Source organism: Lacerta agilis, chromosome 2 (assembly GCF_009819535.1).
Source record: "Lacerta agilis isolate rLacAgi1 chromosome 2, rLacAgi1.pri, whole genome shotgun sequence".
Lineage (NCBI taxonomy): Eukaryota > Metazoa > Chordata > Lepidosauria > Squamata > Lacertidae > Lacerta > Lacerta agilis.
Genome location: NC_046313.1, coordinates 151423 through 216163, shown reverse-complemented (window position 1 = coordinate 216163; position 64741 = coordinate 151423). Strand labels below are relative to the sequence as shown.

Genomic DNA, 64741 nt, shown 5'->3' with positions numbered 1-64741 from the left:
AAAAAAGGGGGGGGGAGAATGAACTCTCTGTGTGGAATGGGGAAGGGAATTAACCATTGGGATTGACTTCCCATGAAAGAAATTAATTCCCAGTGTTTTCCAAATATATCATCATTAGACTCCCTATTTAAAAAGATATATTGGGCCAAATAAAATTTAATAGTTTAATAGAGTTAGTAGTAACCAGAGGTAGTTGCTCTTTGGGCACTTAAAAACCTATTAACCTGCAGATCAGTGAAATTTGATGCTTCAGATTGGGGTGCCAATTTGAGAACTGGTTTCATTTATTTGCAATTGCATTCTTGTCAATGCAAATGACAGATCCTTGTTACTGAAAAGAAAAGTTTCCTGGACTGTGACTCTTCCAGCTCATTAAATTAAACCAGTCTCCTTTTTAGTGTCCTGTGGGGCTTAGCTGCCTATTTCCAAAACAAATCTCTCTCCCGCAAGCTTCCGTTGCAGTAAGGGAGTCTACAAATAAGTTGGCAAATAGGTTCCTCCCTGTCCCCACGGCATTATAAACTTTTGCACACTTTTAATAAGGCCCCTATATGCTGTTGTGCAAAGTATACTTTTTAAAGCAACTTGTCATTAGCAAACTTTGCAAATGGCAATACCCTAGATAGGCAATTATTTTTGTTTTGAAGTGCAAGAAACTTCCACACTCCACTGTCTGCTTTCTGCTGGAGCTGGTTGGAGAGTTATGGCGGAATAAACCAAGAGCAGTCAATGTACTGCCCTCCAGCCGATGACCACAGTGGCTGGGGCGGATGGGAGTTGTGGTCCAAAACATCAGGAGAGCACCACATTGGCAGGAGTGGGGAACCTGTGGCCCTCCAGATATTGCTAGACTACAACTCGCATCACCATGCTGGCTTCAGCTGATGGGAGTTGTAAACCAACAACATCTGGAAGGCTACAGGTTCTCCATCCCTGCTCTAAAGCCACAGCTCCCTGATTCACACAAAACCAGCTCAGATAGTGATGCCATGGATGAGGAACTGGTAGGGTCAACATCAGGACTTGGTAGCATCCGGTCCATGGTCCAGCAGGGGGCTAACTGCATAGCCTCCTGGCCCTGCTCTTCCTCCTATTTGCTCTGGCTGCCTTTTCACCTGCCTTCTCCCTGGATAACGGTCCCAATTGGGTGTCAGTGGGCAGGAAAGCAGAGGGACAGTGATGACATGGACATGGAAGTGGGACTGCTTGGGGAGGCAGCCTCTGAGGGCCTCTTGCTCAGGAACGCACTAAAATCTGGAGCCTACCCATGGCTATTGGACACCAAAGTTGTTGCATGATTATTTGGCTTCACTGAAAACAGTGTGTTCACTCAAGGACCTGCTCTGTGGGGAGCTGGCTTAAGGCACCAGGCCCATTGGCAGACCAACTCTGTCTTACAAATATATCTGCAAGTGAGACATGAAAACTGAAAACATCAACCCGGTCCCTGCCATGTGGGAATCCCTTGCCAATGTCCACAGTGCCTAGAGACAGTCAGGTTGTGTATTCACAACAGTGACCAGAGGAAGAATGACCGCTGGGGGGAGTGCAGAGAGAAGAAACACCATGGGGCATCTGTGGCAGCAAAAGCAGCTGCCTTCATCTGCTCCAGCTGCAACAAAATACAGTGGTACCTCGAGTTACAGACGCTTCATGTTACAGACTCCGCTAACCCAGAAATAATGCTTCAGGTTAAGAACTTTGCTTCAGGATAAGAACAGAAATCGTGCTCTGGTGGCGCAGCGACAGCGGGAGGTCCCATTAGCTAAAGTGGTGCTTCAGGTTAAGAACAGTTTCAGGTTAAGAACGGACCTCTGGAACGAATTAAGTACTTAACCCAAGGTACCAATGTATGTCTCTCTCCCGTATCAGTCTCTACAGCCACAGCAGGCACTGTATCACTTCAATGGCTTGACTTCATTGCCAAAGGCACACTCCTCCATTGTCTCTTGAGGCACACAGATGCCAACCTGTTTACCTAATGAACAGGATGTTGGCAAGAATATATCCTACAAACTGCAATCATGGCATGGTGGTAACACTGTGTGATGGTGGAAGGAAGAGTTAGGTTAGAGAAGCTCAATCAATCAATCAATCAATCAATCAATCAATCAATTGTTTACTAGGGTCAACGGACTATTAAACAGAGTACAAAATATAAAGTAATTTAGAACCCCATCCTCAGTAGAACTGAATATGAATGATTAAATGTGGTATTATGAACTCACCATCATAGCAAGTCTGAGAGATATTGGGAATAATTCAATGCTGTGCAAAGTTGATTGTTCTGTCGCACAAGCATTTCAGCATGTCAGACAGAATGATCTGCCCTCTGGTTCCCCTGCAAGCTGTCTGGGGGTTCTTCCCCCCCCCAGCCAATTTTGGGTGCAGAGGACACTTGGGGGGGGAGGGGGATAAAAGGACTGCACAAAGACTCCACTGATGAATACCATCCATTACAGCATGCAGATATATTGACAGCTGGTTGGTAATCAATTTAGAAGACACCTCAAGGAAGATACTCAAAATGTTGCAGTGCATTGCTGGAGAAGATCTGTAATGGCTAATACCCACACCTAAGAACAGAACCTCTGTCTTTAGAGGCAACATAGCTCTGCTTACCAAATGGTGTGGACTCACAACAATAGAATTGTAGAGTTGGAAGGGACCCCAAGAGTCATCCAGTCCAACCTCCTGCAATGCAGGAATCTCAACTAGATCATACATGACAGATGACCATTCAACCTCTACTTAAAAACCTCCAAGGAAGGAGAGTCCACCACCTCATGGGAGACAATCAAACAGCTCTTACTGTCAGAAAGTTCTTTCTGATGTTGTATTGAAATATCATTTCTTGTAACTTGAAGACATTGGTTTCAGTCCTACTCTTCAGAGCAGAAGAAAACAAGCTTGTTGCATCTTCCATGGGACAGCTTTTGAGGTATTGGAAGATGGCTCTCGTATCTTTTCTCAGTCTCCTCTTCTCCAGGCTAAACATATCCAACTCCCTCAACTGTTCCTCATAAGATTTGGTTCCTAGACCCTTGATGATTCTGGTCACCCTCCTCTGCACATGTTTCAGCTTGTCAAGATCCTTCTGAATTTGTGGTGCCTAGAAGTGGACACAGTACTCCAGGTGTGGTCTGACCAAGACAGAATAGATCAGGAAGAATGACGACAACAACAACAACAACAACAACAACAACAACAACCCCACCCATTGAACTGGGTTGCCCCAGCCACCCCAGCCTTCCAACATAATATAAAAAACATAACGCATTAAAAACTTCCCCAAACTATCTTCCATTTTTACCCAAAAGGCATGTATTTGGTTCTCTCTTTGACATGGGATGGGAGGGTATTCCACAGCTTCTGCTGATGTAGCCTAGAATAGCATTGGCTCTTTTTGCTACTGCATCACACTGTTGGCTCATTTTCAGCTTGTGGTCAACTAAAATCCTTTTCACATATACTACTGGCAAGTCATGTGTCCTGCATCTTGTATTTATTTAGCTGGTTCTTCCTGCCTAAATGTGGAACCTTACATTTGCCCCACTGAGATTCAATTCATCAGTTTGGATCCAGTTTTGCTGGCTAAAGGAATGAATATCATTTAAAAATTCTGATGTTTTAGATCTTGAAGGTCATGACAATAGATATGGCTGGCACGCATATCTGTGGTACACAGAGCTTTCCTAAACCATGGAGTAAGGAAAGTGGTTTATGAAGTATGGGGAAAATATATTCATTAGAACAAAAAACACCATGGTGGCTTTCTCCACTGGAGGTGATGTCTCTTAAAAAACAACAACATGAGAAATGACTGGGCATCTTATAAAGAACTATTAATGGAAGTAGATCATGAGTTGAAACTAAAGAGATTTGAAGATATAAGAGGATTACTAACTGATTGGTTACAATACCATCAACTCAATGATATATTTAAGATGGAGCAAAAGAAAGGTTTCTTTAATGAGCTGTTAGAAAACAAGACTAAATTACTTTAAAAGTGTATAAATTATTGTTAGAATGGCATATGAAAGACGAACAGGTCAAATCAGTAATGATACACTGGGCAAGGGATTTTGGATATAATATACAATCAGCAGCATGGGAGACTTAAAGTTTACAGCATGCTACAATTTGAAAGAAAATTATATGAAATTATATGAAAATTATGTACTGCTGATATTTAACCCCTAGCAAATTAGCTAAAATGTAATAAAGCAAGATCAAATACATGCTGGAAATGTAAGGAAAAAGAGGGCACCTTCCATCATATGTGGTGGATTTGTAAAGTAGTAAAATAATTTTGGGAGATAATATACAATGAATTGAAAAAAATGTTTAAAATAACATTTTCTAAGAAACCAGAAGCTTTTCTTTTAGGAATTGTAGATGCCAAAATTCCAAGTGACCAGAAGAGACTTTTCATGTGTGCGACTACTGCTGCCCAGACACTATTAGCCCAGAGATGGAAAGAAAGCACAGTCCCTACCAAAGAAGAACAGCAGATTAAACCAACCAATGGAGTATGCAGAAATGGCAAAACTGACTGGAAGAATTAGGAATCAGGAAGACCAAAATTTCAATAAAGAATAGGGAAAATATATAATTTACCTAAAAAAAATCATTGTAAACAATAAAAATTATTACTAGGATTGGAATGCAGTTAAACGTTGGGCTATGGTTTTATCAGAGATTTAATAAAACTGGATTAACAAAGAAGATGCATAAGGACCCACAGAGTGTCCAAGGGAATTTATGGAAATTGTTTTATTTGCTTGCTTGATGATTGTTTCCAAATTTGTAAATTTAAATAAATTTATATATTAAAAGACTTAGACCAGAGATGGGAATTTGTGTGTCTCCAGGTGTATTTGATAACTCCTGTGTCCTTGACCCCTGGCCATGCTGGATGGCACTGATGGGAGTTATAATCCCACATCACCTTTGTTTATTTCAGGTGCTCGCAATCTGCCCTTCATCCAAAGGTCCCAGGGCAGAGAATACACATGCAGAAGATCACTTGTAACAACAACTTTAAAAGGTTAAGACCATTTGTAATTATTGCCTGAACAAATTGTACTTTGTTTATATCACACAAGATAATTCTATAGAAAATCAAGTAATATGTTATGTGTTTTATGTTATTAAGGTAACAATGTGACCTGTCAGGGGAAAAGGTGGAATAAATAATATAACAACAGCATAATTCCTGCATTTTCCACCCCCCAAATTCTTACCCTTGGCTTCAAAAGTGCAATGTCAGGTCAACGATTCACAAGGCGGCTGTCATCCACAACTTGACCTGGCATGTGTAACAGAGTGCTGGTTGGATGAAGCAAATAGATCTGTCCTTCCGCTGCTTGTCCACCAGGTTTCTCTTACACACAGCAACCCAGGTCATATGGGGGGTGGGGGTTGCAGTGGTTTTTACACCAGGAGTCCTATTGGGAAGACCCAGTTTTCTGAGTGCATGTTCTGGAAGTTGGGCAATAGGGGCAGTACAGGATTCCTTTTGATGTACTGAGCTCCCCTCTGCATAAAGGATTCCCTGCCTGAACTGCTTCAGGTCATGGTGGATGTTCTCCTGGAGACATCTAGTTTGGTTGTCCTAGGGGATTTTAACACCCATGCCAACACAACCTTACAAGGGGCCGCTCAGGACTTCGTGGAAAGCATGGCCTCCATGGAGCTGTCCCTGAATAAGTTTGGCCAAACTCATAGTTGCGGACATGCCTTAGACCTGGTGTTCACCTCTATGGATGTGGGTGATCTGACACTAAGTAAAAGCGAAACAAAAGAAGTGCCATGGTTGGATCACTTCCTGGTGCAACTGGACTTCTGCGTGACTCTTCCCCTCTGAAGGGAAGTGGGACCAATTTGGATGGCCCACCCCTGCCCCTTAATGGATACAAATGGTTTCCAGAGAGTCGTAGGAGATTTTTTCCCCCATGTTGATGGCCTTTCAGTTGATTCCATGGTAGCCTGCTGGAATGCAGAGTTAACCAGGCACAAGGAGAAGGGGATGACAGATGATGAGATGGTTGGACAGTGTTCTCGAAGCGACTGGCATGAGTTTGGCCAAACTGCAGGAGGCAGTGGAGGATAGGGGTGCCTGGCGTGCTCTGGTCCATGGGGTCACGAAGAGTCGGACACAACTGAACGACTGAATAACAACAATCAGCTGTCTGGATCCAGAGCACCCTGACTGATTGGAGCCCACACAGCCCCGTGGTTTTCCCCAGAGCTGAGAGTGATGAAAGAACTGCTGAGACTGCTAGAGCACCAGTGGCAGAAAACTCATTCTGAATCGGACCAGACACAGGTTAGAGCTCAACGTCGAGCCTACCAAGTGGTGATAGCGACGGTGAAGAGAAAACAGCAGCAGGAGACTCTTTCAGGTGTTTCGCAATCCAACAGAACCACCTTTGCCATCAGGGGCTGGTAAGGACCCCAAGAACTCCTGCAATGATTTTGCTAAGCTTTTTTTAGACCCACTGAAAGAGGCGGTTATTAAACCGCTTCTTTAAAAAACATCTTTAGACCTGGCCAATATGGCCAACTATCACCCAAGCTGAAAACTTCCATTCTTGGGCAAGGTGACTGAGCGGGTGGTTGCTGAACAACTCGGCATGCCTAGAGGATGCAGACCATTTGGCCGCATCATGGTCACACTGGTCGATAATCTCTGGCGGGCTAGGGACAAAGTTGAAAGCTGTTTCCTAGTTCTGCTGGATCTCTCAGCGGCCTTTGATACCATCTACCATAACATCCTTCTGGACCGTTTAGAGGGGCTGGGAGCTGGGGTCACTGCTATACAGTGGTTCTGCTTCTTCCTCCTGGGCCGTGTCCAGAAAGTGGTGTTGGGGGATGAGTGTTCAGACCCCTGGGCTCTCACTTGTGGGGGTCCTCTCCCCTATGCTTTTTAACATTTATTTGAAGCCACTGGGAGAGATCATATGGGGGTTTGGGCTGGGTGTTCATCAGTATGCAGGTGATACATCTCTTTTAAATCAGAACCAGTAAAGGCGGTGAAGACAGTGTGAGTGCCTGGAGGTGGTTGGAGGATGAATGGCAGCTAACAGATTGAGGTTAAATCCTGAGAAGACAGAAGTACTGTTTAGGGGGGACAGGGGACAGGCAGGTATGGAGGACTTCCTGGTTCTGAATGGGGTAACTGTGCCCCTGAAGGACTATGTGCGCAGCCTGGGAGTCATTTTGGACTCACAGCTTCCATGGAGGCACAGGTTAATTCTGTGTCCAGGGCAGCTGTCTACCAGCTCCATCTGGTACACAGGCTGAGATCCTACCTGCCTGTGGACTGTCTTGCCAGAGTGGCACATGCTCTAGTTATCTCCCACTTAGACTACTGTAATGCGCTCTACATGGGGTTACTCTTGAAGGTAACCTGGAAACTACAATTAATCCAGAATGCGGCAGCTAACTGGTGACTGGGAGTGGCCACCGAGACCATATAACACTGGCTCCCAGTATGTTTCCAAGCACAATGCAAAGTGTTGGTGTTGACCTTTAAAGCCCTAAACGGCCTCGGTCCTGTATACCTGAAGGAGCGTCTCCACCCCCATCGCTCAGCCCGGACACTGAGGTCGAGCGCCGAGGGCCTTCTGGCAGTTCCCTCACTGCGAGACGTGAATTTACAGGGAACCAGGCAGAGGGCCTTCTCGGTGGTGGTGCCTGCCCTGTGAAATGCCCTCCCATCAGATGTCAAGGAAATAAGCAACTATACTACTTTTAAAAGACATCTGAAGGCAGCCCTGTGTAGGGAAGTTTTTAATGTTTGATGTTTTATCGTGTTTTTAATATTCTGTTGGGAGCTGCCCAGAGTGGTTGCGGAAACCCAGCCAGATGGGCAGGGTATAAATAATGAATAATAATAATAATAATAATAATAATAATATTGAAATACTGAAGTGTAAATTGTGATATATGATTTAAGCAGGTGCACTGCCTTGCCCTGCACATTGCAGGGTATGCTGACGTCCCGAGACATAAGTGCGCCACTGCAGAACTGGAGGGGGGGGTCTCTTCACTGAAAATTGGGGGGGAAGGGCTTGACACCCAAGGCCCTGCATAGATGGTACCCCTGGATTTAAGAAAAGTCACCATTTATTAAAGCCAGCCTGCCTTTTGAAAACAGAATTGAGAGAGCCTAAAAAACCAGAGGCCTTTTTCAGCTGCACTGACTAAAATGAACAGTCAGTGACTTCAATTAAAGCTTTAGTTAGTCAATCTACTAATTAACATTAGCATCCCTAATTTTATGTGTTTGAATTTTGATGCTGCATTTATGTGCTGGCTAATAAGTTTTTTTAAATAATTTATATTTTGAGTTGGCTGGGACACAATAAGGAGGAAAAATGGAAACAAAATCTAAAGAACACATATTATTTTGGAGTGATATTTCAAGCTATAACTAACATTTTAACATGTAATCAATACACTACAAAACTTTAAAACATTTTAAATGATTTTAATGAATATATAAATAAGAATTAAACACATTTACAGCTTTAGAAATATCACCAACACCATAAATGCTTCAGAAAAAATAGCATATGTTTTTGATTCATGAATCAAATAAAATACAATTGGAAGTCAAGTCTGCAAGTTTTCCCAAGCTATAACTTTGTTTGCTGAATATTGTTTTGACATTTCTTTGCTAGCTCACTTTGCTTCTCAACATTTGCATTATCCACTGAAATACCTATTTTTGCATGAGATCTACCCAGTCACAAGGTAGTTATGAATATGAGCTTGAAAGTAAAGTGCTGGCTCAGAATATTGGACTATATGTTCAATTTATCTGCATGTGATCTACCAGTCAGATCCAATGCAGATAACTTGAACATTCAGTCTAATATTCAGCACTTTTCTTTCAAGCTCATATTGTGACTGGGTAGATCTCATGTAGAAAAGATTTGTGCTAACACAATATGACTTACTGCTCCCTAGATCTGCTCTGGAGGGTTCAGGGAACCCTCAGAACAGATTTAGGGATGCATGAGGGGAGGGGAGGGAATTCTTACTGCTTGCAGAATGTCCTCCTTAGTCCTATGTTGAATGCAAACCAGAGATTTGCAAACTGCATTGCAAAACAAATAAATCCACAAACATATCAGAAAGCTTCACTTACTAACATTCAACTGAAGTTAGTTAAGCAGCACCCCATTCTCTGTTAGCATGTACCTTGCCGACTTTTAGTTGAAGCACCAGAGCTCAGCTATGGCTAATATACTAGGCAGATTCCTGTACAGCCCCCCCCCCTCCATAATCTGTAGGCCACTTCACACAAGGCTTTCTCTAAAGAGGTGTGTGCCAACATTTCCAAACCTGGTCCCCTCCAGGTGTCTTGGGATTTTCTCTTCATCATCCCTGAGAATTGGCCTTACTGCCTGGGGCTGATGGGGACTGTAGTCTAAAACATGCACAGGAGACACAAGTTTGGTGAAGGCTGGTGTACCTCATGTGAATGGAGATCATGTGAACATGTATTGTGTCCTCTTGGGAACTTGTAGTGACTGCTGTAACACAGCTTTGGAGCAAAGCAGAAAATTCTGGGGTGGTGGATAATATTTGAGTCCTGTTCATTATTACATTTCTCTTTTCAGCCTGTGTAGAAAAAGCATCCCTTATTCATTTTCACCCATGAGAGTTGAATAACATTCCATTTTCCCCTTGAGCCATAAGCAGAAGTTCAACATAAAAAGGAATCACAATCTTCTTTGGTATCTGAAGAAGTGTGCATGCACATGAAAGCTCATACCAAGAACAAACTTAGTTGGTCTCTAAGGTGCTACTGGAAGGAATTTTTTATTTTATTTTGTTTTGACTATGGCAGACCAACACGGCTACCCACCTGTAACTGGTTCTTTGGTATAGGAATAGGAAGAAATAGCCAGGTTCCCAGCGCCAGCTCATATTGTTACATGTCTGAAAGCTTGACAGCTCAGTCCTGCCAGGGTGGCAAATATTTCCTGTGTCACAGAAACGCCTAGACGGGCATAATCTTTGGTCCAAATGATGGTGACAGACCCACTGTTTTCAGACATGGGTACCCCAATCACACACTTTATAGAAACTGACAGGAGCGGGCCAGTTATTCAAGACTTGTGCCATTTCAGCCACATTCCTGAAGAGGCAGCAGCAAGTCCAGAAGGGATCTGATCAGTACCTTCAAGCAGTAAGGAAACAAGCACTTGAGGGGATCTTATTTTACTGCATGGCAGGAAAAGAAGACTTGTACCGAGAACAGATCTCCCATAGATCAAGGCACAGAGGAGAGTGACCCCATAAGCAGCACCCTCCCTCCATAGATGTGCTTTACAATCTTTAGTGAGCATTGCACAGCAGTGAAAATCAAACATTTGTCCTTCTGGCAACCAGCAGTGATACTCAAAATGGCTGCCATGGGAGGTGTGGCGGTTTGTCCCATTACCATGGAGACACAGAGGAATGGTCTGAAGTTAACAGGCAAGGCCCTACTGCTTGAGGGGCAGAAAGGAAGAACAGGAAAGACTGGGTTTGGGGAATGATGAGGCACCCTCTGCCATTAAGTCACGTAGGAAACAATCTCCTCACCTCTTATTTTGCCTGCCCAAGGGCATGTATAGCTGCATTTTCCAGCACATCAACCTTCTGGCCCTCCTTTCCTGGCATCACCACATGATTCAGCATTGCCTGTGCCACAGTCACTGTTGGGACAGAAAGGACTGTGGGGAAGGCAAGGGCTACCACTCCTAGGCATTTCTGGGCCATCCACTCTGCTGGCCGAGACTCCTGGCGATCACACAGCAGCACTCTGTAGGAGACAGAAGGAGAAAATCACTTCCTTTCAGTTGTCTGATGTCACCAGGTATCACAGCTGCTCAGAATGGTGACTTCTGGAAGGCAACAGATAACACATTGGAGACCTTTTAGAGTATGAGCAAGCAGGGAGGGTGAGGCTGCATCCATCACGGGCATTTCTGGAGCAGCAAGACCAGTGAATCATATAAAAGACCAAGTGTCTTGGATTCATGACAGTGAATACAGTAATTTTTTCAGACAGGGCCTCAACATGGAAGCTACACAGTGGTTCCAGCGTAGGGGCCCGTGCACTTCTGCTGAAACAGCAACCCAGTTTATACAGAGATGGGGGCTACTGGTTTGGGGGTTATTATTTACTTATATTTATCTGTCACTTACTACAAAGAAATTGTCTCCAAGTGACTTGCTTTTATTTAAAAAAGCATCTAAGATTAAATTTCAAATACTTCAGAAGATAAAACATTATCAACTAAAAGTGCTCATTCTGCACTTATCACATGAAAAGGCACATCCCACCTAACTGAAATAATAATAACTCCAATTAAGAGAGAAATGCCTGAGTGAATAGGAATGTCTTCACCTGGTGCCTAAAGTAAAGGTGTTGCATTGGGCGAAAGGCCCTTCTTCTGAGTTACGCCAATAAAACTCAGAAACAAAGGAGCTAGGAGTCCATTTTGTTTTCTTTATTGCAAAGCAATAATGGTTACAGTGGAAATCGTTTCGCAAAGACTTCAACCCCGTCCGAAGGTCTGGGCAGGGGTATTTATAACATTTCAGACAAAGGATTTCAATTTAACCAATCATATTTAATTACCTCATTTCAGTTTAGTATGCATGTACATTACCTAATCTAATACGCATGCGCAATAAGCATTGCTAACTAAACCTTGATTCTCAGAGATTGTTACATTCTGTTAGTGTGCAATGCATAGGAACCAGTGTTAAAGGTAAAGGTAAAGGGACCCCTGACCATTACGTCCAGTCGTGTCCAACTCTGGGGTTGCGGCGCTCATCTCGCGTTACTGGCCAAGGGAGCCGGCGTACAGTGAACCAGAGCAGCGCACGGAAATGCCATTTACCTTCCCGCTGCAGTGGTACCTATTTATCTACTTGCACTTTTGACATGCTTTCAAACTGCTAGATGGGCAGGAGCTGGGACCGAGCAACGGGAGCTCACCCCATCACAGGAATTCAAACCGCCGACCTTCTGATCAACAAGCCCTAGGCTCTGTGGTTGATTCTCAGAGATTGTTACATTCTGTTAGCATGCAATGCATGGGAACCAGTGTTTTGTTGTTCTTCAGTCGTTCAGTCATGTCCGACTCTTCATGACTCCATGGACCAGAGCACGCCAGGCACCCCTATCCTCCACTGCCTCCCGCAGTTTGGCCAAACTCATGTTAGTAGCTTCGAGAACACTGCCCAACCATCTCATCCTCTGTCGTCCCCTTCTCCTTGTGCCCTCCATATTTCCCAACATCAGGGTCTTTTCTAGGGAGTCTTCTCTTCTTATGAGGTGGCCAAAATACTGGAGCCTCAACTTCAGGATCTGTCCTTCCAGGGAACCAGTGTTACATGTAGCCATTTCCATGTATCCACTTATGTTCTAGCTCATGAACTCATTTAGACCCTCCTGAGGCAGTTGGTGGTAGCTGCTTTTGGGCCATGTTTTTGGGCTATGTTGGGAAGTATTGATATACTGATTGTCACCTTAATTTGGTACAGGGTTGGCACCATTCCGTTTAGCCAATAAGACCAGTGCCAGTCCCCCTACTAACATCCAAAAATATATATATCATTGCCATATTTGGGTGAGGGCGCTAATAATAGGGGAATCTTTATGGATGTGGAGGTGTATGTCGAAGAATCTTCAAGCTTCCTCTTCTGCGTAAGCAAACCAGCTTCCAGGGTGTTCTCTCGTTGCCCGTGGCCAGGCTCTGTTCCGGGTAGAGCCTGACGCAGGGGTCCTGTCGGTACAAAGTCAATTCTAAGTTAGAGTCTTGGGCCTAAGCACACATCCTGGTGCCTACAAATCAAAGGTGAATCCAAGGAGCAACCCCCCAGCAATCGCAGTCTGTGGTCAGCGAAAACGGCAAACAGTCCTCGCCAGCGCAGTGTCAATGGATCATCCATTCACTGTTTCAGCCAAATGTGTACTGGTGCACTGGTGCATTGGCCATCAAAGGGGTATGCCCAAGGACCCAACTGTGGAGAAAAAGAAACAAAACACGGGAGAGAGACTGCACTTGTTGACATAATGCATGTCCCCCGACAACCACCAGCCCATTGTTGACCCTCAGGAGAAATTGGGGTGGGGTCTGCAAACAGGGCAATAGGGAGCAGCTCTGACAGAGTTGGGTTGCCAGACAGAGCTTGGCCTTTGAGTTTGGTTCAGAGCCATCGGTAGGTAACTCTCATCGTCTCACACTCCCATGGCGGCCAGCTTGGCAGGGCTGCCAACTCTGCACTACGGTGTTTCGTTTGGACAATGGAGTTAATCCCTCTATGTGCTCATTCAAAGGGTGTCAATTTCAGGGTTCTTTTTGGGTAACGAATTCTGGACAGGGCAATAGGAAAGGGCCTCTGTCTATTTTAACACAGTCTCTGAAGTGTTTGCTCTGTCAATTCCCCCCAATACCCCTGAAATCAGAGCCATCTTCAGGCTCCTCTCATCGACCCATGCTCCCGCGGCAGCCAGCTTGGTGGGCCGCCAACTCTGTTTTACGGTGCTCTGTTTCGACGATGGAGTCACCCCTCAATGTGCTCTGCAACATGGGCATGGAGGATGGTGAAAGCACACCTCAAATCTGGGTAGAAGATATAAATTGCCTTCAACCTGTACACATTCTCTTTACCATCATTTTTTTCCCTCCAATCATTCCAAATTTCTGCCCCTGGCTTGCACACCAGTTGCATCCCACTCCCCCCTTTTCTCCTGAGGTTCAAAGTTCCCCTATGTCCTCACAGTGTTGGGGCTCCTACTGCAATTGCTGCTGCCAAGAGCCCCGCCTTCTCCTTTTTCCAACATCCCATTCTGTACTTGCCACCCTCCTTCCACATCACCTTCACCTTCATCTACATTCCCACACCCAGCAACTGTACTAAGTTCACATGTTCACTGATCATTGGAGGGGTTGTGAGGCCCCCCTTCGTCCCTCTTGCTTGCACAACAGTGTAAGAGGGGCTACGTTACAATATAGAAAGTAGAAATGAATACCGGTAATAAAAAAACACTACAGGTGGACAAGCAGGTGCAACTTGCTTCAAAAGTCAAAGCTGCAAGCTGCACCACCTCCCCCCCTTTTCCTTCTAAAACCATAAACTGCGGGAAACCTAAAAAAAAAATAAAAATGATAAAAAGTGTACAGATCAGGCCTGCTACTTAAAGCCGAGACCATAAACTGCAGAAAACCTACAAACCAGTACAGACCAGTGGGCACCAGCAAGGAAAGCAAACCAGTATAAACCAGTAAGCACCAGTGAAACCAGTTAGGTAAAACAGTGGAACCAGTAAGGTAAAGCAAGAAACCGGGTAAACCAGTAAACTGGCAGTAGGAAGCAAGTATCCTGTAGTAAGAATCAAGAACCAATATAAACAAAAACTGAAGAAAACAGAAGAAAACAGAAAAAAATGTGTGAACCAGGTGTGCAGTTAGGCCACAGGTGATGTCTGCCATTGAAAGGCCAGGCCAAAGGTATAAGCAATGTAAGGTAAAGCTAGAAACCAGAAGCACCAGCACAGGCCAGCAAGCAAGGCATGCATGGCCTGTAATAGCAGAAGGCCCAAACCAGAAACAGCAGCACGTGGTTGAAAGCTGCAGAAAACAAAAGAAAAATGAAAGAATGCAATGTATCAGGTGTACATGTAAAGCAACAGTGCAGGTCTGCTAATGAAAGCCAAGAAGGCCTGAGCCTGTATTATAAAAGGAAGGCCTAACCAGTAAGACCAGGTAGTAAGCCGCACATGGCCCACACACCAGTAAGGTAGACCAGGAAGACCAGTTAAGGGAAAGCAGTGAAAGCTGTAAGAAGGCCTAAGCTTGTAATGAAAAAGTAAGTATTCTGTAAGGTAAAGATTTTTGAAAACACACACACACACTAAGGGGGGGGGGGCTGGCCAACAAAGCCCGGGAATGCAGCAAGAAGTATGCGAGGAGCAAAATATGAAACAATTCAGGAACACAGAGTTCCTTTCTCACACATTAATACGAGCAGGTTGGGCTGCCCGCTGCTCCCCCCTTTTCTCGATTGGAATGCAAGCCCCAAACAGAAAAGAAAACTCCTTAATACTTTTAGGGGTGCAGAATCAATCTGAAATGGGTACAAGGCAAGAAAGGGCAAAGGTGCAACCAGCAGGGGTAAAGGAAAAAGAAGGAGGAGGAGGAGGAGGGAGGGCCAATGCCATTCTGCACCCCCTATACACTCACAGAGAGAGCTGGAAAAAGTAAAAGGAAAGACCTGCACCCCCACCTGCACCCCCACCTTCACACACACACACACACACACACAGAGAGAGAGAGAGAGAGAGAGAGAAGAAGAAGAAGAAGAAGAAGAAGAAGAAGAAGAAGAAGAAGGGGGTGCCTGTGGACAGAGTGCTTTGGTGACAAACCCCTATTGTGCTAAAATTCAGAAGAAGGCAGCAGAAAGAAATACACTGTCTACTATCAGTGGGAGAGCTGGAAGAAGGAGGAGGAGGAGGAGGAGGAGGAGGAGGAGGAGGAGGAGGGTGAGAGGACAAGCAGCCCCTGCCCGCTAGACAACTGGAGTAAAAATTTCCCTTCTCTTCAAGGATAACACTTGGAAAGAAAGCAGGGAAATAATCTCTCCCATCCCAGTTTTTCACTGGAACCCGGACCCAACACACACAGGCCACAGAAATTCACCCAGATAAGATGATCTCCTGGAAACCCGCACAGGCCCACACATACAAAAATTTCACTTCACAAGGCCTACTGGGTTAGCAGCCAAAAAACAGCCTCCCTTGGCTGATCGCTGCAGACACACGCACACAAAACACAGAGAGAGACACGGAGTACTGCAATATTTTTTACAAATCACAAGTTATTTCACAGCAACAAAGATTCCAATTTTCCCGCCTCAGCTAGCACAGGTTAGCTGCTTTTCTTCCCACAATCCCCCACTTGGTTTTTCCCAATTTGGCCCACTCGAGTACCCCACTGGCACAGTGACCTTTTGCCCAGCATTGATCAGATCCTGCTTCCCCTTTTTAAAAAGGAGGTTTCCCAAAACACCAAAGATTTCATACCTTTCTCATCCAGGCTTGTTTGTTGCTGGGGCTCCGGCTCCTCCTCAGAGTTGAAACGCAGGTTGGGCCTTCTTTGTTCTCCACTTCTCCCTTGGCCGACTGAAGTAGTAGATGACAAAAAAACGTCCCAAATCGTCCTGCTTCAACCTTGGTTTATCCGAGAAATCATGGCACCAAATGTTGCATTGGGCGAAAGGCCCTTCTTCTGAGCTACGCCAATAAAACTCAGAGACAAAGGAGCTAGGAGTCCATTTTGTTTTCTTTATTGCAAAGCAATAATAATAATAATAATAATAATATTTATTATTTATACCCCGCCCATCTGGCTGGATTTCCCCAGCCACTCTGGGCGGCTTCCAACAGAAATCAAATACAAAAATATCAAACATTAAAAACTTCCCTAAAAAGGGCTGCCTTCAGGTTTTTTCTGAATGTCAGGTAGTTGTTTATTTCCCTGACCTGTGATGGGAGGGCGTTCCACAGGGCGGGCGCCACTACCGAGAAGGCCCTCTGCCTGGTTCCCTGTAGTTTTGCTTCTCGCAGTGAGGGAACCGACAGAAGGCCCTCGGCGCTGGATCTCAGTGTCCGGGCTGAATGATGGGGGTGGAGACGCTCCTTCAGGTATACAGGACCGAGGCCGTTTAGGGCTTTAAAGGTCAGCACCAACACTTTGAATTGTGCTCGGAAACGTACTGGGAGCCAATGCAGATCTCTCAGGACCGGTGTTATGTGGTCCCGGCGGCCACTCCCAGTCACCAGTCTAGCTGCCGCATTTTGGATTAATTGCAGTTTCCGGGTCACCTTCAAAGGTAGCCCCACATAGAGCGCATTGCAGTAGTCCAAGCGGGAGATAACCAGAGCATGCACCACCTTGGTGAGACAGTCCGCGGGCAGGTAGGGTCTCAGCCTGCGTACCAGGTGGAGCTGGTAGACAGCTGCCCTGGATACAGAATTAACCTGCGCTTCCATGGACAGCTGTGAGTCCAAAATGACTCCCAGGCTGCGCACCTGGTCCTTCAGGGGCACAGTTACCCCATTCAGGACCAGGGAATCCTCCACACCTGCCCTCCTCCTGTCCCCCAAAACAGTACTTCTGTCTTGTCAGGATTCAACCTCAATCTGTTAGCCGCCATCCATCCTCCAACCGCCTCCAGGCACTCACACAGGACCTTCACGGCCTTCACTGGTTCTGATTTGAAAGAGAGGTAGAGCTGGGTATCATCTGCATACTGATGAACACCCAGCCCAAACCCCCTGATGATCTCTCCCAGCGGCTTCATATAGATATTAAAAAGCATGGGGGAGAGGACAGAACCCTGAGGCACCCCACAAGTGAGAGCCCAGGGGTCTGAACACTCATCCCCCACCACCACTTTCTGAACACGGCCCAGGAGGAAGGAGCGGAACCACTGTATAACAGTGCCTCCAGCTCCCAACCCCTCTAGCCGGTCTAGAAGGATGTTATGGTCGATGGTGTCAAAGGCCGCTGAGAGATCCAGCAGAACTAGGAAACAGCTCTCACCTTTGTCCCTAGCCCGCCGGAGATCATCGACCAGCGCGACCAAGGCGGTTTCAGTCCCATGGTGAGGCCTGAATCCCGATTGGAAGGGATCCAAATGGTCCGCTTCTTCCAGGCGTGCCTGGAGTTGTTCAGCAACCACTCGCTCAATCACCTTGCCCAAGAATGGTAGATTTGAGACTGGGCGATAGTTGGCCATATTGGCCGGGTCTAAAGATGTTTTTTAAGAAGCGGTTTAATGACCGCCTCTTTCAGCGGGGCTGGGAAGGCTCCCTCACAGAGGGAAGCATTCACCACCCCGCGCAGCCCATCGCCCAGCCCCTCCCGGCTAGCTTTTATAAGCCAGGATGGGCAGGGATCAAGGAGACAGGTGGTTGGTTTCACTCGTCCAAGCAGCCTGTCCACATCCTCGGAGGTAACAGACTGAAATTGATCCCACGCAACTGGACTAGACAGGACTCTGGCACTCTCCCGCCCTGGCCCTGCTCCCACGGTGGAGTCTATCTCTTTCCGAATCTGAGCGATTTTATCCGCAAAAAACTTTGCAAACGCATTGCAGGAGATCTTGGGGTCCCTACCAGGCCCCGATGACGAAGGTGGCTCCGATAGATTCCGAACCACCTGAAAGAGTCTCCTGCTGCTATTTTCCGCAGATGCAATAGAGGCGGTGAAGAAAGTCTTCTTTGCCGTCGCTATCGCCACTTGGTAGGCTCGACGTTGAGCTCTAACCTGTGTTCGGTCAGATTCAGAATGGGTTTTCTGCCACCGGCGCTCTAGCCGTCTCAACGATTGTTTCATCGCCCTCAGCTCCGGGGAAAACCACGGGGCTGTCCGGGCTCCATGCAACCGGAGAGGGCGCTTCGGAGCCAAACAGTCAATAGCCCTGGTTAGCTCCACATTCCAGCGGGCCACCAGGGAATCGGCTGAAAGGCCATCAACATGGGATAAAGTATCCCCTACCACTCTCTGGAAACCATTTGGATCCATTAAGTGGCGGGGGCGGACCATCCGAATTGGTCCCACCTCCCTGCAGAGGGGAAGGGTTGCGGAGAAGTCCAGTTGCACTAGGAAGTGATCTGACCATGGCACTTCTTTAGTTTCACTTTTTTTTAATGTCAGATCACCAACATCCATAGAGGTGAATACCAGGTCTAAGGCATGTCCTCGGCTATGAGTTGGACCAGACTTATTCAGGGTCAGCCCCATGGAGGCCATGCTTTCCACGAAGTCCCGAGCGGCCCCTTGTAAGGTCGTGTCGGCATGGATGTTAAAATCCCCTAGGACGACCAAACTAGGTGACTCCAGGAGAACATCCGCCACGACCTGAAGCAGCTCGGGCAGGGAATCCTTGGTGCAGCGGGGAGGTCGGTACACCAAAAGGAATCCTGTACTGCCCCTATTGCCCAACTTCCAGAACATGCACTCAGAGAACTGGGTCTTCCCAATAGGACGCCTGGTGCAAACTAATGACTTCCTAAAATCACTGCAACCCCCCCTCCCCGCCCACAAGGCCTGGGTTGCTGTGCGTAAGAGAAACCTGGTGGACAAGCAGCGGCAAGGACAGGCCCATCTGCCTCGTCCAACCAAGTCTCTGTTACACATGCCAGGTCAAGTCCACCATCCACAATCAAGTCATGGATGGCCGTGGTTTTATTTAACATTGACCTCGCATTGCACAGCAGCAATAAGGGTTACAGTGGAAATCGTTACGCAAAGACTGCAACCCCGCCCAAAGGTCTGGGCAGGCGTATTTATAACATTTCAGACAAAGGATTTCAATTTAACCAATCATATTTAATTACCTCATTTCAGTTTAGTATGCATGTACATTACCTAATCTAATACGCATGCGCAATAAGCATTGCTAACTAAACCTTGATTCTCAGAGATTGTTACATTCTGTTAGTGTGCAATGCATGGGAACCAGTGTTACGTGTAACCATTTTCATGTATCCACTTATGTTCTAGCTTATGAATGCGTCTTTATGATTGAATATTTGCTTGTTCTTCTATCTCGGTATGAAACGGCATCTTGCCAAAATCATCTGTTTCTTAAAGCAGCAGGTTACCATAATTCTCTATTAGAAGCATATTCAATGATTTATAGGGGTTCACATTATCACATTTTATGGCCCTTTGGGCCACTGCCACAAGGGCACTAGGTGCATCTCTCTGGGGAGAGAATTGCAGAGTTAGGGAGCCATCACTGAGAAGGCCTGATCTTGTGTTGCCACCCTCCACACACCAGATAATGGATTCAGGATCTAGGCAGATTAATGAAGGGAAAGGGGCAGCCCCAGAGGTAAGTCAATGCACTGGCATAATCTAACCAGGAGGTAGACAACGGAAGCTAGGCTCTCTTTCTCCAGATAAAGTCACAGCTGGGCTACCAGCTGGAACTAATGGAAGGCACTCCATGCCACCAAGGCCACTTTGCCTCCAGTGATAGGAGTGGATCCAGAAGTAACTCCACATTGTACATCTGCTTCTATAGGGGGAGTGCAACCCCATCCGTAACAGGTTGAACCCCACCTATTCAGTCCAAGGAACCTCCATTAACAGTGACTCCATCTTATCTGAATTAAGCTTCAGTTCACTAGGTCTCATCCAGTCCATCCCTGAGGCTAGACCCTGGTCTAGCACATCCACTTCAACACCTGCAGAAATAGAGTTGCAAATCACCTGCAAATTAATGGCAACATACTCTACATTCCCTTCCAGTGGTTTCATGCAGATTTTAAACAGCATGGAAGATAAATCAGGCCCCTGTGTCACCTCACATCTCCTGAGCACAGTCCTCTGGAGACAGCCATACAAACAGGACCAGAACCACTGTCAACTGCCACCACCTACTGCCAATTCAGCTGCTCCAGAAGACTGAGAGATGAAAGAGAACCAACAGAGTCACATTCTCCTGCCTCTGTCCTGACAAAGATAATCCAACAGGATGGCCAAGGCAGTTTCTGTCTAAACCAGGCCTAAATAGGTGGAAATTGGTCTCACCCAAGAGAGCCTGGATCTGGTTAGTGACGACTCCCTCAAGAAGAGCTGGAACGCCCAACAGGATAAGAATGGCCACATCTATGTCATAATGCGCACTTAGCCACTGTTGGGAGTAAAATCATGCCAGGCGACCTGGTGCAACAAGAGCCAGTGTTATGGGGGAACTGGGGCGATCAAGATTCAAATATCTGTTCAGTCATAAAACTCACTGGGGAGGCCTCTGCTAAGTCAGTATCTTGGATTCCAACAGGCCTCACAGGTTGAACGGATTATGTCATAACCTCATACCTGTGACCCTGGGCTTCCTTTGAGATGGAAAGATAAATAGGAAGGATTACATCAAGCCAAACTGCCCTTGGAAGGGTGGAGCAATACCCACTATTTTACCAACTTCTTTAATAATACCTATACCAAAGGGTGGTTAAAGGGTAACCAATCCAGGGCAACTGAACTGGCATTATATACCCCCCCCCCCGAGACCAAACTGGAACAGTCCTCTTTTACTACAGACTTCGGAAAGTTATTTCATTTGTTATGCATTTGGACACCTCTGAAGATACTGGAACCAATTTTTTCAAAATGGTTCCTGGGAACAAGGAACATCTTTTTAACTATGTGTGGATATAATGGGGCACCATTTTGAATCAAGATGGCAGGCTGGATGTCAGGGAACAGTCCCCTATGCAGCGCATGGTGGTGGAAGGGCTCTCCAGATGCTACAGAGAGCCCCAGTCCCACCTTGCCAGCAGCTCCTCCTCTGGTAGTGAAAGGAGTGGCGAGACGTTCAGTGAGGAGGGGCAGAGTAGAGCCTCTGAGAATGCAAGAGAGACCCAGCACTCCCCTAGTCCTGAGGGCGATACAGGGGGAACGCAATTTCCTTCGCCCCAAAGACAGCGTGGGGTGAAAAGAAAGGATGGAAGGCGGGGTTTTCGGATACCGAAACTTTTTTGTTGGGGTCAGAACCGGAAGGGGCCATTCCCAGATTCTGACACCGCTTGATACAGACACAAACTTTTTAGCTCTGCACTGTACACAATAAAATCTTTAAAGTTTGCACAATAAAATCTTTAAAGGAAACAGCGGAGTTCTGGCTGCTTACTCATGAGCAACTAACTGAGAACCTTACACCGAACTTTTCAAAACTCAGCTGCTTTTGACCACTGATTTTTGTTTTGCTTCACTGGGTGCAGGGCTGTTTGTGTCTTATCCACAGGTTACATTGGCCTGAAGCCTCTTGACATCCATACACTGTGGTTTGGAACCTGCTCCCAAGTAGACAACAAGACGGGAGTTGACTAGTTCGTGCCTGTTGGGAAGAGGAGGTTCAAATACGTGGATCTGCAGGGGGCGGGGTCAATGCACAGAAGTGTAACCCGCCCCCAAGCACTGCAGGCTCCTCTGTGATGTGCCCAGCAACCACTCATCATCTCCACAACGGCCGGCAATAGTTGAGTGCTTTTCCTTCTATCCCACCCACCCACACCCCATCTACACACAGACACACAAACACACACTTTGCATTACTTACGCTGGTCTAAAAATGGAGCAACGGTCAAAGCCAACTGCTTGGACCCTGTCCTCTGCTTCACCCTGTAGGGGAAGAGGAAATGAAATATGAGATCTCTCACCTCAACACACATTCATTTATTTACATACAAAAGTTTTATCTTGCACTTTTAACATAGATTCATTTTTCTAGGATGGTTAACACAGTAGTAGGAAACAAGAGGTACGATTTAAAATATTACTCTTATTATTGATAATACAATGAAACTAAGTCAGCAAATTAAAAACAATCTGAAACATTAACAGCCAATTTAAAGCGTGTAAAATCAAGTTGCTCCAAGTTTTAAAATATTTCACTTTTTAAGAGATTGGGAAAACAACTTGTTTGGATTTTTATCTGGGACCTAAAATGTATTAGAATTTAGGGATTAAAACCAGTATTTTGAATTGAACCTGAAAACTCACTGGGAGCCAGTAGAGTTGTTTCTATGCAGGGAAGATATGAACTTTTTTCCTGATACCTGTTCGCAACCTAGCTGCAGTATTCAGGACTGTCTTCCATACTGTCTTCAAAGGCAGTCCCATGAAAAGTGCACTGCAGTAATCCAGTTTCAAAAATCAGGGGCAGCTGATGAAGCAATCCTATACACAAGAAGCAAACCACCGTAAAGTACACCAGATCCAAACTCTGTTCTGCAGTGCAGCTGCTCCTGGTGGAGCCAGCCTAAGCCTGGGAGAGGAAAACGAGCCTTTAAAATTGGGTTTGAGTAATGCTCCCCTTTTCATCAGTGTAACTTACACTGAGCTGCATGGGCTGAGGATCCAATCCAATCCCCCCCCCCCACTCTTGCCCCACCACATCCCTTTATTAGGGCTTACGTAGGCTTTGGATCTAGAGCACACCATATTATGGCAGGGATACTGTCCTTGCCCTCTTCATATTGAACCACAAACACTGTGTTGCTTCTGGGTTGTGTGTGTGTGTGTGTGTGTGCTCGTGCGTGTAGTGCTGAGAGTGTCAGGCCAACCCAGGTTCAAATTCTCCCTCAGCCATGAATGCTACATGATGATCATGGACCAGTTACAAATCTCTCTCAGCTAACACACCCCAGAGGGCTTTTGTGAAAGTTTAATGGTCTCGGGGAGGGACAGAAAACCCTGTAAACCACCATGACCAGCTTGGATGAAAGGTAATAATAATAATAATCATCATCATCATCATCATAATAGCTTCTGCTAATATCCAGAATAGCAGTAGAATGAAGAGTAGAGCCTAGAGCCACAGCCATCTGTACATAAAATTAAAACCTAGAACTTGGCATTTAAGGACAGAATTCAGAACAACTCAGAAAACTGGTGTCTCCTCCCATACATTGATTACTTCATTCTGAAAGACAAGTCAAGAGCTGGGGAACCTGTGGCTCACCCAATGTTGCTGGACTGCAACTCGGGGCTGATGAGTGCTGGAGTCTGGCAACATCTGCAGGGCCAGAGGGTTTGCACCCCAGGACTAGGCTCTCTCCAACAAGACACACCTTAATCCGGAGCTGGAAGAGGCAGCTCGAGCTATTGGCCCCCATGCTCGACTGCAGGACAAAGTGGTGACAGCCGCCAGCTTTGGCGAGTCTCGCAGAGTGCTCAACGTAGTCACGGTCGACCCGCACAAATCCATCCTGCAGGCCAGAGAAAGTAACTTTTATTTATTTGGAAATCCTCACTATTCCAAAGGGTAAGGGTGACTTAAGCCATATTTAAATACCAATAATTTTCATTCAGTCGGTTGAACTAGCAGGCGACAGCTAGCGCAGGGCAAAACTTGGACTGGAAAGACCTGTGTTCAAGTTGGGCAAGCTAGTCTTTCTCTCAGTCCAGTGTACCTCACAGGGTTGTTGTCAACAAAGAATTAGATAACCTCATGCAACTTGGAAGAAATGTTGTACACATATGTATTAAATGAAGAACTCCTATTGCATCCTCAACAAGGTTACCCTATTCTGCCAAGGTCCCAAAGGCTCACATTTCACCCTCACAACTCTCAGACACAAAGGAAAAGAAAACAAACATTAGGCCACATCAAAGTGCTTGGGTGGCTGCTTCATGCAGCTCCCATTTCCCTTTACTCCGGAGACAGGGAACCACTCTTCCTTTTGAGAAACTTTTGCCAGTGGCAAAAATGTGCGGAATAAGAGATGTGAATTTTACGTTTGCATACTAGGCTAGTTTCTTTGCAGGCCACTCTCCATCCTCCATGCAGGCAAGCAAGAAGCATCACCAGGAGATGGGGCTGAGGGAAGGGGCGGCGGCTGTGGAGGGTGTGTGGCCTGGGGAGATGATCACGGGACCAATACAGGTGCTTGAATGGCTCAACTGGGCTCCTGACCTGAGGCTCCCCATGGTTGTGTGGGCCTTGCCACCTTCCTCAGTTCCTCCCACCCACAAAATTTTGCCCCGCCCTCCTGCTGGCTTTGGTTGCTCACCACTCCGGCTTTGGCCTTTGTTGTCCCCAGGCAGCAAAACCCAACATCATGGCCTTGGAAGGCAGCCACCGATTCATCCAGTTTCTCAAAGTCAACAACTTCTTGTGACTGGGATGCAGAGCACGAGAGGAGCCAAAAGAAGAGGAACACAATATGCAAATCTTTAAATTAAAAAAAAAATGACCCAGGTGAAGGAATGGAGTTTCAAACAAATAAGTAAACTCACTTCTATCTCCTGGTGTAGCTGTCATCACACTCCCTAGAAGCCTTCACACCTCCGCACATGTAGAAGCCAAGCACAGACTATTTATGTGTATATGGGGGGGGGTACATATATTAAGTGGTGTTGTAACCCCATCTCTCGTCTGCTGGCTCTGCCATTCTTTCCTGGAGAGCAGAAACCTACAATTTCTCCAAGGACTGATTGGCCAACCCACACCTCTCTGCTCCAGACCGGCTGTCAGCCAGTGTTGTGTATTAAATAAGATATTCTGTCAGCCGGGTAAAGTAATGTTATTGGTCAATTTGAAGAGTACAATCACAATCCACAGCCTGATTGGGTCCCGCCGGAAAGTTTGAATATTATTGGTTCCCGCTAAAATGTATCTTTTCCCTCTGTCCCAATGTGTCTATAAATAGAGCTTTCCCTACCCCCTATTCCCCAGTCTTGTCTTATCCCTTATAATAAAGAGCTGTTCACTAAGAAGTGTTGCTGGACTTATTGCTACCAGAACCCACTACACAACAGCCAGTGTGGGGGATTCTTGCAGGACAGAGCTGGGCAGCTTGCCTGCGGCCCCAGACTACGTTCTGTGCTGCCCCCAATGCTTCCTGAAGCATCCCTTAAGTTTCTTTGTTGTTCTTTTGGTTATAAGTTTTACCTATAATATTAATTGATTGATTCCATCAGTGCATTTTGTGTAACATTCTGAATACCATTGGCTCTATTCGGAGAGCAACTTTTATCAGCCAAGCCCACCACCTTAAGAGATGTCTCTGTGGTTTCTGACAGAGAAATCCAGCAGCAACATCTTGGCATGACAGCCAAGTTATTAAGGAAACACAAAGAAGCAGTTTGTTGTATGCAACAGTGTTAATTGGCCGGCACTGCTAAGAAACAGGAAAAATGGACTCAGTGCACCCTCAGGTTGTGTTTCCAGATGGGGAGAGAAGCCAGGCATGTTGCAGGCAGTGGGCTGCCCACCACAAGGGGGATCCAACAGGTAACCATCCTTTTGGGGTCTTCCCTTCTGGGGGTGAAGGACTGCACCCAAATGGAAGTAGAAGACCCTAGGCGCAGGGGTGTAGCAAGGGAATTTGGTACCCAGGTGCAAAAAATTTTTTGTCAGCCCCCCCACCATTGAAATTATTAAAAGAAGGAAAAATAATATACAGTTAAAAATGTTATTTTCTGGTTTATTTACCTACATTGGTTTATTTACATTGTGAGCAGGGGGAATGAAGGCAGGCAAGGGAGATTCCTTAAACCCTGCCTCGCTTCTCGGGCAGGGGAAGGCACCTGAAGGTGGTAGAGGAAGAGGGCTATTTGGTGACCGCTGCAATGAATTACCCTAGAGGGATATGGGTGTTTTCCCCAAATGTTGGCACTGGACTCCTGCACTGCAGAGGGTTGGGCTGGATGACCCTTGGGGGTCCCACACAACACTACAATTCTGTGGCTCAAAGTCATTCTCTGGTTCCCAGGGCCTGCCCCATTGGGGAGCCCCACTTTTGGCCCTAGGTGGAAACCTGCAGCACCCCTGTGGAGTTTTATTTATTGCACACACACACACACAAAACCAAACAAACCTGAGAGCAATTGGTGAAGAGAGTCAGTCAATAAATCTATTGTTAAATGCAACTCTTCAGAACAATCAAAGAATAAAGCCAGCAATCAACTAAAAACAGATTAAGACATCGGCTTTCTAAGCATCTGGCCAGGCCTTAGAATCACAGAGTTTGAAGGGACCCCGAGGATCATCTAGTCCAGCCCCCTGCAATGCAGGAATAGGCAGCTATGCCATATAGGGTTCGAATCTGCAACCTTGGCGTATCAGCACCATGATCCAAGTATCTGAGCTTTCCTGAAGGTTTGTCAAAGCAGAAATGTTCTCGGCAGAAAGAGTCCTGCAAAGGCACCTGACTGATGTCAATATAGTCCGGTCAATATACAAAATGACCTGGGCAAAATTGCAACATAAACGCTATTAATGGCATTTTTATGAGAATTGGGTGTAGAATAACATATTAAAAATTAGACAAAATTAAATGACAGGAACACTGTGAAATCGTGATTTCAAAATGGCCGACCTGCTATATCAATTGTATTGTATTTCGATTAGTTTTCTAAACTTGATTGTGTATATCCTATGTTTTTTAACTGTTGTTACCAAACGTCAGGGAAAATAATACAAAGTTGTCATTGATCTAGTTATTAGGCTACATAATTTCTGTATTTAAATGTTTGCTAAAAACAACAAAGTGAAAGCAATGGTACATTGAAACAAGGTCACAATAAGGCGCTTGAACCAGAACTTTTATTATGTATTACAAATAACGAAAGCAGACATCAGTCATCCATATCATCTTCTATATCAGAACAATGTTCAATCAACAACACATTTTCACAACCAATGGTCTGGCACTGACCACAAGCTGTTGAACATGGAAAACTATTTTTTTTTGCACGTGCAACAGAATGTACAACAACCAGTGGTGCAGTTACAGTGGATAACTTTCAAAAGACTTTCAGGTGCAGGGGCCATGTCTGACACCACAGGGTGAAGCTGGTTGTCCTCCTTTATCATCCAACCCCAGTCATTAGGTCGTAAACCCTCTTTGTGGCATGACCATTCCATTATCTGGTAATATGATCGAAAACTATGGAATTTTGTTGCAGATTTAGTTGGTGGTAGACGTTCTGGTGCAACGAAAGAGTTTGCTGATGTTACTTTGTCCACTAGTATGCGATGTCATAATGTTCCACTGGAAGGACAGATCCTGAAGCTGAGGCTCCAGTACTTTGGCCACCTCATGAGAAGAGAAGACTCCCTGGAAAAGACCCTGATGTTGGAAAAGATGGAGGGCACAAGGAGAAGGGGACGACAGAGGATGAGATGGTTGGACAGTGTTCTCGAAGCTACCAACATGAGTCTGACCAAACTGCGGGAGGCAGTGGAGGATAGGGGTGCCTGGCGTGCTCTGGTCCATGGGGTCACGAAGAGTCGGACATGACTGAACGACTGGTCTCTTATAGGCCTTAGCCTCCACTGGTGACAGCCATCTAGGGGTCTTTCTCTCCAATAAATCTTTGTTCCGAGTCCAAACCTGATACAAGGCATTCCTAATAATATGGTTTTTAAAAGCTTTGTGGGCTTTAACTTTGTCATACCAAAGATAGGCATGCCAGCCAAACACATTATCATGTCCTTCCAAGTCCAGCACATCCGTATTTTCTAACTTGAAGCATTCTTTTAACCAGCAAAAGGCTGCAGCCTCAAAATAAATTCTTAAGTCTGGCAGTGAGAATCCACCTCTTTCTTTAGAATCTGTCAAAATCTTGTATTTTATTCTGGGTTTCTTCCCCTGCCAGATAAATTTAGATAAGTCCTTTTGCCATCTTCTGAAACAATCCAACTTGTCTATAATCGGAAGTACTTGGAATAGAAACAACATCTTTGGCAATACGTTCATTTTTATTGCTGCTATTCTGCCCATCAAAGACAGCTTTAGTCTAGTCCATATCTCCAGGTCTCTTTTATTTCATTCCATAGTTTTTCATAATTAACCTTGAACAGGTTTAGATTCTTCAGTGTCAAATTCACCCCTAGATATTTTACCTTATTAACAAAACTTAGTCCTGTTTGGTCTTGTAATTTCTGTACCTGCATAGGTACCATATTTTTTGTCAGCACTTTAGTTATTGCTTTGTTCAACTTAAATCCTGCTACTTGTCCAAATGAATCGATTATCTCTGATGTTTTAGGCACACTGGTTTCCGGATCTTGTAGGGATAAAACCAAATCATTGGCAAAGGCTCTCAATTTGTATTCTTTCTCTCCCACCCTTATTCCTTTTATCTGCTTGTCCATTCTAATCATGTTCAAAAGGACCTCCAGGACCGTTATAAAAAGTAGAGGGTAGATAGGGCACCCTTGTCTCGTTCCCTTTTCAATTCTAATTTCTTCTGCTATCACATTATTTATTATAATTTTTGCTTTTTGTTCTTTATAAATGGCATTTATGCCATTCATAAATCTTTGGCCGACCTCCATCTTTTCTAGATTTTTCTTCATAAAACTCCAAGAGATATTGTCAAAGGCCTTCTCTGCATCAATAAACATCAGTGCTGCTTCAGTGTTTATATTCTTTTTCCAACCTTTCCAATATATCCACAATATTCCTTGTGTTACTATTCATATGTCTTCCAGGTAAAAAACCTGCTTGGTCTTTGTGGATATATTCCTTCAACACTCTTTTTAGCCTTGTAGCCATGACATTTGCAAAAATTTTATAGTCCACATTCAATAGTGATATTGGTCGGTAATTCTTCATTAATGTTTTTTCTGAATCTAGTTTCAAAATTAAAGTGATATACGCTTCTTTCCATGAGTCTGGTGCCCTCCCTCCCTCCAACAGTCCATTACATACATCCTTCAACGGCTGGATTAACCAATCTTTCAGGGACTTATAATACTTTGCAGTCAGTCCATCTGGTCCTGGGGCCTTTCCTATCTGCATTTTATTAATTGCATCCTCCATCTCTTGGTTTGTAATCGGGTGGTTGAGTATTGATGCTTTCTCTTCTGGGACTTTATGCAATCCATTCTTTTCCAAGAATTGTTCAATAACTTTCTCCTCTACTTTCTCTTCCTTGTACAATTGTTTATAAAATTTCTGAAAACATTTTCTAATCTCCTCTGGATTCTCCACATTCTTGTCTTTAACCTTTAAATTGGTGATGGTATTCAGTTTCTGTCTCTTCTTTAACTGCCAAGCCAACATTTTCCTACATTTGTTAGCTGAATCAAAAGTTTTCTGTTTCATCAGCCTAATTTTCCATTCGATTTCTTGGTTTAATATTTTCGCATATTGGGACTGCAAGATCTTTATTTCTTTCTGAATTTGTTGATTTTTCGGGTAACCTCTTAATTTCTTCTCTTTCTCTTTTATTTGGTCCAACAATCTTTCTTTTTCCAGATTTTGTTCCTTCTTCTTTTTAGCTTTTTCCCTTATAAGGAACCCTCTCATCACCACCTTACTTGCGTCCCAAACAATTCTTTTCTCTACTTGTGTATTCAAATTTATCTGAAAATACTCTCTCATCTTTTTCGCGGCTTCTTCCGTTACCTTGGGATCTCTCAGCAACGCATCATCCATTCTCCATCTAAAAGAATCCTTGGAGAAAATTTTTAAATCCAATTGTACAGCATTATGATCGGAACAAGTCTTGGGGCAGATTTCTGCCTTCTGTAGTTTAGGTGCCAATGCTCTAGAAATCCAAATATAATCTAGCCTTGACCATGACTTCTGTGGTTCTGAAAATATGTTGCCTCAGTTTCTGTTGGATTCTTCAATCTCCATGCATCTATCAAGTCCAAATTATCCACCATATCGAAAAAGGTTTTGGGCAGTTTCCCTTCATTTGTAATTTTAGTCCTTTGTGACCTATCCATCAAAGTAGAAACTGCCCCATTGAAATCTCTGAGGCAAACAATATTATAATCTAAATAGTCCAAAAGAATGTCATGGATCTTTTCATAGAAAATTGACTTTCCATCATTTGGTGCATAAAGTCCCAGAATCAAATATTTGTCACCTTGTACCTTAATTTCAATTGCAATATATCTCCCTTCTTCATCCTTGAACAACTGTCTTGGATTATACTTCTCTTTTGCATAAATCACAACTCCTCTCTTCTTTTTTTTAACAAGAATTTATTGGTTTTCCACATCAAAACATACAAATACAATACACACAAAAAAAACAAATACAAAAAAGAACATAAATAAAAGAAAATACATACCTACACCGGAACACCAACACTCCATCAGTTTAGTTATAATCTTGTTTCCAATCTAATTAGGGGGACTTCCCCCGTTCTCTCCTCTGCTTTACATTCTAGTTTACTTTAGTAACTTTCTATCTATCTTAACAATTCATTCACCTAAATTCATAATCTTCATCTCTAAAATCTTATATCATTTAACATCCAAATATCAAAATATAACTTCTTAATACAAAACTTAACTTCTTATAATCTTATCTATCTCTTATTTCACTAAAACTGCTGCTGATATTTCTAATTCATACCTTATAAAGTATTAAACTATCCTTCATTAAAAACAATCCAAATATCTCTTCTCTATTCCAAAACAACTTTTAGCACTCTGACTTCGGGGTACCATGATTAGCCGTCCTGATTACACTTCTAAATTCTCCCACCCTACCCCTCTTCTTACCATTTTTTCTCCCCCTCTCGGAGTCACCCCCCAGACTTCCCCCCAACCCTTTCCATAACCAATGTCCAGAATGTCATCTTTTTCCTTGTATCCAAAAGCCAAAGCCTTGTCCCAAAACATTCTTGCAGAACTCTTCAAAAGATATGATACATCATCATCCAGCATCTCCATCTCAATCTTCAGATCAGCTTTTAATTGTAATTCCCAGAATTGTTGTTCCTGGATTTCTGGGCTCTCACCCCAGAAAACCGTTATAATATGTCTATGTCCAACCCTTGGCCTCTCACACCGACAGGGTTTTTCTTCTTCCTGGAGTTGCGTAGTTAATTCCTCAAGTTCCTTAGCAGAGTTCTCAGCAAAATTACCAGTCCCAAAAAATATTTCATCAACATTCTGATTCAACAGTTCTAATTTCTTGTTCAACAGTTCTAATTTCCAAAGAATTGTCCTTTGTCCTTGGGTCATACCCGGATCTACAGTCATTTTAAAAGCGAAACCAAAAAAGGCAGAAGTAGGCAGGAAATAACAAAGTTCAGTACTTTTCCATCTTCAAGTGTCAAATTACAGCCGCCATTTCCCCCCAATCAGGGTGCAAAAATTGTGTCTTTATAATCCACCGATTTTGAGAAGAAACACTTCAAAAGTCTCAATCCTCCCCTAACAGGGATTTTAACAGATCAAACTTCAATAAAAGCAACAATAAAAACATTGTATCAGCCAAGTGCAGCAACAGCTAGATACACTGTTACTTTTCTTCTGATAAACAGGGAGAGAAACGGGCTTCCTTTTTAACGTTTCTCCCCAAAAGCCAATTAAATCAGTTTTGTAGCCAATTAAACTCCGTACTTACAGTTTACGGGGTTCTTCTATTTTTTTCCTTCAGTTAGGTCAGAACGAGGCACTCATCCTCGGCGGCAGCCGCCACTTAGCTTCCCCGGCTGGGGCAAACCTCCACAGCCCCGCGCTGTTGCCCTTTCACTCCTTCGCCCCTTTTACAAGGGGAACCGGAGAAAGGGTCAGCACAATGGGGCCCGCACTGTGGGACGCTCGACCCGCGGCTTAACGGAGCCCGCTGCGCGGTAGCGAAGCTCCTAGCCCCTGGGGAAGCCAGGGTCATCTCGTAGCCGAGACAACCCTCGACCGCCGGTAATGGCGACCTCGCCGGAAGTGCAACTCCTCTCTTCTTAACTTTGTCCGATGATATAAATTCTTGGCCTAATTTTTTATTCTGTAAAATCCTTCTGTGGTGCCGAATTACATGGGTCTCCTGTAGACAAATTAAGTCCAGATTCTTCCTTTCTAGTGCGTGGTATACTCTGTATCACTTCGGCCTCTTGTTCAAACTGTGAACATTCCATGTCAACACTTTCAACGTCATCTTACTTCGCACTGCCTCCCATCGCTCCTTCTAATTCTTCTCCTGGGCCTGATCCCCCTGGTCCAGCTGGGTACAATCTTGCAGGGTCCAATGAAGATCCTTTGAAATCTGCTGCGTGTTTGTCCAATAATTTCTTCTTGTCTTCAAATGATCTAATTCTCACTCTCCTTTCTTTATACTTGAAAGTTAGGTATTCTGGAAATTCCCAGCTGAAGGGGATCCTTCTTGCACGCAGTTCGGTTGATAAATCGTTGTAATTAAATCTCAAATTCAGAAAGTAACGTGGGACGTCCTTATAAATGATGACCGATTTCTGTTGGACCACGAGGTTCTTCTTATAATGAAAATCAAGGATCTGGTCTCTCTGTTGTCTATTCTGGAACACAACCATACAATCATTCACTATCTTTGGGTTCTTCTTTCCTTTGGCTCCAAATCTATAGGCCTTCACTATGAATGCTGCCAAATCATTTTCTTCCAGCTCCCAGAATGCGGAAAATTCTTTGATTATGTAGTCCTTCAAACTATCTTGCTCCAACTCGGGAAGATGTCTCAATCTTAGGTTCGTCTCTCTCTCCTTCAGTTGCAGAAAAGCAAGAGATTCTTGCACGTCTCTTTGTTGAGATTCAAGCCTCTGAATTTTTTCTGGATCAACACTTTCAAGTTTATATTCCACAGTCTTAATTTTTTCTTTAAATTCCTCTGATTCTTTTTTAAGGACTTTGACCTCTTTCCCAATCCTATCAATCGCCGCAGTGTTCTCCTTCACCGTCTTATCAACAGCTCGAATCGAATTGTCCAATCTATCTGATGATTCTTTAATATCACTTTGTAATTTCTCTGCAACAGCCTGAAGATTGGCATTGACTTTTTCAATAGCAGCAAGCATTTGCTCTTCAATGCTTTTTGAAACAGAGGCTTTTCTCTTCAATTCTTCCTTTTGCTCCTCTTTTTTTACTCTTGCCTTTGTAGTCGGAGTTATCTCTTGCATTTCCAAAACACTCTGCTGCTGGGAACTCAAGGTCACCTCAGTCACAATGAGTCACAGTAAGCCAGACCCAAAACAATCCTAAAAGTAAACACCAGGTGGCCACAAGACAGAATCAGAGAACAAAGAGCAAAGCAGACCCAGCAGCTTCCTTTAAAACAAAAGTCCCCTTGCAATTCCAGCTCCACAGTCTTGCAACAGAGAGAGACGGACTTCTTCATTTTAAATCTCTCTCCGTAAGCCAAATTTCCACACTTTAGGTTCAGATTAAGCTCCGTACTTACAGAGTCCTTGTTTTAGATCCAGATTGAAGAAAAGCGGAGCGCTCAAAATCTGGCAGTACCTGCTGCTTCGTGTCTTCGGTTAGCGATGGCTGTTCAGCGCCGTACTGGAGACCCGCTCGCTCAAGCCTCCCTTTTACAAGGGTTGCTCGAGAGCAAGGTCGGCACGTCTGGCGCCTGCTAGAACCCAAGCCCTCGGGACACTCCTCCCGAGGTTTAACGGAGCCCGCAGCGCGGTTGCGGTTGCTCCAATCCCCGAAAACACTGGCGCTGTCTCGGAACCGAAACAGCTCCCGACTAAACGGAATGGCGCTCACACCGGAAGTCCGCCTGCCAGCGATTTAATTGCCACTCCCGTTTGGCCATTTTCTGGGCCTGTTTGTATGCTGTTTTAGCCTGGGAGTAGGCTGGAGGTAAAGTAGAAGCACCAGAAAGTTTATATTCCTTATATATAGTACGTAGACGGAGTCTGGCTTGTTTACAGGAGGAGTTGAACCAAGAGGCGCCAAGTTTAAAATCCTTATTACCACTATACACAGATGAATTAAAAAAACAAGTTAAAACTCCTGTCAGGCAGTCCTATGTCCGGCTGGACCCCAAGAAGTTCTTTTTGGATAAAATCTGCATATCTTTGGGCAAGGGCGGGAGACCATTTAGTCGCCCTTATTTTGGTAGTCGGCTCCTCGTTCACCCAGATTGGATGGGAACGCTTAGTCAGCTGCCAGTCAACACATAACTTAACTATCAGAGGTAGATGGTCACTGAATTGAGCATTATCAATTTTGAAGAGGGCAACATTCAGAAATAGATCTCGAGAAACCAAAACATAATCTAGGACACTATTTGATTTTGGTCCCGGTATATCAGGAGGACATCTGCCGTTTAATATTATTAAATTTAGGCGAGTGGCAATCTGATAAAGTATCACTCCTGCTTCATTAGCCTTTACATCCTTAGAAATTCTTGGGGGGGGGATATGGTCTAAATCATAGTTTTGAGAACCGGGGTCAACCCACCATTTGGACTTTATAAGAGCCTCCCGATTTGAGGCTATGCGGGCATTCAAATCGCCTCCTATAATAGATCGAACATTTGGAAACTTGAGATAACCGGATAGTAAAAAATCTTCTAGGGATTCCCATCTAGAAGTGAGTTCAGCAATTAACCCTCCTGGAGGAAGATAAACATTTGTAATCAGTAAAGAAAACTTTCCTCCAGAGATCAGCCCAGTAAGGGCATAAGGCGGTAAGGCATGCACAAGGGAGAGTTTTGCCTGTAGTTTAAGAGATATGCCAATTATGAGACCTCCCTTAGGGCGGCCACCTTTCAATGAAGGGCTAGCAGGTAGAGATATAAGCTCAAAACCATTTATCACAAGTTCCTCCTCCACCCAGGTTTCTTGTAATAAAATAATGGGAAAGGAATTTATATATTTTTGGAATTCTGGATCTGATTTTTTACTTTTCCACCCCACAATGTTCCAACTTAATATTGAAGGCTGAAAATTCCCAGCTCTTTCTAACTGTCATTTGGAAGGTTGGCTCAAATTTGATACAGGAAGGAATGGGGCAGCAAAGAAATCAGTTATTTTCCTCTGATGAACCGCCCCCCCCCCCCCGTCGATACTGTATAGGAGGATTGCCAATATTGTCTAGCTGTTGATCCTGGCCGCTTATTCTGTTAGGGGTGGATCCTTGGGCGGAAAAGGCCGCCTTTTCCAGAGAAGTTTGGTGGGCCGACTTGTGCAACCCAATTGGCACGGCAGATGTTTGTCCTCTCTGGGGGTCTGCTGCTAGTCTTCTGGACTACTTGATTTATATGACCTGTTGGATCTTCAGTCAGTTCCATCTCTGGTCTTGCTATTAAGTCCATGTTTCTCCACAATGAAGAATAAGACTGGGAGAGTGGACTATTTGGGAGAGTTGACAAAATTTTCTCTTCTCTTGGTTGATCGTTGCTATATGAAAGTTCCAGGTCCAGCATCGAGTAATGGGTGGAAGGGGATTTGTCCAGCTGTAATATGTCATGAGCACCTTCTTCAGGTATGTTTGACAAGGGCGGATCGTGTAGATCTATTAGAAGTAAGGAGGGTTGTTCTACTTGAAGGAAGGGGCCAGTGGTTACTTCTTGGAGTTGTACCTTATCCTCCATTGCCGACGTACATTTGGGATTAGTTATTTCAAGTTCCATATGATCTGGTTCCTCTGGGATATAGTGTTCGCTCTTTGAAGACGGTCTGCTACTGAGCTTCCTGACAAGCTGGAGTTTAAGTGAGTCCAGCCTATCAATAATCTCTTTTTGTTCCGTCTCTGGTAAATCAGCAAAGGAGGCAATAAGTTCAATTTCTTCTGGTGGCGTCAGGCCAGTTTCCACAGAATCACTGTTCTTTATTTGAGGGGTGGAGGCCACATAGCTCTGCTCCTGTATCAGAACACCCAGTTCGTCATCCATTGGTGTTTCAGGATTGGATGGTTTTGAGATCTCTTTAGATATTTCCTTCAACAATAGAGGTTTAAGTGTAGAATCTATAAAGACTCTCGTTGGTGTTATCCCACGACGTGACAAAAATATTTTCCTTCATATTATGATGGAGGGAATTCTTGTAGATTGAAATGCAAGAAGCACTCTCTGGGATCTGCGATGGTGGGCAAGGGGGAGGACTGCACAGAGGTCTATTTGTGATACCGCAATGTTTAAGAGCGCCCTCAGGAGCTCCTTGGCTCCACCCAAAGTTCGCCATCTTGAGTCCCCATTTTGAATAGTTAGACCAACTTTCCTTGTTTGGAGAATCAAGGATTGATGGTCTACTTGGAGGTTAAGGTTGTATTTGAATTTGTCAGTATGTTTGTTATTTAAGGGTAAACACCTTGTCCACATTTTCTCCCCTTTCTCACCTGGTACCTTGACACAGGTTGACAATGGAGTAGTAACTAGCTTTTGTTGTAAGCCATGCAACTGGGAGGAAAGGCCATCAGTTCTTTTGAATATACAATGCAGGGTATTGATTATTAGATGTAGCTGTTCAAATGTCATATGATTATCCGTGCCAAGGTCCGATTCCTCCTTCCGAGGAGGGCTGTCTCTGTTACTGTTGGTCACAATGCTTGTTATCTGAGGCATAATTTGCTCTTCATCTTTAAGTGCTGGCATGGAGTCAATCAAGGGATTGAAGCGGTTCCGAGTTTCTACTGCATAAGTACATTTCAGTAAGTTTCTCCCTTCTTTAAAGTGGCATGAATCAGCCCTTGTTTGTTTAGATCTCGGGAGGGAAGAGGGCAGTGTCTCCTCGAGGTCTCTAGGACGTTTCCCGTATCCCATAATTCGGATTTACAAAAGAAAGAGTGTGAGTTACATATAGCTTTTGTGCCTTAAGGCACTTGGTGACTCAGCGTTTCTCTTCTGAGGTCAGCTTTCCTTTGCCGAGGGATGTTTTTGGCCTTGTTTCAAAAGCCCCAGGGCATTTGAGACAGTTCGCAGGCAGGTAGGGTCTCAGCTGCATACCAGATGGAGCTGGTAGACAGCTGCCTGGACACAGAATTGACCTGGGCCTCCATGGACAGCACTTAATGAAAGAATACAATAAAACACTGGTGTATTCTGAAGGGCCTTCTAGGCTTTGAGAAACTGCTTGGACCCATGTTTTCTAGGCGCAAGTGCAAGTCTGAGCGAGCCTATAGTGCAAAGGGCAAATGTGAAATGTGTCAAGAGCAGTGCACCAGCATCCTAGCTCAAGTAACTTTGGCAGTCCAGCCCATGTGAAGCTGGTGAAGATTGGCTAAATGAGGGAGGTGCTGGGCATGATGTTCCAGATTGGTTGATAAAGCCCTGCTAGATCTGCAAATGAGGCTTAAGCAGGCAATCAAACCCGTCTTTCCTGCCTGTTGAGTAAGGTGATGTCTACAAACTGATGAAATGTTAATTAATCTGTTTGTAACATTTTAGCAATTAAATCTGAACTCTAAAGTGAGAGAGGCAGGAGAGGATCGTGACTTCCATAACAAGCAAGTGGATCTGGGGCAGAATTGATTAAACCATAGAACAAGGGGGACCTGGACCCAAAATGTTCCACTATGCAGCGCTCCCTATCCACTCTCTGATTCTTTCCAGCACTTTGTTTTCTCTATTTTCCTCAGTTAGCATTCCTTGCCTACTGAGCATGTTCAGTTCTTGTCAGCTTGCTTCTTTTCCTTTTTCTTCTTCTACAAACTTGGGTTTCACAGAACACAATGGAACAGTTCCCTTATTGGGGAAAAGTTTCACTTCTGAGCTTTTTAGTTTAAGGAAATGGCAAGGAAGGATTTATACCTGCTTCCTGTTGCACCGTGTTTTCCTGGCACAGGTCTGGGCTTCAAAGCTCTGTGTCTGAGCAGGTCTTTTTGTCCTGGTGTTTTCTTGGAAAAAAACACATTTCACTGTGGAATTGGAGCAAATGGCAATCTGTGGAAAACCTGACTGACAAAATATGCTTGGACAAACCCAGACCTGTGCCTAGAAATGCAGCACAAAAGGCAGTCTGGAGGAGCACTTCAAGGCAACATGATAGAAGAGTGTAAAATTATCCATGGCTTGGATCAATTGGGGAGAGAAAAGCTCCCCCTCCCCATAGCACTAGAACTTGTGAACATCCAATGAAGCCGAATGCTGAGGGATTCAGGGCAGGTAAAAGAAAGTCCATGCAGCCCAGTGTTAAACTGTGGAATGTTCTCCCTTAGGAGGCAAGGATGGCCACTAACCTGAATGGCTTCAGAAGAGGGTTAGAGTAACCAATTCATGGAGCAGAAGGCTTTCAGTGACACAATGGTTGGAGGCAGCAGATCTCTGAATGCCAGTTGCTGGAAACTGCAGCAGGGAAGAGGCCTCTTGTGCTCAGGGGCTGCTTTGGTGCTTCCCACAACTATCTTGTGGGCCACTGTGAGAGCAGGACACTGGACTAGGTGGGCCACTGGCCTGACCCAGCAGACTCTTCCAATGCTCTTAAGCTGATATAATACCCTCTTGTAGCCATTGTGGCTACAAAAGGACCAGTGGTCAGAGAACTGAAACCCGCAACAAAATGTTGTGGTGCAGGGTGTTAAGGATTCCAAGCATTCCATTATTTCCAAATTGCCAGGTTTCCTGTTTCTCTTCCCAGCAGTGCATGAGCATTCAATGCCACTCAGCATGCTCGGTCCAACTTCCCTCTGTGGGAATATGCTTGAGTGCTCCCGCGCACAGCCGCCATTAGCGGCAGACAAGCCTGCTTCGCGCGGCTGCCAATTAGCCACGAACGAGCCTGCTGCGTCTGGCACGCAGTGAAAGAAGACGCAGCGCGATCTGTCAGGCACAGCACTGTGCAGGTCTGAGAAAAGTGCGGCAGGAAATGCTCTAATTATAACGCTCCAGAGCTGTTTCCCGCCAGGAAATACTTGAATGTGTATTGTTGTCATTGGTTGTCTGTAAGGTTACGTCATAAAAATAGTTGTAAATAAAAGTCCCCGCCTGGGTGCGAGCAGGGGATTCGTCTGCTGTTATCTGAGTGCACCAGATACCCGGCTTCAGTCTTTCATTTCTCCTGCGTCTCCTGTTCCTTCTGTGATCTCCATTCCTTTGATCTAGCGACCTCTGCTGCCTTTTACCTTAAAGTCCTCTATCTCTCTTCACACTCACGATCTTCTTCAGTTGCTGGAATAGGCTTCTCCAACATCCCTCTGAGCTGCTTTTGGGGGGGGCAGAGGCGGAGCTAGCAGTTCTGGCACCTGGAGCGGCACACATGCTGTGCACCTGGGGGCGGGGCGAGCATCCCAGGGGGGCGCCTCAGGGATGACACCAGGGGTGGGCCACACACCCCACACACCCCTTCCTCCACCAGTGGGGGGTCCCTTCCCCTGAGGGTTTCTTCCCCTAAAGATTCGTTGTACTTCTGCAAAACCGAGGGTATCTTGAGTCAGTGGTATATTGCGGGGCACAACCAGGGCCCCCCACTACAGGCTCCCTGCCAAGCTCCTACTGCCTTCCAGAGCTGTGAAGAGGCAATTCATGCCCAGCCTGATATTCAGAAGCATCAGTGCCTCCAAGTATGAAGACAGAGCAGCCATAGTTATTGACCATTTTTACACAATTCAAACTCCAGCAAATCCTCCTAAAGGATTTCATGTGCTTGGTGTTCTGAAAATCAAGGAGTTGGTTTTTGAAAGGTAGGGGTTTAAACCACTGAGCCTAGGGCTTGCTGATCAGAAGGTCAGTGGTTTGAATCCCTGTGATGGGGTGAGCTCCCGTGGCTCAGTCCCAGCTCCTGCGCACCTAGCAGTTCAAAAGCACGTCAAAAAGTGCAAGTCGATAAATAGGTACCACTCCAGCGGGAAGGTAAACGGCGTTTCCGTGCGCTGCTCTGGTTTTCCAGAAGCAGCTTTGTCATGCTGGCCACATGACCCGGAAGCTGTACACCAGCTCCTTCGGCCAGTAACACGAGATGACCGCTGTAACCCCAGAGTCGGACACAACTGGACCTAATGGTCCTTTACCTTTAACCTCCCCAAACAGAAGATAAGTGCACCTGTGTGTTGAAAGTGGGCTGCTCTTTTGAAGAACTGGGATTCAGTTGTGGTGCTTCTGTAGCAGAAGTCCTTCCATATACCTTTAAATCCACCAATGCTGTGACAGATGAGCCAGCCATAGCTCCTCTTGCTGGTCCTTCCATCCACCCCCTTCCCTCACCCACTTTAGTTATCAGGCAGAGAGGGGGAGGACATTCAAATCTAGAAGGGAATGGGTGGGGAAAACTCTGGATGCCTCTTCCTCTGCTACCTTGAGAGATTTAAATGTGCCTAAGTGTTTATGGGGGCATTCAACCACGCACCTACTCACCACCCTCCCAGGTATAAATGAGGAAGAGGGCATTTATGTGGTGGTGGCCATGCTCTGCATGCACCAACTTTTATACAATATCAGTGTATGCTGAAACCTTGTTCATCTTGGTCTTTGCTAGCTGTTGATGCTAGCTGTTGTAGAATTGTTAATGAAAGCTTGTTGGGACTTGATTTTAACTATCTTTTAAAAATTGTAGTTGTACTGTTTATACCATAATGCATCACATTGAATAACTTGAATTTGCTGTGTACACGTATATTCTCTCTCTGTGTATTTTTTTAAAAAATGTAGACACACAGAGACAGACAGAGACATTCATTTCTCAAGTTCTCAGCTGCCTTATATAACTACAGAATGTGGTAAAGATACGATGTTTCCTATCCCTTGCAGGAAAGTTCATTTTCACCATGGAGACTGAAAATCAGGAGCAGACAGAGGCATTTAACAACACTCCATGGCCCACTGTTACCCTCCCTGACTGGATGTCAGGTTTACCTGACCATCTTCTCCTTTCCAGAGTCTCAATCCCTGGTACCCATGACTCCATGAGCCTCCTTGGTGACTTGAAGATCTGCTGTCAGAGCTGGCCTCTCGAGGCTCAGCTGGCTGCTGGCATACGCTTTCTGGATATCCGCTGCAAACTAGAAGGTGGCCATTTCCTTATCTACCATGTCAACACTTTCCAGGAGGCTGATTTTTCTGAAGTTCTGAACAAGACAATGAGCTTCCTCAGGGAACACCCACAGGAGACTGTACTTATGAGGGTCAAAGAGGAACTCCCAGTTATTCCCAAAGAAGACTTTGCCCCCCGTTTGCGGCAGTATTTGGATGAAGAAGGCCAGGGCTGTGTTTGGACAAAGGAGGCCATTCCCACCTTAGGCCAGGCACGAGGCAAGGTGGTCATCTTGGAGGAACTGGAGAAAGAGGTGCTGGGAGTGCCATATGAGGAACTGAGTGTTGGCGATGCCTGGCACGTTTTCTCCGCAGAGCACAAATGGGACCAGGTTAAGGAGCACCTTAATGCAGCAGCTAATGGTGACCAAGCTGTCATGCACCTTACGTATTGCTCTGGTAATGGGCTTTTCACCAACCCTGAGGAACTAGCCAAATATATCAATCCACGCTGCTATGAGCACCTGAGGGCTCAGGCTGGGGAGGTTGTGCGCTGGGGTGTGGTGATAATGGATTTTCCTGGTACAGGACTGATTTGCACCATTGTGGAGAGTAATTTGGAGATGGGGACTGGCCACACAAACACTTAGCTTGGTAGAGGTTAGTTTTTGTTAAGAGATGTACTAAGGAAGCCAAGTTAAGGAGGGCCTAATCTATAATCACAGATATTTGCAGGCAGGTTGTGATCACCTAGTGGTGTCCAGAATCACTTTGTTTTGTCCATTATTCATTTACTACTGACTAGTCCATTTGACTTTGTTCTGTTTGCCAACATGAAGTTCAGTGAAGTGTTTTAAGGTGGGTGAGACCAGAGCTCAGTGGTAGCCCATGCTTTGCATGCAGATGTTCTCAGGTTCAATCTCTGGCCTTTCCAGGCAGAGTCCAGAAAGAGCCCTGTCTATTAAAAAGAAATGCACATGAAAAGTCATGTTTCTATACATATAATAAAAATCTAAGAATGTTGTCACACTGCAGTTCACTTGGCCAATGACTGAGGGCGCTGTGAACTACAGTATGGCAACAGCTTAGCAATAGCAGCAGAGTGGATGGGGGGGGAGGCTTTCTCCTCTTCATTTCACTCTCCCCCACTGATGACATGATGATCCTTTCAACCTTAGACACCATAAGTTAAAATGTTGAGCGCAAGGTGGATGAGACCTCCCCCTTTCCACCTCATGCTGCTGCCACTGTCACTCCAGAGCCAGTGGCTGGCTGGCTGCCACTTCTGGGTGCTTTCCATTTCCATCTCATGCCATCATGGCCTCTGGCAGGGATGGGGAATGAGGGACAGAAAGTCTTTCCTCACATTCATCACCCCATCACTTCTGAGCTCTTTATGCTGCAGTTAGCAGCACCAACTTGTCTGTGGCCAAGCAAAGTGCATGTGGTGACATTCTTAGTTTTTTATTATATGCAGTGCTTTTTTCTGGGGGGATGCAGGGGTACGCATACCCCTAAACATTCTGTGAATCTTTGTACTTTTGTCCATTTACTCAGCGGTGTAGGTAGCCGCTCAGGTGCTGGGGGCGGTGCCTGCGTCCTGCAGCTGGGGATGGGGTGCGCTGCATGGAGCCTCTCTGCCGCCTCCCCCTCAGGTGTAGGGTGACTGAGGGAGAGGCGGTGGGCAGACGTAAACACCACATTGCAGGCCCTTAAAAAAAAAACACCACTTAGATTTTTGTTATTTTGTCACTCCCCTCAGGGATGACACCCGGGACAGACCGTACCCCCACACCCCCTTCCTCTGCCACTGCATTTACTGTATTTATTTTCCCCAATTTGAACTATAAAATGGTGGTTTTCTAGAGTCAAAATGAGAGTACCCCTAAACATTTTTATAGAAAAAAGGCACTGATTATATGTATAGAAATATGAATTTTATGTGAATTTTAAGTTTGTTTGTTTGTTTGTTTGACAAGTTATTGCAGAAACCGGACAGAATGCATTTAGGAATATACGCATGAAAAAGTAGCATAGATCAGAAATGGTCTGATGCCTTATTATTCACTCTGCTCTGCCAGTCTAGGGAGTTGGTTGGGCCAGTTAAAGTCCAGAAGGTTACAGGGTTTCTAATGAAGGCAGCCAGTGGTGGAGGATATATATTCATGGGGTGACAGGGGTGAAGTTGAAAGGAAGGGGGCATTGGCTTGCTTGCTTCCCTCCTCTCTCATAGTGCAGGCTACAATCCACATCGTCAGAAACTCAATGGGACATGTCTAGGGTTGTGCAGTTAGTCTCCCATTTACTCCCAATTTATTTTGCTGCATATGTACTTGTAGACCAGGTTTAAGATATTAGCTGAGGCTAGGGATGGATCAGTTTATTCCCCCACTCCCCCACCCTGACCTTGAAACAAGATTTGTTTTTACTTAAGGTTTTTATAATGCAACAAGTTAAGCAGTTTTCGAGTAAATTATATAAAACAACCAGTTTTATAGCTTCCCATAAGAGAAAAGAAAGCAGGACTTGAACTTTCTATGCTACATTCTTACTACCATATAATACTGAGTCATGCTCAAGGTTCCCGTATTTACAAGGCCCTTAACAACTTGGGTCCAGGAGACCTTGCAGACCTTGCACCTGACTTCTCATATCCCAAACTAATCGTGACAGAAGTCCCTTTTAGAGGGCCCACAAGGCTTGGACACACAGCTTGCCTCCACCAGGAGCTGTGTTTGGTACCGTGGACCCAATTCTGTGGAATTCTCTCCCACCTGAGACCAGACAGGCCCCCTCCCTGTTGATCTGCTGGCATGTGATGAACATCTTTTTTTTTATCTCAGCAGGCAAATTTTGTGATTTTATGGTTAGTTTTATTTTTCTTTGTTTCTTTTTAACAGCAGAGAGTGACTATGGTGTTAAGCAATATATGTATTGTTGAAATATAATAAAATAATTCTTTTGGTGAAAGAGACATTTTATCTCAGCCTAAGTTACATTCACCTTCAGCAGCATGCATCCTGTTCCTATTTTCCTTCTGGACTTCTGGGGGGAAAGGCTGGCAGATCTCCATGAGAACCAAACAAACCTATAAATGGCTCAGATAGCTATTCCATCTCTGCCAGCAGCCTGCACCTCCTGCTAGTGATGCATGTTCAGATTACAGCAAGCCTTCTTCCTATCTGACCACCTAGACTTATGAATAAACATATTCAGCATGAGATGAAAACTTTGTAGTTGCTGATTCTTGATCGACAAAATGTCTAAACTTCTCAGGAAAAGAATAACGAAACAAATCAGACATCTGACAGGTAAGGAATTGAAGGGTTTAAAAGTTCTAAAGCAGGACAATGTTTCACAGGAACACAGGAAAGGCCGGAGCATACAGAGCCAGACCATTAGCCCATCTATTTCAGTCCTGTAGCCACTGACTGACAGCAGTTCTCTAGCATTTCAGGCAGGGTTCTTTCCCAGTCCTTCCTGGATATGTTGGGGACTTTGCTGGGACATTTCAGATGCAAAGCAGATGCTCTACTAATGAGCTACAATCCTTCCTCTTAGCTGCAGGAGTTGAGATTCATAAGCTACAGCTGGACTTTGCAGAGACCATTTTTCAGAATAGGCTTCAGCTGCTTTTTTGAGCCTCTCTTACTTTACTATGTTAAACTCTTCTGATAGTTGCCTGGAAGGGAAAGCAGAGAAGAAATGTGTTTGCATTGCAAACTGGGTTGAAGCAAGATCCACTTTGTGAAAATGCCTGAAAGATATTCAAGGCAGCCTTTCCCAGCTTGAGGCCAACCAAATGTTTTGGACACCAGGTTGGGGGAGCTGGGGCTAAGGACTTGCATAGCCAAACAACAATGGTGGGAATGGAGAAGGAATGCAAGGGCATACAGTTCCAGGAATTTCTTTTCAGAGCCATTGTAACTGATGGACTCTCCTTCCTCTGGCAAGTGAATGTGGTGCAAATAAAGTTTTCAAGTTTGCTTTTGACAGATTTGCATAGAGGAAGCTGAAGAATGAGGACAATAAACAGAAGCTGGATGCTTTTCTTTTTTAAAGGGGGGTTCCTACTTTACATCTACACTTTAAATGTCAAAACTTCTTTGCAAGATTGTTTCCATTTCTAATTAAAAGCTGAAGGCTGCCCTTTATCTGGTCGAAGAGTTAGCTGAACCTCTGTGGCAGTTTTGTGACAGTCATGTTGAGCCTAATGAACTGGATATTGTGCTATGGTGTCCTGATGCTCTTTGAGGAGGCTGCATGTTATATCATGAAATATTTAGAACACTTAACTTAAAAAAAATCCGGGGGGGGGGGGGGTTACACACATGCAGATGTACATGCACACACTTGTGTGTGTATGTAATAAATGCGAAAAATAAACAAAGCTGCCTGCATTTTTGGACCTTCCTTGGAGACATGGCTAAGGAACTTCTTTTGCAGGCGCGTCTCTGTGACACACTTCAAAACTGACCACTGTGTAGATATACAACACCTGTCACACCTCTCCACTGGTTATTTATTTATGTATTCACATTTATAGCTCACCTTTCTTCTAAGGAGCTCAAGGCGGGAAACAGGCTTCTCCCTCTCTCCATTCTCTCATCACAACCACTCTGTGAGGCAGGTTATGCTGAGTGATAGTGGGAGCAGTAAGATTGCTACTATTTGTACACTGCCTGCAATAATCAACCACTTCTTTAAAAAATTAATCCAAAAACATGCAGCCCTTACTCTGTTGTTGTGGGGATCTCATACATCCTACTTTAAACAAACGTCCAAATGTCTAGGTGAGTTATTTCTATAGGACAGGAATATAGGAAGTTGTCTTCTACTGAGTCAGACAAGTACTGTTTACAGCAGGGCTTCCCAAACTGAGGTCTGTTGACCACCAGCCATATGTGAGCTTCATTCAGATATTCTGTGACATATCTCTAAAGATACAATTAAAAAAAACTATACTACATCTAGTAGAGTACATTACAATTGCCATAATGAGCAGAAAAATAATTAAGACCCTATGGGGATAAAAGTCTACTACTTTGGTTGGCGTGGCTCTCCAAAGTTTCAGGCAGGTGTCTTGCCTTAACTGCAGATGCCAGGGATTGCAACTGGGATCTTCTGCATTCAAAGCAGATGCTCTACCAACTAGTTTTTTTGTTTCAGAAGAAAACATCACTTCCAAACTCTGTGTGCAGGGGGATTCCCTTTGCACTGAGGCCATGAAGAAACATAGGAAGCTGCCCTGTACTGAGTCAGACCATTGGTCCATGTAGCTCAGCATCACCCACTCTGGCTGGCAGCAGCTCTCCGGGGTTTCAGAGAGGAGACATTCTTAGCCCAATCTGGAGAATGAGCATTGAACCTTCTGCATGCAGAGCAGATGCTCTACCACTCAGCAAAGAGTCACATGATCTGGTGCTAAGCTCCCAGTCCAGATCAGGGTGCCATACATGTCCTGCTGCAAATCCGCCCCCACCCCAGCTTTTATTTGGCCTCCAATATGCTGTTTGCAGTAAAGAAATACTGCCAGCCAACTCTCACTGTTAAGTTTGTTATTTTAGTGTTGTTGTTGTTTTGCAACACTGTGTTTTTAGTCTGCATACTGCAATATCTTATATAAAAGTGAAAATTCAAAGAAAGGAAGGAAGGAAGGAAGGAGGAGTAGCTGGGGAAGGGAAGTGATTTTTGGCAGGAAACAGGTGTGGGTCCCAATCTGGGTTGTGAGCGTGGCACTAGGTGAGGGTTCCAGCCGGCTGATTTCCCTTCAGAATAAAAGTGGCCAGTTTAAGCTCCCCCCCTCCACTTTATGTTTGAATAATATCACATACCATTTGGTCCATGATTTTCCTCTGCACCCTCCAAAAAGCACTACCACCACCAAAAAACCCAAACTAGGCTTCCAAATAGCAAAAAGGGAAAAGGGTATGTAAACATTGTGGCAACTGATGATCTGGATGTCTGGTTACATCTCAACTAAGGCTGTCACCCAATGATAATGAAATCTTACTTGACTCATCAAATTTTTCTTAACTGATTAACTGATCAATTAAAACTGCATAGATTTACTTTTGACTAAAAGCGTAGTTTCAAAGGCAATCTTTGGTTGTTGCCTCTTGCTAATATTACCCTGCCTTTATTTTATCTTTGTTTCACTCTTGTACAGACTGACAGCAAGCACTGCCTGACAACTATGTAACCTAGGATGGAGCAACATGGGCAGAACAAAAGCCTGGGCGCTGATTTTTTCATGCTAGGATTTAGCACCAATGCAACCTTGCAGTCTCTCTCTTTTACCTTGTTCCTCGCCATGCATCTTATCACTCTGTCGGGACACTTGGCCATTGTGGTCATAACCTTAGTTGACCCTGCCCTCTACACCCCCATGTATTTTTTCCTGCGCAACCTGTCTTTCATTGAGGTCTGCTACACTCTGGTCATTGTACCCAAAATGTTGGCCAACCTCTTGGCCAAGAGCAGAAGAGTCCCATTGACTGCGTGTGCTGCTCAGATGTATTTCTTCATTGCCCTGGGGGGCACTGAGTGTTTTCTGTTGGCTGTGATGTCCTATGACAGATATGTGGCCATATGCAACCCATTGCGCTACGCTCTCATCATGAGCAAGAATCTCTGCATGCGACTCTTGGTGGTAGCCTGTGCCAGTGGATTCACAATCTCACTGGGACTGACCACGCTGATTTTCAGCCTACCCTTCTGTGGCTCACATGATATCAACCACTTCTTCTGTGATATCCCACCTGTGCTGTACCTGGCCTGTAGTGACACACATTTCAATGAAGTGGCCGTGTTCCTTGTCTGCGTGATGATCTTGCTCATTCCATTCCTGCTTATTCTCATTTCCTATGCATTCATAGCCAATTCCATCTTCAGGATCAAATGTTCTGAAGGCCGGAAGAAGGCCTTCTCCACCTGTTTTGCTCACCTGATTGTGGCCGTGCTCCACTATGGCTGTGCCATCTTCATTTACATCCGCCCTAAAGCTAGCTACTCCCTAGAGCAGGACAAGGTGGTCTCTTTGATCTACACCAATGTCACGCCCATGCTGTACCCCATGATTTACAGCCTCAGGAACAAGGAGGTCAAGGGAGCATTCTTGAGAATATGGGAAAGGAAATTCCCTTCCACTAAAAACTAAAGGGGCATATGCATCTTCACCTTGAAAGATTGCATGGAAGGGTTAGGGAACTGTATGGGATAGCTCCATCCAGTGCTACTGCTGTGACCCACAGCCATGCTCTCCCCCAATTTCCACATGTCTAACTCATATCTGAAGGAGTGTGCTGTTGCATGTGTTCATCCCCATCTTTCAGCCCAGACACTGAGGTCCAGCTCTGAGGGCCTGTGGCGATCACCCAAACTTAGGAATGGCATTGTGTTGTTGTTCAGTCGTTCAGTCGTGTCCGACTCTTCGTGACCCCATGGACCAGAGCACGCCAGGCACGCCTATCCTTCACTGCCTCCCGCAGTTTGGCCAAACTCATGTTAGTAGCTTCGAGAACACTGTCCAACCATCTCATCCTCTGTCGTCCCCTTCTCCTTGTGCCCTCCATCTTTCCCAACATCAGGGTCTTTTCTAGGGAGTCTTCTCTTCTCATGAGGTGGCCAAAGTACTGGAGCCTCAACTTCAGGATCTGTCCTTCTAGTGAGCACTCAGGGCTGATTTCTTTGAGAATGGATAGGTTTGATCTTCTTGCAGTCCATGGGACTCTCAAGAGTCTCCTCCAGCACCATAATTCAAAAGCATCAATTCTTCGGCGATCAGCCTTCTTTATGGTCCAGCTCTCACTTCCATACATTACTACTGGGAAATGGAATGGCATAGAAGGAGTTAAAAGGAATAACCAGTAAGAACCTTTAGGGGGCTTATGTGGGCTATATAAACCCCTCCCGGGGAAGGAAGGGGGTCTTTTGTCTTGTCTTTTGTCAGGGTCTTTGTCTTTGTCTTGGGGGCTTGTTGTGGGTATTGAGAGGCTGGAAGGAGGGTGGCAAGGGAAGGAGTAGGAACAGGGGCGGGAGAAATTGTTGGGCACTGTTAACAAGAACACAACCAAGAAAGAACTGTTTATTCAGAAACCACATGCTTATGTACTAAACTTCAAATCAGAGCCGTCTCATCCATAGAGGCCGGTGGCGCGGCGCACCAGGGTGCCGGGCACCCCAGGGGCGCCCCCGCAAGCCCGCCGGCATACCGGGCTCCCCCTCCCCAACCCGCCCCCGCCCCTACGGGCAGGCGGGCACTCGCGCGCCAGCGGGCGGGTGGGCTGTAAGCCGCCCGCCCTCGCCTCCCGGAGCCCCAGCTGGAGCGGCGCGGAGCTTTGCGCGACCTTCCAGCACTCCAGCTGGGGCTCTGGGAGGCGAAGGCGGTCAGCTTGCAGCCCGCCCGCCCGCCCCTCATCCCCCGCCCGCCGGCGCGCGAGCGCCCGCTCCAACGCCATGCCCCTCATCCCCCGCTCGCCCACCCCCCTCCCGAGGGGCGGCCAGCGCGGGAGGGAGGCGGGCGGAGAGGCGGCAGGCTGGGGGCGCCGAGGGATCGCTGCGCCAGGGCGGCGGATCCCTCTAAGACGGGCCTGCTTCAAATAAAACAGTTTTGTTCCAATATTCTCCTTGACTGAACTGAGTGAAGTAAATACCAGACAGACTGGTTGGTGGCAGCGGTTAATTAACAATTTTTTTTTTCAAACTTTATTTGCGTAGCCGACTGGCCATAGCATCTAAAAGACAAACACCAACAAAAATACAACAAATATGGTTACCAATAAAACCTTATAACCTATTAAAACTCAAGGTAATAGCTCCTTGGAACTTAGTAAATAGTAAAATGATAATAATAATGATAATAATAAAATCCTATGCTGGGAATCCGGATGACTACACTGTTGTCGTTCAGATAGCAGCTCTCAATCTCATTGCTCTCTCGATAAATCTGGCAACCTTCTCTGTTATCGAGCTGTTCTGGTCGGCTAGAAGTGAAAACAATTTGGCTTCACAAGAGCGGCCCGGGATGGCAGATAGGAGTGGTGTGATGGTCTCATCCCTCAGGTCTTTATATAGGGGGCAGGACAAGAGTACGTGTGACACAGTCTCTACATAGCCAGATCCACAGGGGCATAGCCGGATCTCGATTGGAATTTTTTGGTATCTACCTTCAAGAACAGCTGGGGGTAACATATTTAGTCTGGCCAGTGTAAAGGCCCGCCTAAATTTTGGGATGGTTAGGTTGGACAAGTACGGTGCCCGAGATTCGAAGTGGGAGGGGGGCAGATAAGCGTACCAAGCACTAAATTTCTTGATAGAGGCCAGATTATTCTGCAGTTCAATATCCTTCAGGCACTGGTCAATAAGGATTTTTGCCTTGGGAAGACCCATTTTAAGTAGGTGTTGTGCTTGGAGGCCACATGTGAGTAGTTTTTGATGCACTGCTTTGGGCCACAGACTTCTGTGTGCATCTCGTGTAACTAGGGGCAATAGGCCGGATTGATTTAAATTTAAGCGAATCCAATAGTTGAATGTTCTTAACCAGGTCCGGGTTTCGACAGAGGGGAGGCCGGTCTCCAATCGTAGGGCCGCGTTTGGTGCACATGGTGGGACGGCTAGAATCTGTCTTAAGAATTTAGACTGGACCGTTTCAAGTATGTTACAATGGTTTCCCGTCCAGATTTGGGCCCCATAGAGTAACTGCGCCAAGGGTTTTGCTTGAAAAACCTCCAGAGCTGCTGGAATATGCCTGCCTCCCTTCGTAAAGTAAAAGCGAGACAATATTTTGGCGCTTTGGGATGCTTTTTCCCTGGCATATTTATGATGAGCTTCCCAGGACCCTGTTGACTGGAAAACTATTCCGAGATATTTAAATTTTTTGACCTGTTCTATTGGTTGATTGTCCATCTCCCATCTATATTGTCTGTGTCTCCTAGCAAAGACCATGACTTTGGTTTTTTGGTGATTTACCACCAGTTGATCTCTCCTGCAGTAGGCTGAGAATTCTCTTAAAAGCCTTTTGAGGCCTACTTTGGTTCGTGACAGAAGAACCGAGTCATCTGCATAGAGGAGCGCTGAAATTGATTTTTCGGCCAGTTTGGGGGCATGAAACTCCGGGGATGTTAAATATTTGACCATGTCGTTTATGTATAGATTGAATAAGGCCGGGGCTAAAATGCAGCCCTGTTTGACTCCTTTGTTGGTTGGTACAGGGCCAATCAGCTGCCCATTAACTGAGGTTCTTACATATATTTTGGAGTCTTTGTATAGGCTTTTTATCAAGAATAGTAATCTTTTATCAATGCTGGAAGTGTTTAATTTAGCCCAGAGTTTGACTCGTGAAATCGAGTCAAAGGCCGACTTCAGGTCAATAAAGGCTGCGTATAGAATCCCACGTGTTTTATTGACATATTTATCTATGAGATGTGCTAGTACGAAGCAGTGGTCTATTGATGTTCTTTTTTTAAAAAAGAAATTTTATTGGTTTTCCACAATAAACAACAAATACACAAATACATAATACAAATACAATTAAAAAACACAACCCATACATTAAAAAAGAAAAAATAAACATTAAAAAGAAAGAAAACTTGTACATACCTGACACACCAAAACTAGAACATAATATGCTTATTAGTTTCAAATCATATATGGGGACTTCCCCCGTTCTCTCGACTGCGTTCAATACTAATTTACTTTAGTAACTTCATCATTATTCTTAATACCATTTCCAATAACTAACTTATCTCATATATCTTACTACATGTAAGGACGTTCAGTGGCTGTTCATGAGTGAAGCCAAGACACAGGAACTTCTAAACTAAGTTCTTTATTGTGCTCAAAATATGTACAGTGAGAGCAAAAAGAAACACTTCCATCCCTGACTAAACAGATCCCAGGAATAACTACTTCCTGTTCCTTGCCCAGCAAAACCAGCGCGGGATCCGATGTGCACCCCTCCCTTCTCTGCTTCTTGGCGTGGGAATCTGACCTTCCCCCCAGCTTTCCCCCCGGCCATAAGGCTGCTTCATCCCCTCGCCTCTACCCCTCCTTCCTGTTTCTGCTGGCCTCTCACCACTTGAGGAATGCCGGGGGGGGAGGAGGAGGAGGAGGAGGCATTTTCGCTTTGAGAACTCTCCCCGCTGGAATATAATTTAGGAGGATCTCGGTAATTATAATGCTCTTTCGCTTTCTCCAGCAGCGCAGAGGGGAGGTTCCTGACATCCACCCCCCCTCAAAGCCCCCCTCCTCCCCTGAGGCTCTGGGCTTCACCTTCTGTACTCCCCCCTCGTTTCCCTCTGTTAGTTCGCCCCCCTCCCCCCTGAGGGGCGATACTGGAAAACCCCTAAAATCTTCCTCCTCGTCTTCCGTGGAGGCGAAGATGTCTTGGAAACCCATGGATAGCCCGACCTCCACCTCATTACCTTCAGGGACCTCATCTTCCCACTCTGACTCCCTTTCTGTGCCGTCCCGCTCCCCACCAGACCGGAAACCCCAAAACTCTTCCTCACTGTCATCCGTGGGAGCAAAGACCTCCTCCCACAGGCCCCTCGCCGGCTTGAGCTTATGTGGAAACAAGGCATGGAACTCATGCACTAGATACTCCTCCGAGATGGTGCCTGCTGGTACCCATGCGTTCTCGGACTCTGGCTCCCCTTCCCATGCCACCAGATACTCCAGCTCACCTCCCTTCCACCTGGAATCCAGGATCTCCGTAACCTCATTGTAGGAATCCTCCTCTTCTAACACCGGGGTTGGTACCTCCTCCCTGGCCTCCCTATGAAACCGGCTCCCTTCCCTATACTTGGACAAGAGGGCCCGATGAAACACGGGATGAATCCGCATACTTTCCGGCAGCCTCAAGCGAAAGGTGACTGGATTAACCTGTTGGGTTACCTCAAACGGCCCCAACCTTCGGTGCACCAACTTTTTACACACACACACCCCTTGATGGGCAATCCCTGTGACGAGAGCCACACCTGGTCTCCTACCTGAATGCTTTCCCCTTCCCTCCTGTGCCTATCCGCATCCCTCTTGTAGGTCTCCTTGGCCCTCTCCAGCGTTTCAACTAGCTGCTGATGCACCCTCACCATTTCCCCAGCCAGCTCCTGCGCCGCTGGTACCTCCAGGACCTCCTCATCCCTGCCCGGAAAAGCTCGAGGATGCCGCCCGTAGTTGGCCATAAAAGGGCTCATCCCAGTGGTGACATGCTCTGCGTTGTTGTACGCAAACTCTGCTAGTGGCAACTTGTCCACCCAGTCGTTCTGTCTCTGGTTCACGTAACAACGCAGATACTGCTGCAACACCCCATTGGCCCTCTCCGCCTGGCCATTGGTCTGAGGATGCCTGGCCGAGGACAGAGCCACCTCCACCTGCAGCAAGTCCATGAGCTTGTGCCAAAACCTAGAGGTGAATTGCCGTCCACGGTCCGAAACAATCCTCGACGGCAGGCCGTGCAGTCGGAACACATGCTTGAGAAACAGCTTGGCCGTTTCTTCTGCCGACACTGCCCTCGGGCAAGCTATGAAGTGACACATTTTGGTGAACAAGTCCACCACTACCAACACTGCCGTCTGCCCCTGGGACCTTGGCAAGTCGGTGATGAAATCCACCGAAACTACCTCCCAAGGCCCCCTGGGCGTGGGCAGCGGTTCCAACAGCCCCGCTGGTGCCACTCTCTCCCCCTTGGCCCGTTGACACATTTCACACCCCTGCACATACTCCTTTACATCCTCCCTCACTCCTGGCCACCAAAAGTCCCTGGTTACCAGGTCCAACGTCTTTCGCTGACCAAAGTGACCCGCTGTGGGGGTGTCGTGCAGCTGCTTGAGTATCTTGGCCCGCAACCCCCCATCTGGAACGTACACTGCCCCCTTGTGGAAAAGCAGCCCCTCCCCTTCAGCAAAGTCTCCCTCTGGGCCGCCCTCCTTAAGCTCCTGCAGCTGCTTGCGGGCGAACTCATCGTCCTTGGTCAATCTGGCAATTTCCCCCTTAAGGTCCAAGATCCCCCCGCAAGCCCACTGCTGCTGACTGAAGACATGTCTCGGTACCGGGGCTCCTTCGTCAGCCAAGTACTCGGGCTTCCTGGACAAGGCATCCGCCCTGATATTCTGCTCTCCCGGGACGTACTGGATCTTAAAATGGAAACCGGCAAAAAACTCTGCCCATCTGATCTGCCGCTGGTTGAGCACCCTAGCCGTGCGCCAGTACTCCAAGTTTTTGTGGTCTGTGCAGACCTGTATCTGGTGCGTGGCCCCTACCAGAAAGTGCCTCCACTGTTTGAAGGCCGCATAAATAGCAAGCAGCTCCTTGTCCCACACTGTGTAATTGCGCTCAGACTTGTTCAACTTTCTCGAGAAGAAAGCGCACAGTCTCCAATCACCGGCCTTGTCTTGCTGCAAAAGCACGGCACCAATTGCGCGGTCTGAGGCATCTGTTTCCACCCTAAGTGGAGCGTGCGTGTTCACGTGCACCAGCTGCTCCTCCGACGCAAACACCCTCTTCAAACGCTCAAACGCCTTTTGGGCTGCCTCCGACCAGACGAACTTCTTCTTGCCACTCAAACAGTCCGTTATGGGCCCCGCCACTTTGGCAAAGTTGGGAATGAACTTGCGGTAGAAATTGCTGAACCCAAGGAACCGCTGCACATCCTTCTTGTTCCTAGGGCTCTTCCACTCCAGCACCGCCTTCACCTTCTCGCCGTCCATGGCCAACCCCTTGTCGGTTAAACGATAACCCAGGAAGTCCACTTCTCTGGTGTGAAACTGACATTTCTCGAGCTTGACGTACAGCCTATGCTCCCGCAGCTTCTCCAACACCGCCCTGACGTGACGCACGTGCTCCTCCTCGTTCCTCGAGTAGATCAGGATGTCGTCCAAATAGCAAACACAGTTCCTGTAGAGGAGAGGACCCAGCACGTGATGCATGAAGGCCTGGAAGCAGGGGCTTCCCACTTGCAAACCGAAGGGCATGACTAAATACTCATAACTGCCCAGGGGGGTAAACATGGTCGTCTTCCATTCGTCCCCCTCTCTCACTCGGATCAAGTTGTAGGCCCCCCGTAAGTCCAACTTGGTGAAAATCTTGCCCTCGCGCACCCTCGTCAGTAGGTCGTCAATCCGCGGCATGGGAAACGTCACGGGCTGCGTCATGGAGTTGACCCGCCTGAAATCCACGACCAGGCGTCGCTGGGAGGAGTCCTTCTTGTCCACGAAGAACACGGGACTTCCTCCGACCACCCGGGACTCCCGTATGAATCCTCGTCTCAGGTTCTTGTCAATGAACTCCTTGAGCTCATCCATCTCCTGATCCGACATGGCATAGAGCTTCCCCGTGGGCAACCTTACTCCTGGCATCAGGTTGATCTGGCAGTCGTAAGGCCTGTGGGGTGGTAGCCGATCAGCCTCTTTCTCACTGAACACCTCCGCGAATTCTGCGTAGATTTCAGGCAGTACTCCACCCTCACACATCTGGACCGCTGCTGCCAACACCTTGCCGTTGTAGTCACTCCTCCCACCCAGACAATGCCCCATGCAATGTGCTGATCCGAAAGTTAGGGACCTCTGGTGCCAGGCCACCACCGGGTCATGCTGGTTGAGCCAGCTCATGCCCAGTACAATGGGCGGCCCCGCTAAGGTGGTGACATTAAAAGCGATTACTTCCGCATGCCTCCCTATTTTCATGCGCATTGGAGGGGTTTGATGGGCAATTTCCCCTCCCAACAACTTCCTTCCATCGATGGTCGTCACCTGCAACGGAAAGTCTAATGGAAGCAGATGCAACTGATGCTCCAAGGCAAAGTCTCTGCCGAAAAAATTTGCACTGGCACCTGAGTCAATTAAGGCTTCCACTTCCAAGGGGTGACCGTTGGGAAGCTCTAGCGTCACCTTAACCACAATGCTGGGCTTGGGCGCTTCTGGCCGGGGCACCTTCACTTCCGTTCCGCCTGGCTGCTGGCCCCTCCTTTCTCCAGCCAGGCCGCCTCGTTTCCCTGTGGTTCCGCCTTCTCCCCCTCAGGCTGAACGGTTCCTGCCATGCCCTGCTACCCCCTCCTCTGCCGGCATGATCTCGCAAAATGCCCAGTTTGGGAGCAGACATAGCATTTGAGACCAGTCCGAGGGGCCCTGCCTTCAGCCTTGCGCCCAGCCCCAGGCCCCTGGGACGGCTTCACAGGCGCCCCCCCAATCTCCATCGGCTCTGGCTGCTGTACTCTGGGCGCATGGCCAAAACTGCCTGGAATACGGTTGCTTAAGAAACACTCCGCCCTGTGCGATCCCTTCAAACGCGCCCTCTCCTCCAGCCTCACGCCCACAGAGAGAGCGCTCCGCATCAGTTCATTCATGTCCTTCGGCTTAGGACAACGCACCAACTCGTCCTTCACTTCCTCATTGAGCCCTGCTTCGAACAAGGCTTGGCTCTGTTCGGATGATAAGTCCCAATGCAAGGTATGGCAGAGCATTGAGAATTTTGACCAATAAGCTCTTACGGTCATGGCTCCCTGCTTGAGCACTAGCAGCTCCTGCCTGGCCACATCTTTCTCGACCGAAGATGTGAACATCGCATCCATAGCATCAAAAAACTGCGTAAGGTCCTGCAGAGCAGCATCCTCTGATGCAATTAAAGGCCTGATCCAAGCCCTGGCCTCCGCCTCCAGATGAGTAATCACAAATGCAACTTTCTCCCTGTCATTGGTGAACTCAGCCTCCTGCAGCTTCAGGGCATACTTTATCTCAGTCTTAAAATCCAAGTAATTCCCGGGGTCCCCACCAAACTTGCTCACCAGCGCCCCCAACTTACGGCCAACAGGTGCCTTCTGCCCCCCCCGGCTCAGCTGCCTATGTTCCTCCAGACGCGCGCTGAGCCTCTCGGCATGGGTCTGTAGCTCACCATTCCTCTGCTGGAGCGCTGCCAGTTGGTTCTCCCTCTCTTCCAGTCGGGCGTTAACCTTCACTGCATAGTCTTCCAAATCCCCCACTCGTTTCTGCAATGCTGCAATCTGCTGAGCCGCCTCTGCCATCCCCTGCTCGTCCGTGCTCATCGTCTCCCGGTAGCAGCCAAAAGATAAGAGGCAAAGGGGGAAAAAAAATAAAACCTCTCACAAACAGCCAGCAGAGATTCCTGGGATGCTGTAAGGACGTTCAGTGGCTGTTCATGAGTGAAGCCAAGACACAGGAACTTCTAAACTAAGTTCTTTATTGTGCTCAAAATATGTACAGTGAGAGCAAAAAGAAACACTTCCATCCCTGACTAAACAGATCCCAGGAATAACTACTTCCTGTTCCTTGTCCAGCAAAACCAGCGCGGGATCCGATGTGCACCCCTCCCTTCTCTGCTTCTTGGCATGGGAATCTGACCTTCCCCCCAGCTTTCCTCCCGGCCATAAGGCTGCTTCATCCCCTCGCCTCTACCCCTCCTTCCTGTTTCTGCTGGCCTCTCACCACTTGAGGAATGCAGGGGGGAGGAGGAGGAGGAGGAGGAGGAGGCATTTTCGCTTTGAGAACTCTCCCCGCTGGAATATAATTTAGTAGGATCTCGGTAATTATAATGCTCTTTCGCTTTCTCCAGCAGCGCAGAGGGGAGGTTCCTGACACTACATTACAAACATAAGCAAAAACATTCCATTTTATATCTTTTAACTTCTAAATGTCAAAATATAACATCTTAATGCAAATCTTAACTTCTTATATCCTTAAGCTGTTGCTTAATTCATACCTTATAAAATATTAATCCAACACTAAATTCTAAAAGAATCGGGATATTTCTTTTTTTTTTTCCATGATCTTTTTATTCGAAATTTACAAACATACATTATATTTACAATTCTTTTCAATTGAACATTTCAATATTCTGACCTCTCGAGGTCTGGACTTCCCTCAACCCTTCCTTCTGGTTTTCACAATATCGTTTCTTTGTTTTATATTTATTCCATATATTATTGCTTTAATTTTCATAATTAAAATAATCTCTGTTGTTTCATCATACAATAATATTCAGTTTTTACTACAAAGCTTCCTGTAATCCTACTAACGTATTCAATTGTGTATATTTTCTCAGATAATTAACAAATTTTTTCCAATCATCAATAAATTTCTGATCTCGCTGTTCTCTAACTCTCCCTGTCATTTTGTCTAACTCCGCATAATCCAACATTTTCAAAATCCATTCCTCTTTCATTGGTAATATATCCTGTTTCCATTTTTGTGCCATTAATATTCTGGCTGCTGTAACCATGTATTGGAAAAGTTTTGTATCATCTTTTTTAATTCCTGTGTTAATGATGCCTAATAATAAAGATTCTGGTTTTTTGACAAAATTATATCCTAATATTTTTTTCATTTCATTATATATTTCATTCCAATAATTTTTGACTTTTTTGCATTCCCACCACATGTGATAGAAAGTTCCGACACTTTCTTTACATTTCCAGCATTTGTTGTCTCCTTTGTGCATTTTCGCCAATTTTGCTGGGGTTATATACCATCTGTATATCATTTTATAGATATTTTCTTTTAACGCATTACATGCCGTGAATTTCGTCCCTTCTCGCCACAACTTTTCCCAATCCGTCATCATAATATTATAGCCAAAATCTTTTGCCCAGCTTACCATAACCGACTTTACCTCCTCATCCTTCAATTCCCACTCCAACAATATCTTATACATTTTTGACAATGTTTTATGATTATTATTTAATATTTCCCTTTCAAATTTAGATTTAGCATCATCAAAGCCATTTTTCTTTAAATCGTTTCTGAACATTTCATTTATTTGATGGTAGTGTAGCCATTCGTTTACATATTCTTTTACTTCTTCGTATGGTCTAAGTTTCCATTTTTCTCCATCTTTTTTAAGCAGTACTTCATATGTTGGCCATTTCTCATTCATATTTGTTTTTTTAAGAGACATAATTTCCAGTGGTGAAAGCCACCACGGAGTTTTCCTTTCTAGTAAATTCCTATACCTTTCCCATACTTCGTAGAGAGATTTCCTGAATATATGGTTTCCGAATCCTTTATGCACTTTAGTTTTACCTTGCCATAAGTAAGCGTGCCAGCCGAATCTATTGTCGTGGCCCTCTAAATCTAATAAATTCGTATTTTTTAATATCATCCAATCTTTTATCCAACAGAGGCATGCCGCCTCATAATACAATTTCAAATCCGGTAATGCAAACCCTCCTCTGTCTTTAGTGTCCGTCAGTAATTTAAATCGGATTCTGGGTTTTTTCCCTTGCCAAATAAATCTTGAAATTTTTCTTTGCCAATCTTTAATATTGCTGTTCCTTTGAGTATGGGGATTGTCTGAAACAAAAACATCATTCTCGGCAGCACGCTCATTTTGATTGCCGCGATTCTTCCTAATAATGATAGTTTTAGTCTGTCCCATATTTCCAGATCTCCCTTTATTTTATTCCAAACCGAATCATAATTGTTTTGAAATAAATTAATATTCTTATTTGTCAGCCATATTCCTAAGTATTTGACTTTTTTGGCTACTTCTATTTCTGTTATTTCTTCTAGTTTTTTAATTTCCTCATTGTCCATATTTTTAACCAATATTTTCGTTTTTTTCTTATTTAATTTGAATCCTGCAAGTTGGCCAAATTCTTCAATTTCTTGTAATGCCGCTTTTGTACTTTCTACTGGTTCTTCCAATGTCAATACTAGGTCATCTGCGAATGCTTTCACTTTATGTTGCTTTTTTCCAATTGTTATTCCTCTGATTTTATCTGATTCCCTTACTCTTTTTAATAAAATTTCCAGGACTGATATAAATAACAATGGTGAAAGTGGGCATCCTTGTCTTGTCCCTTTAGATATTTCTATACTTTCCGATACCACATTATTTACTATTAATTTAGCTTTTTGTTCCTTATAAATTGCTTTGATACTTCTTAATATTTTTTCTCCAAAATCCATTATTTCCAAGTTTTTTATCATGAAATCCCAGTCCACATTGTCGAAAGCTTTCTCTGCGCCAATGAAGATCATCGCAGCTTTTTTTTCGTTTCTGACAGACAAGTATTCTATTACGTTCACTATATTCCTCACATTGTCCTTTAACTGTCTGCCGGGTAAAAAACCAGCCTGGTCCTCATTGATAATTATGTTTAATACTTTCTTCATACGGTTAGCTATTATGCTTGCGAATATTTTATAATCTGTATTTAATAATGATATTGGTCTATAGTTTTTGATTTGATGGATATCCGAATCTGGTTTGGGAATTAGTGTGATGTATGCTTCTTTCCAAGTTTGTGGTATTTCTGCTTTTTCCCATATATTATTCAATACCTCCTTAAATGATTCTAACAGGATGCTACTTGTTTTTTTTATAAAATTTTGCCGTGAATCCGTCAGGTCCTGGTGATTTTCCACAAGAATCGGGATATTTCTTCTATTCCAAATCAATTCTTGCTCTCTGACATCAGGGACCATGGTAGACCTGCCTAATTAAGCATATAGTCTTTCACCCCACCCCCCTTCTTGCCATTTTCTCTCCACCTTCCTTAAACAACCACCAGGCCTCCCCCCAGTTTTTCCCAACTCCATAGTCCAGGATGACGTCTTTCTCTTGATATCCAAACGCCAGAGCATTGTCCCAAAGTTTCTTTACCAAACTCTTCGAAAGAAGTAATACACCACCACCAAGCTTCTCCAGTTCAGTCATCAAATCAAATTGTGATTGTAATTCCCAATATTGTTGTTCCAGATTTTCTGGCCTCTCACCCCAAAAAACCGTTATAATGTCACATTGTCCAGCCCTTGACCTCCCACGTCGACCAGGCTTTCCTTCTTCTTGGAGTTGCTTCTTTTCCACTTCAGATGAAATCTCTAGGGATCGCTCTTTAGTTTTTTCTTTAAGTTCCTTAGCAATATTCTCCAGAACCATTCCAATCTCTAAAATTTCAATAACATTCTGTTCCATCAGTTCTAAATTCAAAAGGGTTCGTCCTAGAATCATTTCTGGGTCTGGAGGCATTTTTTAAAAGCAAAACCAAAAAAGGCAGAAGTAGGCAGGAAATAACAAAGTTCATTACTTTTCCATCATGAAATCTCAAATTACAGCCGCCATTTCCCCCTAATCAGAGTGCAAAAAATTCCTCTTTGTAATCCACAGTCTTTAAGGAGAAATACCTCAAAAATCTCAGTCCTCCCCTAATAGGGGTTTCTTCACAAGTAAAGCAAAAATCTTCAAATACAATTGTATCAGCCACAAGTAGCAACAGCCAGATACTATGTTACTTTCCTCTTGTTGACAGGGAGAGAAACGGGCTTCCTGTTTTTACGTTTCTCCCCAAAAGCCAAATCGTTCAGTTTTAAAGTCCAATTAACTCCGTACTTACAGCTTACGGGGTTCTTCGTTTTAGGCTCCAATTAGAAAGAACGGGGCGCTCATTTGCCGGTGGGGGCCGCCGCTTGGTTTCCCACAAGGGACCCCCAAGAATGGGTCAGCGCAATGGGGCCAGCGCGGATGCGAAGCTCCTAGCCCCCGGGGAAACCGGGGGCGTCTCGCTGCCGAGACAACCCCCGACCGCCGGCAATGGCGCACTCGCCGGAAGTATTGTTGTTCTGCCCTGTCTGAAACCGGCTTGCTCCTCTGCCAGAACTGCCTCAGTTTCCATCCAGTCAATTAGTTTAGTGTGAAGGTGTTTGGCGTACAATTTGCTGGGAATAGGGAGGAGACTAATGGGTCTGTAACTCGCTGGATCAGCCATAGGACCCTTTTTGTAGATTGGAATGATTACTGCCTCTGTCCAGCAACCAGGGATTTTGCCTGTTGAATCTATGTATGTAAATATTGATGCCATTATAGGGGCCCACCAACTAATATTGATCTTCATGAGCTCTGCTGGAATGTGGTCAATGCCCGGGGCTTTGTTGTTTTTCAGTTGGGCAATTAATTTCCCAACCTCCTCTACGGAAACAGGAGGCCAATATGGTAAATTCTCGGAGTGAGCACTTAGATCATTGTGCTGGGCTTCGTCATCGTAGAACAGGGTTTGAAAATGTTTCGTCCACTCCTGGGGTTCTACAGTACAAGTGGGACCAGTCCACTCCTGGCCCAGGAGGCCCATGATGATACGCCAGAAGGAGGTTGTGTCTTTCTCATTTGAGGCCTTCACTAAATTACACCAGGCCGATCTCTCAGCTTTTTGTTTTTTTACCTTTAATAGCTGTTTATAGTTTCGTCTTAAGTAGACGTAAGCCGTAAAGAGCGAGGGTGCTCCGGTGTTTCTGTAATTCTGATAGATTGATCTCAGACGTTTCCTTGCTTGTCTGCATTGTAGATCAAACCATCTCTCTTGGTCCTTTGCCCGCTTTGCAGCAGGGTTAAATGTCTCAGTTGTTAGGAAGGTCTTTAGTCTTGCTAATAACTCGTTGAATGAATTCATGGCCTTTTCTCCGATGTTAGCTGATACAATGGTTGAGTAGATGGTCTTCACGTCTTGCGAGTGGAGGAGATGAGTTAGCTCTATATTGAGCGTGGGAGTCCATTTAATTCTTCTAGGGGCCGGTAATCCCAGGTTAACGGTGGGGGTATAGTAAAGGCTAGCCGTGGGTTTGTTAAACGATGGACCATCGAGCTCTAAAATTAGTGGGAGGTGGTCACTTTCAGTGTTATGTCCCACTTGAAACTTCGACACGGAGTTGTAGGCAAATTTTGATATCAGTATATAGTCTATCACGCTTCCTCCCGCCTTTGAAAAATGGGTATACTCCCCTGGGCGATCCTCTTCCTTACTACCATTTAATATCATCAGCTCCCTTCTTGCGACCTGGGCTAGGCATAGCCCCGAGAAATTACATTTACTATCTTTGGAGAGTCTTGAGACACCTGCCTCAGTTGCACTTTCAAGGTCCTGAATCTGGTTATATTGGCTGTAAAGATTGTTATCATCAGTTCCCATACGTGCATTAAAATGCCCCCCCCCCCCGATTATAATCGGTGTAGAAGGGTGGGAGGATTCTATGGACTCTAGGAATGTCTCTAACTCTGCCCAGTTAGCTTTAACTATAGATTTTTTTTGACAGGGGGGCAGATAGACATGGACCAATACTAGTGCATCTCTCTTAAATTTAAGTAGGACGGCCGTGGCAAGGGAATTGCAGTTTGGGAGGGCTTTTAATGAATGTTCAAGCTCTGTGGAGATGAAACTGGCTAAACCTCCACTAGGCCTGCCTCCCCTTACCGATGGAGTAGCATATAGGGAGTGGCAAGTGTAGCCATTCAGCAGAGTGGGGTCACTATGCCAGGTCTCCTGCAGGAGGAGGATGTTGAAGCGCTTGAAGAACGTTGCAAGTTGTTGATTGTTCTTCTTAGCGCACCACCCTGCAATATTCCAGGACAACAACTTTAAGTCTCTATCCCTCCATGATGTGAATTTGTTGACTCCACGGTGTCCAGTAACCCCTTTACATCTAAAAAAACACTCCCATTAATTTTGTCAATAGGCATCTGCTGCATAGGGGGATGATTGTCCTTAGCTCTTGGAGACTTAAAGGGAGGATTTGAACTTGGGGGAGTAGCTGTTTCATTTGGGGAGAGTTTTTGATAACTGAGCCAAGTACTCGGGGATGTCACAGTCTGGTTTAATTCTGCCTTACCATACACCAGCGGGGGCTGCAATTGGTGTTCCGAATCTACACATTTAAAGGAGCCTCCCGCCGTCCTCTTACCCACTAGGCACTTGGGAGATATAGGTCGTGTGTGTGGGCCTTCCGTGGTCTCAGCATGGGCCTTCTTTTTGACCAGTCTGCTTCTCAGAGTGTCCAGTCTGTCCAGGATTTCCTTTTGGGCTGGCATCTGCAGTGACCAAAACCGATTTATTAGAGCAAGTTCTTCTACAGAGAAAGAGTCCTCTCTGTCGTTCGGATGAAGTTGTGTCTCAGGAGGAGCTAAGTCTTCCTGCTGGTACATTGATCTCTGGTTTTGTTGGTTTTGTTGCATGTGCACTCTGACATTTTGTTCCTCTGTTCCTGATCTCGTTTCCCCCTTGGCCGCCAGTAGGGAGGTTGGCGGGGCTCTATTTTCAAAGATTCTTAATAAATCTATTCCTTTCTTTGAAAATAGATTTCTTGTTCTAAAGATGAAATTGACCAGGTTATAATCTGTGAAAGTGGTGTTTTATTGTTTATGTTTAGTACACCGTTTGCTTAATTGTTCCATATAATTTTTTCAAAACCATTGGTTTTTCATGTAAATTATCAACATGTTTTATCTTAAATAAATAAATATTGCAGAAAATAATAGTATGCAACTATTATTGCTCTACATAAAACCTAAAATTTATGTTTATTAGTTCACAATTTAACATACTGAGAATTAAATGAGTCAAATTCCTATGTTTTTATCACTTGTGGTGAGGCAAAATTTCAATTTGTATGAGCAAGGTCTAAATATTAACCGATTTGTCCCAAATTTGAAATTTAACTATGTTTATATCATACGCCTGAGATAAGATCAAGGGAGGAAACATTTTCGGAATTTTTTTTTATGACCCACCCTACTGTGCAAGGTCCCCAGTTGGTTCAGGACCTGCAACGGGCCTGGGTCTATCAGCTCAGATCA

The 64741-nt window shown here is 45.4% G+C and overlaps 3 protein-coding genes across 3 annotated transcripts; 2 read left to right on the top strand and 1 right to left on the bottom strand.

Moving 5' to 3' along the window:
- Nucleotides 1-10529: 10529 nt before the first annotated feature.
- Nucleotides 10530-24769, bottom strand: HTATIP2 (HIV-1 Tat interactive protein 2; the record flags this gene model as incomplete). The annotated part of the gene is made up of 4 exons (XM_033136423.1): nucleotides 10530-10825; nucleotides 22150-22211; nucleotides 23663-23800; nucleotides 24605-24769. Coding segments are annotated over 4 exons (582 nt in total), but the record flags the coding sequence as incomplete, so codon positions are not given.
- Nucleotides 24770-37670: 12901 nt separating this feature from the next.
- Nucleotides 37671-42666, top strand: LOC117042873 (1-phosphatidylinositol phosphodiesterase-like). The gene is made up of 2 exons (XM_033142515.1): nucleotides 37671-37713; nucleotides 40949-42666. Exon 2 carries the CDS (start codon nucleotides 40966-40968, stop codon nucleotides 41818-41820), a length of 855 nt encoding a protein of 284 aa, XP_032998406.1. The 5' UTR covers nucleotides 37671-37713; nucleotides 40949-40965; the 3' UTR covers nucleotides 41821-42666.
- A 4643-nt stretch (nucleotides 42667-47309) lies between these two features.
- Nucleotides 47310-48371, top strand: LOC117042872 (olfactory receptor 10K2-like). Its single transcript, XM_033142514.1, has one exon. The coding sequence runs from the start codon at nucleotides 47379-47381 to the stop codon at nucleotides 48327-48329; it is 951 nt and encodes a 316-aa protein (XP_032998405.1). The 5' UTR covers nucleotides 47310-47378; the 3' UTR covers nucleotides 48330-48371.
- Nucleotides 48372-64741: the final 16370 nt, after the last annotated feature.

Bases quoted from the DNA above. Each gene is read 5' to 3' on its own strand.
- LOC117042873 (XM_033142515.1), top strand. From the start codon at position 40,966: ATGGAGACTGAAAATCAGGAGCAGACAGAGGCATTTAACAACACTCCA.
- LOC117042872 (XM_033142514.1), top strand. From the start codon at position 47,379: ATGGAGCAACATGGGCAGAACAAAAGCCTGGGCGCTGATTTTTTCATG.